Source organism: Musa acuminata, chromosome BXJ2-10 (assembly GCF_036884655.1).
Source record: "Musa acuminata AAA Group cultivar baxijiao chromosome BXJ2-10, Cavendish_Baxijiao_AAA, whole genome shotgun sequence".
Lineage (NCBI taxonomy): Eukaryota > Viridiplantae > Streptophyta > Magnoliopsida > Zingiberales > Musaceae > Musa > Musa acuminata.
In genome coordinates, this window is record NC_088347.1 from 15,574,523 (window position 1) to 15,646,611 (window position 72,089).

The 72,089-nt window shown below is 37.1% G+C and overlaps 1 protein-coding gene across 2 annotated transcripts; it reads right to left on the reverse strand.

Annotated features, from left to right (window-relative positions):
* Window positions 1–3,677: 3,677 nt before the first annotated feature.
* LOC135624319 (regulatory-associated protein of TOR 1-like) lies at window positions 3,678–25,291 on the reverse strand. 2 transcript variants are annotated; one of them, XM_065127799.1, is made up of 23 exons: window positions 24,669–25,288; window positions 22,139–22,241; window positions 16,755–16,837; window positions 16,510–16,668; window positions 16,299–16,415; window positions 16,047–16,207; window positions 15,623–15,777; window positions 15,401–15,545; window positions 15,220–15,298; window positions 14,954–15,055; window positions 13,876–13,959; window positions 13,667–13,777; window positions 13,111–13,464; window positions 12,839–13,028; window positions 12,023–12,640; window positions 11,518–11,847; window positions 11,268–11,391; window positions 7,965–8,089; window positions 7,729–7,874; window positions 7,534–7,635; window positions 5,150–5,235; window positions 4,537–4,621; window positions 3,678–4,385 (listed from the first exon to the last, which is right to left on the reverse strand). In XM_065127799.1, the coding sequence occupies exons 1-23, from the start codon at window positions 24,972–24,974 to the stop codon at window positions 4,047–4,049; spliced, it is 4,104 nt and encodes a 1,367-aa protein (XP_064983871.1). In that variant the 5' UTR covers window positions 24,975–25,288; the 3' UTR covers window positions 3,678–4,046. The 2 variants fall into 2 exon arrangements, with proteins under 2 accessions (XP_064983871.1, XP_064983872.1); XM_065127800.1 differs by lacking the exons at window positions 3,678–4,385; window positions 4,537–4,621; window positions 5,150–5,235; ... (1 more) ...; window positions 7,729–7,874; window positions 7,965–8,089 and adding an exon at window positions 9,968–11,165 and having other exon boundaries at window positions 24,669–25,291.
* Window positions 25,292–72,089: the final 46,798 nt, after the last annotated feature.

Genomic DNA, 72,089 nt, shown 5'->3' on the forward strand with positions numbered 1-72,089 from the left:
TCGGTAATCAACACACATTCGCCATATTATGTCCTTCTTTCATACGAGGAGCACCGGTGAAGAGTATGGGCTGCAACTTAGCCGAATAACTCTTATTTCAAGCATCTCTTTTATAATCATATCTATTTCCTCCTTCTGGAGATGTGGATACTAATATGGCCGAGTATTTGCTGGAGGTTTGCCAGGAAGAATTGGTATACAATGATCATGCCGACGGGTAGGAGGTAGGTTGTGCAGTTCGTCAAATATATCTGAAAATTCAGCAAGAAAAAGAAGTAGGTTTGGATCTTCAAATTTTTTTTTGACTCTCCCTTAGTTTGCTTCTCAAGTTATACTAAAAATCCACTACATGCTTTGTGCAAAACCTTCTCCATTCGTTGTGTGTAAATCATCGTTACATTGCCCCCACGTTTTCCATGCAGTATCACATGTTTTCCCTTACTGTAAACTTTCATAATTAGTTTCATAAAATTTTAGAAAACATCATCTAATGTCATCAACCATTCGATGCTAAGCACGGCCTCATAATCATCAAGAGGGAGGAGGAAGAAATCTGTAATTATCTCTTGGTCTTGTAGCAATAGTTTCACCTACAGGCACCTATGATCATACTTCAAAATTCGTCCGTCGGCGACCTTAATATCAAACCTACTATAATTCTCGATAGGTAAGGCCATTCGGACAACAACTTTACTGTTCATAAAATTATTAGTGCTCCCGGTATCAATAAGAATGATCCTACTTTTATTGTTTGCGGGTTCGCGTAACTGACAAGGGCATACATCGTAATATCAACTAGTTGTTGTTCTTCATCCTCAACCTCTTCCTTATGCTCCTGGACCTCCTACTACATGTCTTTAAGAGGTTCAATCAGTAGGAGTGGCCCCTTTTGCAGTGATAATCACGGTTCCACGACTCGTCGCAATGCCAACAAAGACCCTTTGCTGATCGGTCACATAGTTCTTCTCTTATCAATTTTTTTGGTAGCGAAGGACGGCTGGGAGCAAAAGGAGGTTTATATGCCGTGGGCCTAGGAGAGGTTCTCATCCTCCGAGCATCTTGGTTGAGTCGTTCTTCTTGTATTCAGGCGAAAGAAATCACAACTGTCACAGTACGGGGCTGCTATGCCTTAACCTCCCCTTTTATCTCTGGCTTGATTCCTTCGATGAATGTTCCTAACAATTGATAGTCAGTCCAATCACGAGCAAGGTAGTATAGCTTCTTAAACATAGTTTGGTACTCATGAATTGTAGAGGTTTATCGAACTTTGTGAGTTGGCCATCGATATTTTCATACTCCATAGGTCTGAAATGATTCAGTAGTGTGTTCTTAAATTGATTCAATGTCGGAGCCCAATGATTGTATTCCAGCCAATTGTACCATTGAATAGAATCTTCTTCAAGGTGGATGATAGCAATTTCCACCATAGCATCATTCGATGTTCGGTAGTAGCGAAACTAATGTTCGGCACATGAAATCCACCCCGCCGGGTCTCTTTCTTCCCATCGTGGGAAGTCCACCCTCATGCGTAGCTGAAGCATGTCCGAGGGCTGTCCCTCCTTCTCTGGAGGCCTCTCTGAACTATCTCCTCGCTGAAATTTGGTTGGACGAGTAATTTGTCCTCCAAGCGTGATTCAAGCTACGATTCAATCCGAGATTCCGATGCTTCAAATTTGAAATCAATTGGATCTTGAGAAACCATAGCATATGCTTGTAGATCAAAGATGTCTTTGTCTTTTTTTTGTTGACGGGTTAATGGCATGGGGTGGTAGAGGGTTCAGAAAAATTAAGGATCACGAAAAGGTATTGTAATAGATTTTTACGTCTAAAGTATAACAGTTTGGAAGCAAAAGGTCAATGGTTTATATTAAGAATTTTTTTACGAAACTAAAGGAAAATCCCGTGTTAGGAAGTGTCAAAGCTGTTGTAAAAATTTCATAGAGATTTGAACAAAAAATACGTAGTACCAACATCAAACAATATATAATTGGAATTCTGTAGTGCATCTTTCATCGTAGAGATAAAAACTTTGCGACAAAAAGTTTTTGCAACAATATAAGAACAATTATTTTTTGGATGGATGACTGTGGAAGGGCAATGAGACGCCACCTGCTTTGATACCAAGTGTTAGAACCTTAATGAATTCTAAGCTTGGGGTTGATCTCTTTAAAGGATCGGCCTCCTTAGAACTTTATAGGAGTTCCTTCCTCAAGATTACTGCTCAAAAACTGCTAAAAAAATTTATCTATTCCTTGAGAAAAGATGATGAATACATAACTATTTATAAGGCTTCTAAACCCCAACTCCTAATAAGACTCCTACTTCTAACCAACTCCTAATAAGACTCTCATACTTCTAACCAACTCCTAATGCTTCTCTAAGAAGCAACCTCCAAACTAATCCTAACCTTAGCCAACCTCTTGAGACTAACCGAAACAATCATAAATTCCTAAATTGATAAGGTTCAATGCCATCATCATCCACCGTTGATATCATGCGGCTAACCCACTTGGCAGCATTCATCATCATCCAGCCTTATGAGCAACGTATGTCGGCTATACAAGGGACGTTATATATCAAGGAACATAACACAATGATTCTTTGGTTTTACACCAACTCTGGGTAAAGAACTAAAGAAATCTACCAAAACAATTGTACCACATATCGGACAAATAAAAAAATGGCTTCAAGGGGTACAAAATTGCGCCCCGCATATTTGCTACATCAAAAATCAACAAGCGCCTAAACAGAATAAATCAACCAACGCACCAGCACAAGCATAAAAGTAGCTACGTTTTCGCCTTATACAACAATAATTTTGGGCATCATACAAAAAGACTACAAGTTCATGGCATAAGCAGCTTTTGGTAATCACCTGCACTCCACCCACTGCATAAACTCATTACACATTTGTCAAATGCATCGAGCAATCAAATATTGTTCATGCCACAATTCTATCGACAGCAAAACAACATTCCTTCCACAACAGCTACTTTAACATCCATGCAAATGAACAAAATCTACCTCACTTTTAAAAATGATTCAGAAAAAACTCAATACTCTGTACAATTAAGCCATCATTTTGCTCCAAAATACAAAATTATAATGACGGTTAAAGTACTGTATTTAGAGATCTTAAATAGTAGAAGCATCCATCTCCAATTCAGCACCAAAAGGATCTGAATGGAATAAACAAATAAGCTGCTATTCTGAATACATGGAATTAAATTCGGAGATCATCTCTTGAAGGACTCTGCTAATTTGATGATTTTGAAGGATGCAGACGAACTCAGTGACTCCATAAAGTAAAACCATAATAAATGGATGCCATGAGGCACAGAAATCAGGAAAACATATATAATTGAACTTATTTAGCAGTGAACTAAATGAAAGCTAAACAACCCAAATAGTAACATCCACTGCAAAATGCCAAACATACTCAACAAGTGTAGCAAAATCTAGAAGTGAACTAAACATTCATCAGCAGACTAATCAAGGCAAAGTAATAAAAGAATATACAATCTTCGGAAACCCTGATAGAGCTTGCTACTTATTTAGCCATATAGAAATATGACATGCATAACGATGAGAAACTCATTTACCAACAGAAAGAATGAAACATCAGCAGCTAGGTGGTTTAATGCTCAGAAACTTTTTGGGATGTAACATCACAAACCTAGCCCAAAAAGCCACCATACTTAATTTATAATATGAAGAAATTTTACAAATTCAACAAAACAAAAGATGACAATGAGAAAAAAAAAGACAATCATCCAAAGAAAAGGAACTATTTACATCTTTTACCTAAGTATGATTATTTGTGAGAGCCCCCAGTGATGATGCAGGAATTTTGACGACGTGCCAAGCTCATTGGAGGCTAATAAACACTGAGATACAAATTTCACATGCAGAGCCAGAGGCTTATGTACCCAAAATGTGATGATCTGTAGTAGCTGCAGTTATCAGCTCACTTGTTCATCAGGTAGCTATAACCATGTTCCTTGGTTAGAGGTCTGCATGTTCTAAATGAAACTCATAGCAGCTAGTTATCTTGCTTGGTAGCTATCATCTGCATAAATAGATACACAGGCATCGGCTGCACCAGCAGCAAGTAGCACTCTGTATGGATGGAAAGTGAGGCAGCTAACAGAACCTATTCTCTGAGCCATAAAAGTAGGGTAATATCTAATGATGCTTAGCTGCTCTCCTCTTAGGCTGAACACCTTCACAATCTGCTTGGCTGAGCCGCTCGCAATGATTGGGGCATGACGGTGAATCGCCAAGGCAGTAAGTGAGCCCCTATGTGCATCAATAGTGAGATATGGCTCAGTTTGGTTTCTTATATCCAGAAATTGTATATCCCCAGCTTGAGATGCACTGACAATCTGCATTTAAATAAATAAACATAGACCAACATATTTTACGCACAAGATATCGACGAAATTTAGTCGACATGTACATCAAATAGAATATCCAACTAGAAGTAAGACTGCACACTTAAAAATGAATAAAAGAAACAATAAACAATTTTCTGACCTTAGTCGGATCAAGTCCAGGTTGAAAACCAATACCAACAACTCTTTCCACTCTTTGGGTATGTGGTCTTGCTGTGCAAACAGGCCTACAAGACCAGATGTGATACTTCAGAAAGAATGCAAGAAAGGATACTCCAGACAGTGGATAGGAATAAGGAAGACAGCCTTCCTAGACAAACTATAAACATGATCCATATAATGTTTCTTACCACAAAGTTAGTCAAAAATACGTGTAAAACCTCAAACCATAAAGTAATGTTACAAGTTCTGCAGAAATCCCATGTACTTCATCAAATGATCAAAATTTTGAAAGCACAAGTACAAACATAAAAACCCAACTGCATAATAAATAAACTATTATGCAGCCTTGCATGAACTTTTAAGGCTGCATATGTGCCTTTGTGCAGTTGCATCTTATATGCAGCCCAACCATGCAGATAGCCGCATGCTGCTACCACATATGACATATGTGATGTGGTTTACTCACTCTTCACTGAAATGGGGCTGCATAAACCTTTTTTAAAACTACAACACAACTGGATTAAATAGGACAAGTGATATTATAGGACAAAACACCAGGCTAATTATCATGCAACTACATATGTGATTCTCACATTTCCGGAGTGCGAACGTCAAATATTCTGATAGAACCATCAACAAAACCAGCTGCAAATTGACCCCCATGGACTTGAGAAGCAGACTGCAAGAGAGGAACAGACTCAAGAGACATCACCATACAGACAATCAAAGCATAGAACAAATAAAGAAAAATATAAAAGTTATAGTCACAAGGAACAAGTTAAAAAATCTAAAGTAATTAAGCTGAGCAATAATGGATTGCCAAGTACCCAAATATATAGCTTCAATAATGTGTAAAATTTTCTTCAACCTCATACATATAATAGAAGATCAAAATTTAATATCTCCTCGAATAGTTATGAATGTAGTTCTAGAGAATAAAAACCCAGAATCTACAAATTTAGGTATTTTGATAAACTATGATACAGGTATTTTTCAGTGAAAGTAATCTTACTGTAGAAAGTAGTGTATGAGAAGAACATACTTGAGCTTTCTGCCACTCCCATATCAACACAACAATGAAGTTGGAACCAGAAAAATTGAACCAACTTGCACAACAATGAAGCATCCAACCAGTTGCAACCAGATGAAAACAAAGAGTAATATCACTTAAAATTTTAAAATAATTATGTCATCAATTCACAAAGGAGTTATAAGTTACTATTTTGCTTTTTAATATAACTCTGACTAAGATTCAAATATCAAATTTGATTAAAAAAATTTACATGTTTCAGAATTAAGTTGAAAACTGCTCATAACTTAATTTAAAAAATGGATGCATAAATATAAATATATATATATATATATATATAAACAGAACAATAGATTATATTTCATATTTATATAAATGTATCATAACTTTTGGAACTGCCTATTATTGTTCATATTAACTGCTAGTTGCTTGCAGATAAACATACAAATGCAGTAATCATGACTCATGAGGAAGAGAATTTAAAGAGTGGAATAAAGACATGCAGAGAGATGAGCGGAACATGGCGCCATTCATAGTAGATCAGCTTTTCAAATGTGATATTATAATTACCAAATAGTGAATCAAACAGAAATACAGGGTGTAGGAGAGACACAAGCAACATAAACTCCTAGAAACTTGAAGGGTCAAAATTTCTTGTTCATTTTTTATGTCCCCGGAAGAAGGAAGCCGCTGCCAAGGAACCATCCCAGTCTCGCATATACTATGGAACATGGACAACTTAGTTTATGAATTAATATCCTAGAGAAAATGTAATAGATGAGAACAACCACCCAAACTATAAAGTATATAAAATTTAGCATACTTGAATAATCTCATGTCTTGAGCGTTAGCAAGTCTAAATGTGAACAAAGAGAAAATCTACTTGACACTTCAAAAGTAGCTTAACAAAGGATTCAAAGGTTTAGACATAATGATTCTTCTGAGAAAATACATCAACACAATCAGCCTATCACATTTGCCACACATGTATGATGCATGCCCTAGCTATTGACTTGAAGAAGGAAGAGCACTGAAACCTTTGAATCTAAAGATATGCATTTAATCACGGATGGTACCAGCTTCAACTGGCAAACCTCATGCTTTGGGAACAATACATTGCCTCCTGTCGCATACTCTTAAGACTGTTTCTTGCATCGGGTTTTAAAGGTGAAACTAAAAGATCAAAAGGTAGAACTAAAGATTAAAAGGTTTGCACAAGTCCGTTAACCAAAACTGCAAACTGTTGTCAAGAAATATTCCAATTTAGGAACTATCTTGGTGATGAATATTCAAGTAGAAAAACTACCAACACCCAGCGATCCATGCAACTCCTTGGGATTCTGCGAAGTTCATACTCCACCAAATTCGCAATTAACTTCTATATATATTAAGCTTTACCAAAGAAATTCAATAAAAAGGAATGATTTAACAATTCAATGACAATGAAAGAAGCCCAACATTTCCACTTTAGTACACCTAGAAACTCCACATGTACTAATTGCATGTAGCACAAGAGTCTAACTGATGAATGGAGGAAACTATGCAATTAACATCATGATCTCCAGTTTTGGCTACAAGATCTGAATTCTGGGAAGAGGGGAAATATACCAGCCCAGAATTCAGGTTGAGAAGTCATCCTAGTTCCTCTTTAGTTAAGATTCTATAAACAAATATACATCCCATCCAACCACATCCACCATGGCCAAGAGCACCATGCACATGACAACAAAAATATACCAGGATAATAATCAAATTCTAAACACTTATAATGAAGAATTGTAGGTGAAGAAAACTGATATTAATAGCAAAGGCTTAACAAAACTTCCTTAAAAGAGAAACACAGGACAACCGGGATTTCATACGAATTAAGCTACATGCCTATGCTACAAGTAATTCCAAGAATCACTTTTAGTCAACTATACAAATAAGAAGCAAGAAAGCCCTCACCAGTGCTGATATGCTGCTATCAGATAATGATGGAATAGAGCTGACAAGTTGCTCTTTGTCCAGATCCCAAAGCAAGATAGATGATATCTCACCAGAGGCATACTAATTAAGTCAAATAAAATAGTGTCAGAACCACATGCATCACAAACTGCAAGATATTCACACAAAGTGGTTACAAATTGGGAAACATAGTACCAAATAACCAGATTGCTGCTGCCAGTCCACTACTGCATTTGTACCGCGAGCAGCACCTCGATGACCTTGAACTGAAGAAAATGCAGTTATGAGCTTCTGCTTCCCCTTTACAGTGTAATTTTTCCAAAAGCGAACATTTCCATCACCTGCATTACACATGAATAACCCAACCACAAGTTTATGATGTGCTGTTCTCTACTAAAACTACAGCTGCTGCTTAATCACAGGAGGCTTACTCGAAGCAACTAGAAGCAAACTGTCGTCAAGTTCATTCACAAGACACAACTTAGATATTCCTCTATCAGAAGAATCATGATTATCAAAGCTGTTCAATGGAGTAGCTTCTTCATAATTCCATATCCTGTGAACAAATTCAGTTTTAGGATAAAAAGGATAATGTAATCTCAATGGCCAAGACAGGAAATTGATAAATATTTCAGATCAGTATCTGATATTCAGCAAGGAAATTAGTAAATATTTCATATCAATATCTGACATTTAGAAGTACAATTTACTGACCAATTGTTTAAAACTTTTATTAGAACAGGAACTTTATATGCTAAGCATTGAAAAGGCCACATGATTCTTGAAATATTGACCTTATTATCATCAAGTACAAAATACTATACTGTGGCCCAAAAGTTAAGGACCTAAAACAAGCCACACAGACTTCCTAGTGAGGAGAAACACAAGGAAACTCATAGAAGTCCATAGTGGAACTGCTACAATAAGAACTTCTCTTATAATGAGCCTGTTACTACAAATATGCAACAAATATACTATGTATCATACACTAATGTCTCACTAGAACTCAAAATCATAAACAGACATATTGAAAAGTTAGAACATGTATACTGCATTCCTATAATAAATATACATAAAGAAAAGGAAAACCATACCCATCTTATAAACCTGCAAAAGGAAGGGGCAACGAGAGAATATATTAAGCAGCATCAGTTCTACAGTACCTCTTTAAGCAACATTGAGTTTGCATCTACGTATAGCTTGTCCATAATAGTAGATTAGATCTAAACAATGGAGACCAACACTACCACAACTAAGAGCTTACACACAGAATCTGAGAGAGAATGAGAGAGAGAGAAAGAAGTTCTATGCTGATCATTTTTCTATTGGGGCTAGGCATCCTGCAATCCTTTCTACACCTGCAAGCTGGTGAATTTAAGCATAGAACCAAGCCTGATCCTAGGATCCAATTCACATCATAATGATGAACCAAGAAGCACTCCAAGTATTAGCAGGGCCTAGTTTCACCAGAGATATTTCTAGGTTCAACAGGTCATTCAAGTGACCACACCTCACTTGAATGTCCTACATCAACTACATCCAGCAAACCTACATCAACTACATCAAGGCATATTTCTCAACAAAATAACATTGAAAAGTTGATAATGATGAACTCAGAAAAGGACCAACATATTGAGATTTTGGTTCCAAGGCTTTTCAAGCAGAGTTATTTTTGGTCCAAGTAGCATAGGTGATTAGAATATTTACAGGATTAGCCCCTAAATTTATGTGATTAGATGGTTTATATATCTCACAGAGGACTAAAGATTTTGAAGGTCCAAGTTCTGCGTTCTACCAACTAAAAAATGTGGACAAAGACAGGGCATGGATTTTCCAAGATCTTCTGGAAAGAGGACTTCATGCACATCAAATTTCACAAATTCTATGAACTTACACATGACATGCAACTTCCACGTAAAAGCCCATTAACCTACAGATAATATTGTTCTAGGGAAAATAAAATTCCTTAGCTGTCATCCAAAACTCTAACATAATTGCGATAGATGATTCTGTGGATAGATCAATAGCATTGATTTAGTATTGTATGAGATGAATGGATAGCTCACAAAATCACATGGGCAATGGAATTGGTCAGGGGGAATATGACAACGGTCAAGAAATCAATTGGACAGAATCAGTAAGACAAGAATTTAATTGAAAGATAATCTAAGAATAGAAATTAAAATATTTTAAAAAACACAAGAAATAAATTATAATTAAAATTTGAAACAAAAACCAATATGTTAAATGTTCTGAACTTCATATTTCATAATATACTAACTTGCTAAAAGAAAACAAGATCAAAATTTAAAAAATGAAAAAATTGTATAGAAGATAACAATGAAATAACGTAGAACAAGCAACCTAATAAATATTATTGATTTATAAGATTAATCATATTATACAAAGATATAGATGTAGTAAGTAACTATGTATGTCTTATAGAAGACCTAACATCCTGTCCTCTTTGTTCTATTGATAGTGGATGATGAATAGTGCAACAATGGTATAAACAGCAAATACTACTATTGCGGCAAACAATCATAGTCATGTTTTCCTTTTTGTGTGGGACTCATCTTGTACTCCGAATTCCCTCCTCTTTCCCTTCCACCACTTATTTTTCGATTTTCAATATATCATATTACCCAGAACTTGCCAAAATATAATTACTCCCAACAAGTTTGATAGATTCTAGCTGTTGTATAATTTCTAGCCATGCATCAAAGAAATTTGTCATAATTGAATTAACCTTTAATAATATCAATAAAGATCAAGAATACATTGAAATCAACTGACAGCATAAACTATGGTTTAGTGTACCTCTAGCCAAAACATTGGATCAATAGATTCATTAATAATTTGATTGAATCATAATAAACAGACTGGCCTGTGAGTTCTGCAAAATAGTTTTCATGCAAACTTGATAACTACCCTATCTCCATGTCATTTAGCTTTGAGAGAGGCCTATCCACGATTAGCAAACGTGACTTAAAGACCAAACATACAAAAAAGAAGAGTGGGGGGTGTGGGGTACGAGGTTCCTACAAGTGACTGTGGGACCTAATTGGCTTGGATTGAGGAATTTCACAAAGGCATCAACAATGTGCAACAAAGGAGGCCACTTACGGACCAAATAAAAAAAAAAAATTAGCTTTAGCATTGGGACAAGATTTTAATGACAAAATGTTCTCAGCTTCCACTCCCACGTGCAACAAGAGAAAAGGAACATTAAGAAGAAGCCCCACAAGCTAGCAATCTAGAACCAGGTACAATCCACTTATTTCAAAGATATTTAAATTATCCAAACATTTATTGACCCTAAGAACAATTGTAACCAATAAATTATCCTAAAAAGTTTATGTAAAAGTTAGCCTGTATCCTTGAAAAATAAAAGAATATAAAAGATGCTTTCGAACATGAAAATGACCATAACTGTGATAGAAATCTTAAGACGTGTCAAATGTTTCATAAACAGTTAAAGTCTCACACCATAACTAGTGATTGCTTACAGTAAATAGCGAATGACCATAAGGCACACAATCAAATTATCAAACCAGAAAATTATTAAACAAAGAAACTTATCTGATGCAGCTAAAGGTGTACAGTCTAGAAAGTCAGTCCCAGAAGATGTACTGTAATATAATATCTTGCTATCATACAGTGCACTGTTATATTACGATGTTTTAATTGGAGAAAATGGTAACAGTAGAAAAGAAATTAATCACCCGAATTACCTGATCCGTTCATTCTCATCAGCAGCAACTACAATAGGAGAAAAAGGCAAGAGCAAAGCAGCTTTTGTGCCAGTTTCAAACTTTGTGTCCCAGCTTGCAATTTGATTCCCAAGTTTACTATTAGCTGAAACATGCATATACATGTAGAAAGTCAAATCCACCCAGATGGACAAAATAACCAACAATGAAACATGATCAAACATCAATGCAACATAAATAGAAATAACAGAATAACTAGCATCCTACTCACAGGAATGTTGGCATTTAGCTATGCGATCTAAAGCAATTCTCTCTCTTTCTTCTCTTCTAGCAATAGTTTCTTCACTGTCATCGGCACCAGCAAGAAGTGGCCTCGAAAAATGACCACAACTCCAGTTGTAAATAGTTGATTGCGGGAGTAAGCTACGCTCAGAACCCCCAGAAGATCCAGAAGCTCCTAAAAGTGGATCAGCTAGTCCAGTGTCTGGAGAACTCAGTTGGTGTGGCCTGAACTCCAAAGAACACACACGACGCAATCCTGTCAGATAATTTTGTCGAGGAGGACTAACAGGAGGAGTTCGGAATGTCACTGATAACTGGCCTGCATAAATTAATCATTTAATACTGAAAAGTGCATATATACATAAGAATAAAAACCTAGAAAAATATCTTCTCTGCCAAAATAGCACATAATTAAGTAATGCCAAGTGATAAACCAATAGAAAACTATAAACAGGATAAAGAATGCTACAAGTCACAAAAAATAAGAATCTTACCAGCATTTAAGTCAAACCATGAAGATGAGCGTGCTAACCCAGAAAGATTTGAAAGATGAGATGGAGCACAAGAATCTCCTTGGTGTATACCCCCAGCACCAAACCTTGCAGCTTTTGCAACCACTAGTTCAATACCAATTATAGAGAGTGCCCTTCGGCCAACGTTGGCAACACGAGGAGACGGATCTTTTGCCATGTTACACATGGCCAAAATAAATTGAGAATATTGAGCATTATCAAGAGGTCTTGCTCTAGGGTAATCAATGACCCCATTACTGGCAGTTTCTTTTATCAATATACCAGAATCAGAATGATGTGAAGAATCATCAGATAGCGGAGAACCAAGCATAACGCCAGTTGATGTGACGGGACTACTTGTAGAGATCCTTCCATCTCGAACACCAGCAGTGTTGTCACTGCTACCCCTTAATACAGGACCAATGTTTGAGGAAATGGTGCTCCCTACCTGAATAAACTGACTTGGGTTATAGCAACTAGGATTGCTAATACTAGCCAAAGATGGCAAGGAGCTCAGAAGGGAGTTAGCCTGGGGCTTCCAGTATTCAGCAGCAATTGACTTCAGATGCTTGTTGTGACCAAAGGCAAAGCGAGCAAGAGCTGTTAAACATGTATATTTCATAAATCAAACTAAGCAAATTATTCATCAAAGTCAATTTTAATTTGCTATAAAGAAATGCAAAAATGTTGTAAAGCCATGAAGAGGTAAATTCCCCAGCAAAATAAGAACCCAAAAAAGGACCTTAAGAGAATCTAGATTTTCAGGTACACTAAGAATGTTTTGATAGTTACACATACCAACAGCAACCTCAGCCCTAACCAAAGGACTTCCATCTGCAGCAACTTGCAGAAGACTTCTAATAATACTCAGCTCAGATTTTATTTTTTCATCAACATCAATGTCCTCAACACCTCCATGTCCCTCACCAAATGTGATGGTTCCAACATCAATAAGAGTACCCAAAGCGTAAGCAGCAGCAGCTCTAACCTGACAAACAGATTTTAAAATACATTAGATTGAAATTGGAGGATTTCAAACATTGATTACAAATATACAAAAGAATTCCTACCTCAGGTTGTGGTTCCATCAATAAAGGAACAATTATCGATGGCCCATCTGCTTGCAGACCTATGATTTGTGCTTCTGGAAAATCCTCCCAGAGTTTTCCCAGGCATAGACATAGCCACTGAAGAAGTAAAGGTTCTGTTTGCCCATCGCTTGGATTAGCGAGTTGCAAATGTTTCAAACAAACATGTATTAGATTTGCTTGAATGCATGCTTCTTGTCCTCGCCGATGTCCATCCACAACAACAGCTAAAACAAAAGCTGCCATTGCTCGTTGCTCAGGATATGCATCCATGCTGTCCAGAAACCTGATAAAATATGTGTGACCTCCATCTTTCACCAGATCTACCTGACAAGACTAATATTGCAGAAACAATGTAAACTCTGAATTAGTCAATTAACATATAGCAGGCCAATCACAAATATAAAATTACCAAAGGCTTTGTTTTCTCCAGAATATCTTGAACCAAACCAATTGATATAATTCAATTAGATCTACAACAAAATAAGAATTGACAGAAACACTATAATCCATGGTACACTATCTTGAAGTAATATACCTTATCAAGCGCAAGAATCTTGGTCCAGATGAACACAAGAATTTGACGTAATTCAGTTGCAGTAGTTTGTAAAAGCTTTAGAACATAAGGAAATATCCCAACAGACAAGGCCTGAAAGAACCAAGGTTTTCAAATGAAATAAATTAGAACAGAAGTATAATTACATGTGCAAATAATGGAACAAAGACTAGAAATTGGCAATCACAGACCAGATCCACAGCCCAAGGTCCCATATCAAGGAATCTTCCTAACAGTACCAACGCTCGGAATCGATGAGATTGGCTTAACAAAACCTAGAGGAAAAACAATAAAAGAATTAATTCAGCAACACTCAGGAGACCAACAAAGTAGAAGAGGAAATTGTAAAAACAATATGGAAAGTAAATCTGTTGTTAAGGACAAGAGAAATAAATTATTCTCCATTATTTCTCAATGCTATTTTTTATACAATTTCATATCTTCTAGCTTCAAAATTTTTAAAAAAGTTATATATCTTATGAAATATTAAGCTAACAAATTTTGGCATATAACATAGCTAAAACCTTGAATTTTATGTTCTGTTTCACTACAACAAATTTTGGCATATAACATATGAAATATTCTTTTTATTTTTATAACTTTTAAACAATTTTCAAGATCAATTCCAATCCTGCCAATCTGATCCAACCGGTTCTGCCAATCCAATTATATCATCCCAATCCAATCCGATCTTGATGCCAATCTTGCAAACTATAAAAAAATGTTCATGCATATAGTTGCCTTACATATGCAAAAAGAACACTTCCAAATAGATAAAAATGGTCGCCTTAATCAATATCCGCATGCAAAGTTGCAAAAGAGAGGAATGCACTGACTTTTCTGTAGCACTGCAGCTGCCTAACTCCACTATACTATCACTAGTAGCTTCCTCATCACAAAATATTAGATTGCACTAAACAATCTAGCTTGTTCGTTTTAGACAAACCTAAGGTATAAATTACATCATACAAACCCTCTTTTGTTGGTAAAAAATTAGCCGTTTACAAACTTATTGTGGTATATTTTTCACTTCCTGATTCAAGTATGGTGATATTACTAAATCCTGGCAATTCCAATATGGAGGTTCCCAGGCAGACATAATATTTTTTTATAACATTTCCTGGAGTGAATTACACACAATATAACAAGTAAAATAGAAAAATGCAACAGGACAGCAGAACCAGCAAAGCGAATTTGCTTTAGCATATAAGACAAAATACTAAACAAAATGATAGGAAATGGGGATGTTCCTCTATCTTGAGCACTTACCTGGAGAACTATCGGCAACTGCTCTGGTGGCTTCTTATGCTCAGAACCATGATCCAGCCACACCTCAAAAGCTGTCAATTGCTCGGTGAAAAATGGGCTTGGCTGATGTAAACAAGTCAAAATATCAATCAGCAGCATAAGAATGATAACATAAAGAAAGCAACCCATGATACTATATGAGCAATTTGCCCATTCTATAGTCTTCAGCAAGATGCTAAGACAGAAAATTAGAAGATATGATAAACAATGTCAAAGAAAACTGATACCTGAAATTCTGCATTTGGATCGGCAATCAACTGTGGAAGCTTAGACAAGCAAATCTCAGCAGCCATGTCCCATGCATCCCTGAAACAGGTATCACTTATGCTAGAACACAGCCTCATAAAAGTGTACAATATTACACAAATGATACAGAGAAATAAATAAAGATAGGTTCCACATAGCTACCACATATGGTGCTGATGAGTTGGTGGCAACAATGGATATGAAACAGGAGAGCAATTTGCAGCCCGCATTATTCGCTCAGCAAGTAGGAAATTTCGAAAAAGACTTGCAACTAGAAGATCTTGCCGAAACAACCTCTGAAAAAGATCTGCACAATTACATTAAAACTTTTGAACACCATCCTTCATCTTACTGGAAATTCAGAAAGAAAACCAATTCTAATACCATGAGGTAGGACATTCCATGCAATTGTGTCAGTGACAGCAGTAAAAATCCAATTCAACTCTCCTAGAAGTGTCTTTCGGTCATTTTGACGACCAGGAATTTGATCAATAAGAGAGTAACTAAGAGAACCACGGAGTAAAGAGCGAGAGCAAAACCTGAAAGAAAAGAAGGGGCTATGTTACTTTAAATGTAGTACAAGAAGTTACCAGAAATTGCAAATGCTTACATAAATTCATGAAAAATATTCTTTCTTTTAAACAGTGTACAAAAATAGAACAAAAGATCAAGCTTAAAAGTTCTACGTGGTACACAAAATTGTAGATGAAATGAATATGTCATGATAACAGAACCACTAAAATTCATGAGCAAGTACTTGAGATCAATTTTTAAGAAGCACATACAGAAAAAAGGAAAGAAAACTGACCATCGCAATGCCATTTTAATTGGAGTGGTCAAGCAGGATGTGAACACATCAGCAGGAAATTCAGCACTCTGTGGAAGGGTTTCATGAGCTTCACAAGCAGCAAGCAGAATACAGTCCTTTGATGATGAAACCGTGGCACCAGAAGAATTCCACTCTTGGCGCTGGGTACCAAAGAACAAGATTCAAAGATCATCAAAACATTGTATACCAACAAAAATTGCGCATTGAGAAACTGTGGTTAAAATAGTGAACCTCTAAAAAACCACTGATAATCATCCCCGCCGCAGAGCAGTCAAAGACATATATTGATGGTGTTTTAAGCCAAGAATCAAGCTCACTAATTGGCAATGGAATATATTGTGTATAACTCTGTTTACAAGGAAAAATATATCAGACAATTAAACATCTAGACAAAAGTAAAAAATCGGGCATAAATCACTATACTAGTATTATGGAGAAAAACCTTGTTGAAAACCCAAATTTCTCCATTAGCAGTAGGCTTTGGTACTCCATGCCCATTATAATGGAAGAGAACTCTTTCTGACCTAGCATATTTGCGACAGGTATTGCAGAGCTTCTTTACTTCCTCCACAGTAGGATCCAGTTGAAGTTTATAACGAGCCTGCCATCCGGTCAAAGGTCATATCTACACCCAATGGTAAATACAATGTGTAATACAACAGCACCAAAGGTCAATTTTGGCTTTACCCGAGGTTGCCAACGCTCATATTGAGCATGCAATGCCTTTCCAATTGTTTCAAGGGCTTTGGGAGCAGCCATAGAATGTGGATCTGGTTAAGAACAAGAAAATATTCAAGTTTAGAAAGTTGATAGCAACTCAAAGTTAAAAGTGCGATCAACATTATAGAATATTAGCCAGAACAGCCTACACAAATTAACTTCTACATGCTCACATATGATAGTGCATCAAACACTGACCCAAAAAGTGAATCTGCAAAGCAAAGCCCTCAAGTATAAGATCATAATAGACCATGCAAAAGAAGTTCAAAATCAACCAAAAAAAAAAAAAAACTGTAGCCTGAGTAAAAAAACATAGGAAATGTCACCACGCGACAACTTCTGATTTTTAAAAAAAATTATTCAGCCAAGAAAATTTGGTCCCACATCACTGAGTTGCATAACTAAAGGAAACATATTAAATTTTACAAATCCATCATCAGAGTAACTGCAAAATGTTGTGCAACTGCAAAGTCAGAACTATTATATAATTAGCCTGATCTCCAATACCAATAATGCACAGATTAGTTACTAGTGATCAAAGCAAACACAAACATTACAATAATATGTTATTCCTGAAGTGATCAAACACTGTTATCTATCAACTTAACATGGATGATTCTGAGTAAAACAAACCCAATTGCAGCAGCAAGATAAGCAGCAATTGAATAATTGAAGAGAACTTACATAGAAACATTGTGTAACTAAACTATAAATAGCCAGCAAGAAAGACAGCTGGCGTAAGAAGTACAAAACAAAAAAAGGCAGCATACTTGATAACATGTAAAAGGTATTTGAGCATATGTGAGCCAGTAGATCAACATATAGCGAGTAAAAGTAACCATACTTAACAAGACAAACTGATGCAGGAGCAATTTAATTTATATATTATCTGAATAAATTTTATTAGTTAGAGATTATTTGCATATGTGATAAGTTGTTAGATGACAACATCTACTCAAGGTGAAGAAAAAGGAAACAAATGCAGAAAAGAGTGAAAGAAAACAAATTCGTTATGGAATGAAGATTGTAAATCTTGATGAAAGATTTTAAAGATTCATCTCTGCATATATGGAAGTTTATGAATTAATAATATCGTCAAACAAAGGAAGATTATCCTTCAAATCAAATCAAAAATATTATCTTCTTCGAAGAAAGGAACAGATCATATATTTGATTTGATGTGATTGTAATTTAGTAATTTTCTTTTTATTCTTGTACTTGAGCCTATAAAAAGGGGTTAGAACATTGTAATGCATCAATGAGAGATGAATTAATGAATCGTGTTATTTTCTCACCTTGTGTGTAAGTAGTGTGAGGCCACAATTATGTTTCTAATGGTAAAATTCAATCATCCACATGTGAGACGCGGAGGTGCGAGGCTCTCATCATGAGAGTTCGCTCCTTGAGCCAAAAGCGAGTCTAGTAGTTATCGCTTTATGTTTTTCAATTATCTTTCAGTTCTTATCTCTTTTTTTCTCTCTTTTTATCTCTCTATCATAAAAAAAAATCCATTGCTACTCGTCCTACATCACAAGCAACCTAAAAGATCCAACAGACAAGAAAGGAAAAGAAGCATGAAGTACAAGATCCTCGACATGATCAGCACCTCAATGCTACAAAGAAAAGATGATGCATCTCAATAAAAACCGAGTCAAATTTCAGTTAAATTGGTTATGTTGACTCAATTTTTTTTATATATTCTTAAAGGATTTAAAGTATTCCATGAGCAGATTATGGGTGGTGGTCCCTATGTCAAAATGCTAATCTTAGTATCATTACTTCAGCATTCTCCTTTAGTTAAAAATTGGAAATATACAACTTAAATCTTAGCTCGAGGGAGTTCCAGTTGTGTTTAAATTGGAAAGACAAGGTTTAAGTCCTCCACCAGTCTTAGGAGGGACTAAACTCTTCCATTTAGTATGAGTGAAGCATTACATGCTGAAATATTACTGATATAATGGACTATTAACAGAGTCGGTTCTTTATGATTGACACCTTATTTTTACCTTCCTCTCTCCTTCTTTATGCTTGATTCATGTTTGTAGCATACTTGCTTTTCATGGCTTCAATCAAGGATAGCAATGAGGTGTGGAGCTGCCTAGCTCTCCACTGCCCACTGTGAATTTACAAGCCCTCTTCTCCATCTCAACATGGGGAACCCATTGTGGTCCACCACAGCACATCGCCAACCTCTTTTCAGGTATGCTTCCTCCTCCACCGCCTCCTTTCTTCCTCCTTACTCCTGTTCGTCTTCCTCCATCACTTCCTCTTCCTCCTCTTCTTCCACCACTTCCTCTTCTCATTCTTCCTCTTTAGTACCTACTGTTCACACTGGCATCAGCACTAATGGTATGTATCGGTCCAGCTGGGACCAGTACAATGTCTGGTATGAGCTTGCAATCCTTGGGTTCAATCCCCTTGTTTTTTACAAGCCCACTGTGAATTTACAAGCCCTCTTCTCCATCTCGACACGGGGAACCCATTGTGGTCCACCACAGCACATCGCCAACATCTTTTCAGGTATGCTTCCTCCTCCACCGCCTCCTTCTTTCGTCCTCCTTACTCCTGTTCGTCTTCCTCCATCACTTCCTCTTCCTCCTCTTCTTCCACCGCTTCCTCTTCTCATTCTTCCTCTTTAGTACCTACTGTTTACACTGGCATCAGCACTAATGGTATGTATCGGTCCAGCTGGGACCAGTACAATGTCTGGTATGAGCTTGCATTCCTTGGTTTCAATCCCCTTGTTTTTTACTCATTTGCTACATTTATCCTATGATAGATCCACAAATCAAATTATGGCACTGTCCAATTGATCCAAACAATTGACCACTGAGCTTTTGACCCTCTTTAACAGCAATTAAAACATGTGGTGACAATCCTGCAAATTTACCTCAAAAACAGAAAGAATACCAAGAGAAAGTAAACCGGAATAATTATAACTTCAAAGGACTAAGATAATTGATTACCTACACAATCATAACAATTCTTCCGTATGGCTGACACAACCAATCAAATCTTATTATAATAACAATTCATCCAAAAGATTAACAACATATCCAGTCTTAATCTTATAGATTTATTTGACAATCATCACAATTCATCTAAAAGGCTGACAGTCACAATTCATCTAAAAGGCTGACAGTCAATCCAATTAGATTAGGCCAATATCCTATCGAGGGATCAAAGCATCACTTTTCTTGGAATGAGAAGACCAATTGTAGCCATAATGAACAAGAAATGTCCCTAGTAATATCCCTCAAATTGTAAAAATATATGTACCAGGCACCAATGTAGCTTCCGTTACTAGACTATGAAGTGTGACTTGAAGATACTATTTCTATAAGCAGTAGAAAAAAATGTTGCAACTTCAGATAAGAACTCACCTCAACCAGCCTGAAAATATCCACAAACTAAAACAGATTTAAATTGGTCTACAAGATCTCATATTTCCTGATTCTGTACATGAAAATTTTGGAGAACTTAAATTCCATACTTTGGTGCTACTACCCAAGTAAAAGATTGATAATTTGGGGAAGCAATGAAAAACCTTAGAAGCAATTTCTAGTTTCATCTATGCATAAGACAAATGTCAAAGAGCCTTCTATACTGTAAACATGAACAGCGCCCCCTATAACAATTACTAGCTTATGCAATTAGGAAAGAATCCTTAACTGGTAGTACAGCAGCACTCAGCTATATGGTAACAAACTATTTATCCTTTTAGGTTTCACATTCAAATCTTAGAGGATGAGTGATAAGGTTGCTAGTTTGCGATCTAGGAAATTGCTCCTTTGCGATCTAGGAGACAAGGATACAAGTCACAAAAAAATTCTCTAAATATAGAGGTAAGGTAAGGCTAAGTATATTGTCCCTCACCAGATCCCATAGAGTTCCTTGTGCACCGGGTTTGCCCATAGTTCAAATATTATCAGAACTAAAGTCAATCAAAACAATAACAAAGATTCTTTCAGTAAAATAAGCCAGACACTAGTATCAATAAATATTGAATTACCAAGCCTAATTGTTCCTTTTCTTTTTGGAACAACCATGAAATAAAGAAAACAATTGAGGCTATCAAATTAATAGGTAACAGCAACTCTGACTTGAACTATAGGACAACATGATGTTGTTCTGCAGAATGTGCTTGCAAAGAGAATTCCAAAAAATTGAGAACTAATATCACACATCAAGAAGAGAAATTCTTTGTAGTATAAGTTAAATCAAACTGAGGTTTTTAAATTTGGGTGTTGGACCCATGCTGGTCCTAGCCCAGACCGGTATGGGTCCAACGATGCCGGCATATCATGTACATACAAACTGAGTTCCAAGAAAACATGAAAAAGGCTGAAAATATAAAAAAATTAGCACCTTGTATAAGCCATGTACTGGTACTGATCATGTACCTGGCATACTGCTCGGTTTACCATGTTCCACGAGTTGATAAGTTATCGAATCAGTAAAGGAACCCTACCAAACGACATGGTTCTCCCTTTCACCAGGACTGGTGGTGGACACATACAGGTATGGCCAGCAACCAATAAGGGTCTGGTATGCAAAATAGCATTCCTTGCTGGGAGGTGTTGCAAACCTTCCTTTAAATCACTCGCCAGATTATCCTTCCGATTTGCATAATTGAAGCTAAGTTATGACGTCAAAAGCATCAACTATTTTACCATAGGTTTCATGCTTTAAAACCATAAAGACTGTAACCATGCAACAACCTATCAGCAATTATCCTTAATAGTTGCATATGTCAACTTCTTGGAAGCAATTTAAGTGCTCCTTGCCATTCACATGCCACTTGACCAAAGACAAGAATGGTACCAAGTGACAAGGCCTAAAAGCCCAGTCTGGTATTGGACTCAACACCTCTCCAGACAACTATGTGGTACAGTATTTTGGGAGGTAGCTAACTATATGCTCTAGTACCAGTCTTTGGTCAGAACAACTAATACCATTAGCATGTATCACCCGACCGGTATGTGAGACTTTGTCATGTACCAGCATCAAGGTAGCAATAAGAAATCTCCAGAAACAAGAAGTGTGCAGGTCACCAAGTATTATCCATACACAATGCATCATACATGATTAGTTATGGCATGCAGCAACAGGAATGATAAAGAGGAAAGCAATACATGACTTGACAAAAATTAAGGAGTAGAAAAAGAAGAGGAGAAAGGATTACTTCTCATAAGAATAAATGCATATATTTTGTTGTATTTAATTATTATTATTATTATTATTATGGCAGCCAAAACATAAAAAACATGACTTGGCAACATTAGAATAAAAAGCATCCAGTGAGATAGCAGATGGGGAATAAGGAAAAAGTGGTAGAAGTCTCAAATCACCTATCCAACATTCCATTCGAGCACATGGAGATATTTTTATAACGTCAGGCGGGTCAACACCAATATTTAAACATAACACAAGCGCAACGCACCCAGTCTTCAGCTGCACTACAAAACTTATTATTAAACTAATATGCAAATTGAACATCAAAATTCAGTTAAAAACAGAAAGGAATACCAGGACACTTTCATCAGCAATACTTATGTATTAAACTATGGGAACCACAATGTAGGAACAATCTTTTATCTATTATAATATCACCACCAGAATGAAGGAATAATCTGAAAATAAGAAGAAAAGTCACAGACATAATTTTTCTACAGGGTCCAGAAGCTAACCAAAGAGAGACTTAAAAAAAAAAAATCAAATTGTTATCTTTACATGCAAAAGTTTGATAAATCAAAAACAAGTGATGGACACACAAGGAGACAATTAGCATCAAAATTAGCAGCCTTGATCTCGATGTAAAATGCATTTGGTTTAAAATGTCTGATGCCCACACATTCCCTCAAGGCCCAAAGCCATGTCCAGGAAGCAAATAAAAAAGAATGCAGAAAAGCATTGCACAATCCCAATGATACTGATATATAAGGAGGAAAAAAAGTGGGTTACCTGTTCATTCAACACAACAATTGTATTAAGTAGTAACAATCAAGAATCCAAATGAAGAAAACTACTGTCTATTAAAATTTCAGCAAGAAATATTTTCAAATTTATTAATAATCTCTGCGGCAAGAAATCTCTGTTTAAAAAGTGCACCGTCTGACTACGAGAGGTACCACTATTTGATGGCATGACAAATGTAGTGTCCTTTCAAGAACTAAAATAAACAAATCTTACATTATAGCAGGCAAACCTTATCAGATCCAGAAATTTGCAAAACGCAAGCAAATACAACCTCTTACTTTAATACAAGTTAAAACCAAGGTTTTAAAGACTACTCTTATACCAGGTTCAATAATCCATCGGATAGGTACATCATGATCTACCAAATAGTATACCCACTCATACTATGTGGTATCATTAAATTAAAATAAATAAAAAAATGAGTAGTATATGTACCAGTACAAGCTACATATTTTGACATCAATACTAGGTCACACGGTAAAGTACCAATCAGTATGCATTGGTCCAATCAGTACTAAAAACCTCCATTAAAACTAAAATAGGCACTTTCTAATATACTTTTTCCCCACTAGCAGTTCCATTGTTTCCAACAATGGCATCTCAATCAATTAAATCAGGATGAGTGTCAGTTTTATTTTTTAATATACAACAGCAATATGTGCCAGTTTCCTATAGGATCTACAAATAGGCAAATTACTTGAGGATCTAATCATGATGTGGTATATGAGAAAGCAATCATGCTATTGTCATTATATTGCATATTATCATGGAGTCACCATGTATGTGGAAATTAAAATCATGAAATAGTTTCAAACTGGGCCTCAATGTTAAAAGATCTATCAATTTGGAAAGACAAAAGGCTTCTCATAAAATGCTTCCCCCATCATATTGTGTTAAACAGATTGACTAGATTCATAGGTCTTACCATCCTAACAAGGTCATCATAGCTACCAAAATCCATATCCAAAATGCACTTGTTCTTTTTAATGTCCTAAATAACAAAGATTTGTTCTTCCCATAATTTCAACTTGTATTGCCTCGTAATATTTTTCCCATATTTTTAAATTTTACTAAAGAAAAAATTGTTGAATGCAAGAGCATAGACATAAAGATGTGCTCTCCATAGTTTCCAATTTCAAGAGGTTCAATCTTCAGCATGCTACAGATCTGAACAAGAATGTTGAGTTATTTACTATGACCAAGCGATAGATCTTTGTTATGAGAACATCACTGCAAAGTGAAAAATCAAATAACAGACATTAGCAAACAAGTAAACCCTTTTTGCAACCAAGCGACTCATGGTTTCAATCAAAAATACACAGTACAAAGAACTTAATCAGTCATCTGCGCATGATGTATGATTGATATTGGCTGATATACTCCCCTTCTATGGCAGAAGTTCAGCAAAATGCAAGTATTCCGATCTCTTCTAACCAATTTCAGTGAAAAATTGAATCCCTCCCCACGAAAAAAAAAAAAAAAGAATAATAAAAGGTTTGTGCATTTTTCATTTCTATTTCCAATATTGATTTTGTTCTTGTGGTTCTCCTTTCAAGAAAATCAGTTATCCACCTCGTGATGTATGATTGATACAGGTTGTATGTTCCCTTTCAATTGCAGAAAGTCCAGAAAAAAGCAAGTATTCTAAGCTCTTCTGACTAATTTAAGTGAAAAACCAAATCACTCTCCAAGGAAAAAAATGAATAATATGTTTGTGCATTTTTTGTTTCTGTTTCCAAGAATTCCTTTGTTCTTCTGGTCCTCTTTTCAAGGAGTGCTCTTGCTCAACAATAGCACCACCAACGATCAGACAGAACCACAAACACCATTTATTCACCATGGAAGACTACGAAAGCATATGAGTTGAAAGGCAAACCGAAAAGGCATTGGAAAACACATTACCCGGTCCTTGGGCCGCCACTTAGACACCAACCCGTTATCCGAGGGCCCCACTGCGGCGCAATCCTCGAAGCCCTCGTGCCGGAAATCGGACAGCACGACCGTGTGCGGCAAGTACACCATGCTGGTGGCCGCAGCGGACGCCCTTACCGCTAGGATACCCCCGGCCGGGGTAGCCACCTCAGGCTCGCTCCCCTCCGCGGCTGTGGCCCCGTCCCCGTCCTCCCGGCCGGAGAACTCATCCAAATGGTTCGAAACGGACGCCGAAGACCCGGACAACCCGGACGCCATCAGATCTCCCAACGCCATCCGATCAAAGCTCCCGATAACCCAAACCCGGCCCGCCTGGCCGCAACCGTCGCCTCGAAAATGGAATCCCAACCCGAGGACCTACCCGCGGTTCCCTGGCACCGATCGGCGGAGATCGCGGGCGCGGCCTAATCGACGAAGCCGCTGGCCCAGCGGCGCATGGAAATCCGCCGAAGGAAGGAGGAGCAATCCAGCTCTGTGGTGGGGCGGGTGTGGGAGGATGGGAATAGAAACCCTAGGTTTTTCTCGAAAGGGGGGTGGTGTGGAGGCGGAGGGAAATGGCGAGAGGAAAGAGCCGAGCGAACGGAAGAATAAAAAAATTGATATAATAATAAAAAAGACACACTCGACCAAATTAAAAGAACAGTAGTTACTCTCTTCTTTTCGCCCTACTAATTGTTATAATATTAGTAGTAATAATAATTAAAACCCGTTCTTATAGTGCATTACAGGAGAGAGAAATAAATTAAAAACTAAGAAGAAAAAAAAAAGGCTAGAAAATTAAATTTCGGAGCCGCCCTTCTCGTTCTGCGCCCTTTTTGCCTTTTAGCTGTAATCCCGATATTCCCATAATGCCCAAAAGCATCTCAGCCGTCCAAACATGAAACGCAAGTCACGCGAGCGGGTCGGCAGGCGTCTGATGAGGGATGGAGGGTTTGGGACTTTGCTTCCTTTTTCGAGGAGAAGGCGAGGTGGGTGGACAGACGAGAGGACGACGACGGAGACGATGATGGATTCACTCCATGGAGGATAGTTGGGAAAGGGCTCTTCCTTCGTCCCCGTGGGGAAGAAGGGGCGAGGGAGGGAAGAGCATACACAGCTCAGCAGCGTGACAGCTTGCCAGCTCAGCAAGTAGCATGCGTCCAATGAGGAATAACTGGAATGTGGCAGTGAGTTATAGGATTTGGCCCCTCGACTTGCTCTTTAATAACCAACGTGCCCTTTCCCTCCCCAAACCGCCGCTTCTCCGCCGTCTGAGCGGAAGTGAAGCCCTCGTGGGTTGCACCCAACGAGATGTCATGTCTTATGCCATTAATGGAGGAGGAGAGCTTTGTGAAAAAGCTCGGTTTGCGATTTCAGATAATGAGATAAGGACGTATCTAGAAACTGCATGTCTGAGTTAATTGTGTTATGAGATTGTAGAATAGAATCACATGAACAAGAGCTTGGAGATCACCAAGAATCGAGTTTGGTCGCAAATAGTATCGCCAACAGGGGGTGGGGGGGCAAAGCTCGACGACGTGCATGCTGTGAGAACGTGTTTCTCGTTGAAGTGTCGGTGAATGGAGCCGGGTGGGTATCTCTTGGTGAGGAATGGGGACTAAAGGGTAAAAGACGCCATTGGGCACATCGTATACGGTCCTCCATCTCAAACATCCATTGATCACAACAGACTCAGCCTCTCTCGTGAGAGCTCCGTCGATCGATGATGTCCCATCTCATCCGGTGCTCAAGTTTGTTTCTATGGGGACACAGCACAACGTTAATGAATCACATCACACACCACTACTTTGTTTCAAGCAAATTGAGGAATAGGATGATGCGTCGTATCTGTATGAGTCAGAAGAAAGAAAGGCATCAGGGAAACTTTATGTAATTATTTACACGAGAGACACGAGGGAATCATGCAGATTCATCATGTACGCTTGCATGGCATTGTCTTCCCTTATAACGAGTATAAATTGCTTAAAGCCACGTTAATTTGGATGGTCTAATTATTTTACTTAACACAGATACTTAAAGTATTAATTTAGTGATAATATACTATACCAATTTGTTAAAGATTAAAATTTTAAAATCTCATTAGATATAATTGATTAAAAGTATCAATTTATTTAGTTGATAAAAATTTTAACAAGTTTTCGTAATCCTTCGTCACTTATCTTCATAAAAACAAACTTTACCTTGATGGCCCTATCATATAAAAAAAGTAGGTACAAAGTTATATTTGCTGCTATCAGCAATAAGTATAGTTGGGTGTACTCTGATAACTTGATCTGTATTGACTGATAAGAAAATCTTTTGGAAAACTTTAGAAAACAAAATTAACGAGCTAAACAAATATTAACATTATCTTTTTTACCAAAGTGGGAAATTAAACGTGGTTTCCACAATTAGATGTTATATTTTCTACAAGGAGAACTCTATGAAGCCTAAAAAAGGCCAAGTAGATTTGATGGATGGGACAGAATTGGTGGTTTGGGCTGCAGCCGAAAAGAAAGGTTTGTGACCAGTTTTGTTGGCTGTATTCTTTCTCTTTTTTTGCTTTCACGTTCTTGCAATCAAATAATAAAAGGGCCCACCAAACATACATGAAGAGAAGTCACAAACATTGAACCCCAACTAATTTGCTTTGGAAGACGAAACGTAGATTTGGGCATCGGCCAATTGGCCTGCCATGGTGATGATGATCTTGGTAGTTCTTCCCCAAACAATATGGAAATTATGTGACTACAAGAGCTAGCGAGTGGAACCAACAAGCTTACGTAAATAGTATATACCTAAACTATATGACCTATAAGTAAAGGACATTATTTTTATTTCCCACGTCGTTAAATGGCAGAGTTGGATCGGAGTTTCACAGTGCAAACTATATAGTCGATGGAGTTAATTAGAAATGGTTAGATTATGTAATTTAACAGTGCAAACGAGGTGGTCGATGGAGTAGATTAGAAACGGTTAGATTAAGTAATTTAAATTATTAAGAGATTTGAGAGAGTTTTAGATGAAGATAAAGTTTGCAATGATTTATGACTTTTAGATTGAGATTAGATTTATAATTCATGTCACGTATAATGTTCTTGCATAACTTTTGATGTGATAATAAATAATATATTTTAAACATCATGAAACATCATAGATCTATACGAGAAAAAGTTAGATCCTTTGTATTCAAATCATAGTTAAGTTAAGAATTAATTTTTTTTCTTACTTATCATTGTAATTTAGAAAATCTTAATATATTTTTTTATTTGTTATTACGAGTTAGGAAATAACTATTTAGCATTCCAAATACGATGATATCATATTTATTAGTATATTAAATAAAAATAATTCATATTAAATAAATATAAAAATAAAAATAAATTTCCTTTAATTGAGGCTCAACTCCTCGGGAGGGATTTCTCTTATTTGTTTTTCATTTGTTTCTCTACCTTTCTTGAAACTAAAAGTTTTAGTTTTTATTTTAATTCTTTAAATATTGAAAGTTTTATAGTTTAAAAATATTTATCAATTTTTTAAATATCAAAATTTTTTATTGTTATATTAAAATCTATCAACTGAAGTTTTTATAATGTTCTTTGACCTCCTGCTTAAGGTTTTTATTTTTAGATTTAAATATATTAAAATTTTACATATTTTATATATTAAATATATGAAGTTTCCTAGCATTACAGCTTATCTTTAATCTTATCTGGATTAAAATTTTTGTTAGATCAAAATATGTCATCTAAAATTTTTGATATTCTTTGATCTGAAATTTAAAATATGTTATTATGAATGATTTAAAATTTATTTGCCTAGAATATGTTGAGATTATATATGTTGAAAGTATGATTTCTAATTCTTATTGAATTTAGAAGATTATTTGTTTGTATTAAAGCTTATCCCATAATCTTATCTTTTAATATGTTATTATGTTTTTTCATTTATATAATAGTTAGTGAATATATGTTGTGGTATGAAATTAGATTGAAATTGCTCACGAACCAGGCCCAACCCATAGGTCAGGCCACAACCCACTAGCTAGGCTTAGTCAGCAGATCAGACCCAGCCTATAGGCCAGGCCCAACCCACGGGTCAAGCCCTAGCCCGTAGGGTAACCTAGCCCAACCATCATGGGCGATCACATGCGACGCACATGACCAGTCCATGGGCAAGGACTGGGCTAGTCTGGTGTGATGCATGCCTAGTTATGTGTAATGCACGTGACCAGTATATGAGCTGGCTAGTCTAACCCGAATTATTGTTGGATTTGAGCCCAAATATTGATTGAACTAAACTATGCTTAATTAGTCTACATCGATTTAGAGTGATTCTGAATTGATTGACTTATAGGGTTAATTTAAACAGAAGTCTTGTAGGCATTTAAAATCCAAATCATTCGATCTTAGTATCAAAATAAAGATTTTTTTTGTCTACTTTCAAATGGAATAGGTCTTGTCTAAATCAGAGTTTATTACAAAATGTTATGACCGAAACATTGCATAGAGGTCAGATTACCGAAAAATTACAGATTCATAGCTTTATATCAAAACAAAAGAAGTCTGGTTCAAAGTTGAAATCTTTCAAATTTTACAGAATAAAAATGGAAAGAGAGATTAAGATTACTGTGGAATGGGGTTAGAACACTTGCCTTGAAAGTATTTGAATCCCAAATGTGGAAAAATTGATGAAAAACCTCAAGCTCTTCTTCTTCTTCTTTTTCTTCTTTTCTCAAACTCACGTTGGCTGCAACTCTTCAGGTTTGTTTTCTTTAACCTTTCATCTAATTATTTAGGTTTTGGCTAATGCAAAAGTTGCAAGGTGTCATGCATGTATAAAAGGGGCTAGGTGTCATCTTTAGAGCAAAGATAAGTGGCACCAACCTTAGGTTAGCTAGTGAAACATGTCCACTATATGTTTTTTTTTTTTTAACTTAAATCTGAATCTTTCATAAATTATATCAAACTTCTAATATTTACTCTTAAGTCCCTAGCCATAAACTTTTAATATAATATCATTGAATATAAAATAATTTTTAAATAATCCTTATTTTTATAAATAAACCTTTTACTAAATTTTAAAAAATGGGGGATGTTACAGAACTACCCTTCTTTTTTGGTTTACAAATCAAACAACTTAATGATGGTATTTTTCTTAGTTAAATAAAATATGTATTAGACTTATTAAAATGATTTAATACGGATAGTTCAAAGGCTATCAATACTCCTATGAGTACCGCCACTAAATTAGACATTGACGAAAGTGGAGAAAACTTTGCTAAAAAAGCTTATAGGGGCATGATAGGGTAGTTTACTATACCTCACCGCAACTAGACTAGACATCATGTTTAGCATAGGACTTTATTCTAAGTTTAAATCTAATCCTAAGATATCTCATCTTAAAGTAGTTAAAAGAATTCTTAAATATCTTAAAGGAACCACTAATCTAGGATTACGGTATCCAAAATATGAAAACTTCGAATTGATTGCTTATGCTGATGTGGATTTTGATGGATGTAGATTAGATAGAAAAATCATATCCGGAATATGTCAATTCTTAGGTCATGCACTTGTTTCTTGGTCTTCCAAGAAACAAAACTCGGTTACACTATCTACAACTGAAGCCGAATACATAGCTGTGAGTGCATGTTGTACACGAGTTGTGTAGATGAAAAACACTTTAGAGGATTATAAGATTCACCTTAAGAACATTCCCATAAAATATGATAACACAAGTGTATATGTTTAACAAAAAATCTCATGCAACACTCTAGAACTAAACATATTGATATTAGGTATCATTTTACATGAGATCTATTGAATCTCGGATTTTGATGATGAAGTCAATTGTCATTTGGTTATCTAATCTGTATGTTGAGATAAGTGTGCAGGATTAACTACGTTGGTAGTAAGACATGCAGCAGGTGTTAAGCCGAAGTCAAGACCAAGATCACGTTGGGGGTTCGAGAGTTAATCGAAAGTCCGGACGGTTGTCGGAGATTATGAGGGAATAATCTAAGAAGTCCAGGAGCTTGCCAAAGAAGCTCATCAGAACTCGCCAAGAGGATCGTCGCAAGTCCAGGAGTTTGCCGGGAGTCCGCCGGAGCATCGTGGAGGGCTCGCCGGAAGCTCGCTGGAAGAATCGATTGACATACTGGAACACGATCTACAGTATTGATGTTTTAATTGTCATAGTTAGCATGTAGATTAAGTTAAGATTGGGAGGTGATCCCATTACCTTAATCCGGGGCAAATTGGGCCGAATGGATCAGCCCATTTGAACCCAGAATTCCTAGCCGGCGGTGGCACTGCCCAGGAGACTCGATCTCCCAGGAGTTCTGGGCGGTAGTACTGCCCCTGTCAAGCGGTGGTGCCGCCGGCAGTTATTATTGCCAGCGGTGGTACTGCCCTTGTCAGGCGATGGTATTGCTTGAGCTCGGTCTCCGAGAAATGTCAAGTGATAGTACTACCTAGACTGAGCAGTAGTACCGCTCAGTGATAGATGACAGGCGGTAGTACCGCCCAGTTATGGCAGTGGTATCGCCAGGATCCCGAAAATCCGGGAATGGACACTTTTGAGCTCCGAATTCAAACTGATTGGGGCCTATATAATCCCTACCCTTTCCTGCAAGAAAGAAAACCAAAAGCTTGCTTTTATTCTGAGTATTTGAGAGCTTAAAAGTGTTGTAAAAGGCTAGAGTTCCTCTTCCTCTTTTCTTTCTAGGTCTTGATCATTCAAGAGAGGATTGAAAACTTCTAAGGGTTATCTCCTAAGCCTGTCAAAAGGAGAAAAGCTGTAAAAGGGTGGTTGGCCTTCGCCTATTGAAGGAAGTGTTAGGATCAGAGTGGCACTAAGAGGGGGGGGGGTGAATTAATATAGCGGATTAAAACGTTGGTTTTGGAAAATCTTTCATACGATAAAAACCGAACTCGGAATTGCTTAACTTGAAAGTGTGTTCGTAAAGGTGTGCAGCAAAAGTAATGAGGAAGTAAAGTACGTATGAAGGTTTGTAGTAAGGTAAATAGCAATAAGTAAATGCAAACCAAAGAACACGCCAATTTTATAGTGGTTCGGTCAAATGACCTACATCCACTTACAAAGCCTTCTTCGATGAGGCTCCCAACTTCCACTAACAAATCACTTTGAAGGGGAAGGACAAATACCCCTCTTACAACCTTTTACAAGTGGTTCACACTTTTACAGATTTTCAAAGAGAATGAGGGAGGTGAAAACTTAAACTATTGAAAACAAGACTTGATAAAGACTTGGCTAAGGCTTTATCTCAATCTCTAACTTCTCAAAGGTTGTATTCTCTGCTGAGAATTGAGGGGTATTTATAGGCCCCAAGAGGATTCAAATTTGGGCTCCAAATTTTGAATTCTCTTGGGCTTCCGAGGCTGGCGGTGCCACCGACTGTCAATTTCAACATTGACAGAGTTCTAGCGGTGGCACCGTCGGAACTCTCGGGTTCTAGGTGGTGCCATCGCCCAGTCCGATAGTACCACCGCTTGATACTTTAGGCTATGGGTGGTGCCACCGCCTAGTCTGGCGGTGCCACCGCCTACACTATTTTAGCTCACTAGTTGGGCTCCAAATTGGCCCAAACTAGTCCGAACTCGGGCCCAATTAGCCCCTAACCAGGTTATAGGATTAACCCTTAATCCTAACCCTAATTACATGCAAACTATGAGCTTAAGAGATAGTCCTAAGCAAGTTTTTAACCAGCAAATTTGAGTTTCCTTTCGGCGAGCTTTTCGGTGAACTTTTGGCGGACTTCCGATACACCCTCGGATTTCTTCCGGCGGACTCCCAACAGGCTCCTAGTCTTGTGGCGAGTTCAGCGAGTAGCCAAGCCTTTTCAGTGATCTCCGTAAACCTCCAAAGATCTCTTCGGCGGACTTCCGAAAACTATGACAAGTCCCCGATTTTTTCTCGGTTGGTTCCGACAACATCTTCGACGAATCTTCGGACTCTTGAACACCCATCGAACTTGAATCCGGTAGACTTACTTTATGTCTTCAAGCTTTCGTAGTTAATACTGCATACTTAAAATAAAACTTTGATCGAGATAATTAATACAAAGCCATAATTAAGTTATCCGGCATGTCATTGGTCCTATGATGCTTCGTCCGATTCTTCGGCTCATCGTCCTCTCTTGCGGCATATTGCCCAATCGGCCAGTTGACTCCGCAACTCCAATATCCTTGGTGCAATACCTGCTCTTCTTAGCCCGATGCCCGAATCCACAGCCCGAAGTCTTCTATTGATACGTCGACCGATCCGTCGGCCTGACGTCCAATCTTTTGACATGTTCCTCCGGCACAACATGATTTTCCTGCTTTAATTGTCTCATCTTGATCGAAGCATCCTACGTCACTCAAAACGCAGATTAAATCATAAACACATATCAAGTGGTTTCATCATCAAAATATGAGATTCAATAATCTCCCCCTTTTTTATGGTGACAACCACTTGATGACAGAGTTAACCTTAACTCCTGGAGTTTAAACAAACTCTCCCTATCAATATTGTTGAATCTCGGATTTTGATGATAAAATCAATTGATGGGTTAATTGATCTAATCCATATTATTAAGTTAAGTGTGCAGGATTAACTATGATAACCAGAAAATACAAAGCAAGAATACCGGAGTCATGTTCAATAGACGTTTAAGAGTCCGAAGAATCGTCAGAGATACTACCGGAACCAACCGAGAAGAAATCGGGAACCTGTCGAAATTTTCGAAAGTTCGCCGAAGAGATCGTCGGAGGTTCATGGAGATCACCGAGAAGGCTTGGCTACTCGTTAAAGTCATCATAAGATCGGGAGCTTGCTGGGAGTCCGTCGGAAGAAGTTCGTTGGAAAGCTCGCCGGAACAAGACTCGACGTTCGCGGTTGAAAACTTGCTTAGGATGTTTTTAGTTATGTAGTTCACTTGTAATTAGGATTAGGATTAAGAGATAATCCTATATCCTGGTTAGGGGCCAACTGGGCCAAAATTAGACTTGGTTTGGGCTAAATTTGAAGCCCAACTAGTGAACCGAAGGGTTTGGCGGTGGCACCGCCCAGCACTATCAGTGTCTGACACTGACAGGCGGTGGCACCGTCAGCATCGGGAACACAAAGAGAATTCAAATTTTGGAGCCCAAATTTGAATCCTCTTGAGACCTATAAATACCCCTCAAATCTCAGCTGAGATTACAACTTTTTGAGAAGCAATTGATTGAGAGAAAGGTCTTAGAAAAGTCTTTGCTAGTCTTGTTTTCAATTTGCTAGTGTTCACCTTCTTCTTTCTTGTTGAAAATCTGTAAGAGAGTGAACCGCTTGTAAAAGGTTATAAGAGGGGTATTTACCCTTCCCCTTCAAGAGATTTGCTAGTGGAAGGTGGGAGCCTCATCGAAGAGGGGCCTCGCAAGTGGATGTAGGTCATTTGACCGAACCACTATAAAATCGACGTGATCTCAGGTTTGCATTTACTTATTGTCATTTATATTACTGCAAACCATTTGCACTTTAATGCTCTACTTCTTTATCTCTGTCTTACTTATCCCTTCAAGTTAGAACGCAATCGAAACAGTTTCAAACGAAAACGTTGCTTTTATCGTACGAAGTTTCCGAAAGTGTTTAAATCGTCAAAAGTTTATCGTACTTTACCGCTGCACTAATTCACCCCCCCCTCTTAGTGCCGCTCCGATCCTAAGAATTGGTATCAAAGCTAGGCTCACTCTCATATTTGGTTTGATACCCAAGACAGATGGCTTACTCCGGCATACATGAGGGTCATTCTATCACACGTCCACCCTTATTTAATGGGTCGGATTATACTTATTGGAAGACTCGTATGAGGATCTTCCTCATTTCCATAGATTTCGAGCTTTGGACTATTGTTGAAAACGGATTTCAAAAATCTTCTCTTCCGATGAGCGAATGGAATGAATCGGAGAAGAAGGTTTTTGCTTTAAACGCAAAGGCTATGAATGCCTTGTTTTGTGCACTAGACAAAAATGAATTTAATCGTGTTTCAATTTGTGATTTGACTTTTGATATTTGGAGAATTCTTGAGGTCACTCATGAAGGCACTAGCCGAGTGAAAGAGTCCAAAATCAACATCCTTGTGCACTCTTACAAACTTTTCCGAATGAAACCAAGTGAGTCCATCGGAGACATGTACACCCGATTTACGGATGTCATCAATGGACTCAAAGCTCTTGGTAAAGATTTTACTAACTTTGAACTAGTAACTAAAATCTTAAGATCCCTCCCTAAAAGTTGGGATCCAAAAGTTACGGCAATTCAAGAGGCTAAAGACCTTAAAACATTCCCTATTGAATAACTTATTGGGTCTCTAATGACCTACGAAATGACATATCAAGCTCATGATGAGCTCGAGAACCCCCTTCCAAAGAACAAGAAGGATATGACACTCATATCACAAGAAGAACACTTGAAAGGAACATCAAGTGATGAGGACAGTGACAATGATATTGCACTTTTGACTCAAAAATTTAAAAAATATTTAAGAAAGAACAAATTTAGAAATAATACAAAAAATAAATTTGAACACAAGAAGGACCAAGTGATTTGCTATGAGTGCAAAAAATCGGGACACTACAAGAACGATTGTCCTCAAGCCAAAAAGAGAACATCAAAGAAGAAGGTGCTCAAGGCAACGTGGGATGATTCAAGCGCGTCTGAAGTAGAGGAGTCCAACACCGAGCAAGTTGCTCATTATGCCCTAATGGCCATCAGAGAAGAGGTAACAGATTTAATTGATGCAGATTTTCCTTATCATGAATTATTAAATGCTTTCCATGAGTTATTTGATGAATGTAAGACACTTAGTAGAAAATACAAATTGCTAAAAAAGGAGCATGATAGTCTCACTTGTGATATCGATAAATTAAAAACTGATTATCATGATAGTTTAGCTCCATGTATAAAATGCCATGATCTAGAATCTCTCCAATAGGAGAACTTGCTACTTAAGGACACCTTGAAAAAATTCGAGGTTGGTAGCAAATCTTTGAACATGATCTTTACAAATAAGGGTCACGTTCCTAAAAGAAGTGGAATCAGATTTGTGAGAAGTTCTCACCAAAATCCAACCACCTTCATTAAAGGCCTCGTCTTACATGTTCGGCACCAAAGCAATTGCAACTTTTGTTGCATATATGGACATAAAACTTATAAATGTCCATTCAAGAAAATTAGTCCGAACAAACTAATTTGGGTTCCTAAAGGAACCATGATCAATTCTATGCAATATGATGAACAAGTTAAATCAGTTTTAAGACACCCAAAAGAAAATGGGTACCTAAAAATAATCTCTTCTTGTAGAAACATACACCATCACAAGCTAGGAGCAAGAGATGGTATCTAGATAGTGGATGCTCAAGACATATGACTGGAGATCCATCTCATTTCTCTATGCTCACTAGCAAATAAGAAGGGTACGTCACCTTCGGAGATAACAACCAAGGCAAAATCATTGGCAAGGGAACCATAGGTAACAAATTAAAATTTTCTATTGATGATGTCTTACTAGTTGATGGATTGAAACATAATCTCTTGAGTGTTAGTCAATTATGCGATAAAGGTTATATCGTTAGATTTGAATCAAATGTGTGTATTATTAAAAAACCAAACCATAACATAATTATGATTGCATTAAAATAAAATAATGTCTACACCATCAACCTTGATGAACTAAGTAATGAAATGTGCTTCTCCACTTTCAATGATGATGCTTGGCTTTGGCATAGGAGACTAGGCCATGCAAGCATGAAACTAATATCTAAGATCTCATCTAGAGAATTAGTGCGAGGAATTCTAAATATAAAGTTTATTAAGGATAAAGTATGCGATGCATGTCAACTAGGTAAACAAATAAAAACTAGTTTCAAACCAAAAACTCAAATTAGTACCACTAGACCATTACAATTGATTCATTTGGACTTATTTGGACCAATTGACATGACAAGTCTAGAGGAAGCAAATATGTGTTTGTAATTGTGGATGACTATACTAGATACACTTGGACCTATTTCTTAGCTCACAAAAGTGATTGCTTCAAGTGTTTCTCTAAATTTTGTAAACTCATTCAAAACAAAAAAGGTTTCATGATTTCATCAATTCGGAGTGATCACGATGGCAAATTTCAAAACCGTGACTTTCAAAATTTTTGTGAAGTTAATGGATATAATCACAACTTCTCCACTCCGAGGAATCCCCAACAAAATGGAGTAGTTGAAAGAAAAAATAGAAACCTACAAGAAATGGCAAAAACGATATTAAATAAACATAGTCTACCCAAGTATTTTTGAGCCGAAGCCGTAAATATGGCTTGCTACATCATGAATAGGATCCTAATAAGACCATCCCTATCAAAAACTCCCTATGAATTATGGAATAACAAAAAACTAAATATTTTATATTTTAAAGTTTTCGGTTGTAAATGCTTTATTTTGAATGAAAAGGATGCCTTAGGAAAATTTGATGCTAAATCCGATGAAGGCATCTTTCTTGGTTACTCTTCCGTTTCTAAGGCTTTTCGGGTTTTTAACAAAAGAACCTTAGTAATAGAAGAGTCTATTCATGTAGTTTTTAATGAAATTTCTAATTTAAAGAAAAATGATTTTGATGATGATCTTGGTTTTGATAATTTGAATTTAAATGAACCTCCTCCTCAAAATAGCAACTTGGATGCACCTTCTTCCGAAATTTCCTTACCCAAGGAATGGAAGTATATAGATGCTCATCCAAAGGAGCTAATTATAGGATATACATAAAAAAGGGTTCAAACTCGTTCCTCTTTCAAGAATTTTTGTGCTAACGCCGTCTTCCTTTCTCAAATCGAACCTAAATGCATTGACGAGGCCATAAAAGATGATTTTTGGGTTATTGCAATGCAAGAGGAATTGAATCAATTTGAGAGGAATAAGGTATCGAAGCTTGTTCTTAGACCTAGTGACCATTTAGTCATTGATACTAAATGGGTCTTTAGAAACAAGCAAGACGAAAATGGTATCGTAGTTAGAAACAAGACTAGATTAGTGGCTAAAGGTTTCAACCAAGAAGAAGGTATCGATTTCGAAGAAACCTTCGCTCCCGTGGCTCGATTAGAAGCCATAAGGATGCTCCTTGCCTATGCTAGTAGTAATAATTTTAAACTATTTTAAATGGATGTCAAAAGTGCTTTCTTGAATGGTTTTATTTCTGAAGAAGTATATGTCGAACAACCTCCCGGATTTGAAAATTCTCTTCTTCCTAATCATGTATTCAAATTGACTAAGGCTCTCTATGGCTTGAAACAAGCTCCTAGAGCTTGGTATGAAAGGCTTAGTTCCTTTCTTATTTTAAATAATTTTACCAAAAGCAAGGTTGATACTACATTGTTTATTAAACATTTTGAAAATAATTTTCTTATTGTGCAAATTTATGTTGACGATATTATTTTTGGCTCTTCGGATGAATCACTATATGAATCATTTGCCAAATGTATGAGTCATGAATTTGAAATAAGTTTAATGGGTGAATTAACTTTCTTTTTAGGATTACAAATCAAACAACTTAGGGATGGTATATTTCTTAACCAATCTAAATATACATTAGAATTGTTAAAACGATTTAACATGGATAATTCAAAAGCAATAAACACCCCTATGAGTACTGCGACTAAGTTAGATATGGATGAAAATAGTGAAAATTTCGATCAAAAAACATATAGGGGAATGATAGGTAGTCTACTCTACCTCACCACGACTAGACCGGATATTATGTTTAGTGCAGGACTTTGTGCTAGGTTTCAATCAAATCCTAAATTATCTCATCTTAAAAGTGTTAAAAGAATATTTAGGTATCTTAAAGGAACTCCAAATCTAGGATTGTGGTATCCAAAATCTGAAAAATTTGATTTAATAGCTTATGCAGATGCCGATTTTGGCGGATGCAGGATAGATAGAAAAAGTACATCCGGAACATGCCAATTTTTAGGACATGCACTTGTTTCTTGGACTTCCAAGAAACAAAATTCAGTTGCACTATCTACGGCGGAAGCCGAATACATTGCTCCAAGTGCATGCTGTGCACAAGTTGTTTGGATGAAAAATACATTAGAAGACTATGGAATTCACTTCAAAAATGTTCCCATAAAATGTGATAATACTAGTGTCATATGTCTCACCAAAAATCCAATTCAGCACTCTAGAACTAAGCACATCGATGTTAGGCATCATTTCATACGCGATCATATTCTTAACAATAATGTTGTTCTAGAATTCATTGATACAAAGCATCAATTAGCAGATATATTTACAAAAGCTTTGAATGAAGACCAATTTGAATTCATCAGAAGGGAATTAGGTATGTTAAATTGTCCCTAAGAATAAACTTGTTTGAATGGATTTTCCGTAAAGTTTTTCATCCTCTCTCCGTTCCTTGGTGAATTTGATCCTTCACTTTCGATTCTAAATGACACGTTAAATTACCTTAACCTATCTTGAGTCAAACACTACTCCCATCTGATCAATATTAATGACATTTTGTGAATCTCGAAATTGATTTTGATGGCTTGATTATGACTTTAAGTTGACGATTTGAATTTGAATGAGTTGTATTCGAATTATGATCTTGACTTATTTTGAGTTACTACTTGAAATTTTTTTAATCACAATCTCTTCCTTGTACACCTACAATTTTTGTTATTTATATAAAGAAGAGATTTGATAAAGTGGATGAATGCTGAATTTTCCTTTAAGATGAACTCTGCGTAGATATTTTAGCATACTTAATTTTGAATGATAATTTTTTTATGATTAATGCTAAATTCCTGATGTGCTTCAAGTCTCATTCCCTTTTTGTTGATGACAAAGGGGGAGAAGTGATGACTTATACCATTTCGATAACATGACTTAATGAAAATGTCTTATGCGCATCGATAACATGACTAATATGAATTACAAAAGCTTGTGTGATATGAATGTCTTATATACCTTGCAAAATCTTTGAGAATATCGCAAGATTAATTGATCATATTGAAAGCATGCCTTACATTTATATCATGAAATTTAGGTTGAAAATCTTTATCTCCTGTCGTAGTAAAAATTGTCTCTTATCATTCGACTTGAAAATGATTTTCATCAAAGTTTCGCATTTACTTATGCTTAATGAGAAGAACGATAAGTTCTACGGTTAGAACTTACCGATTTATGCTTGAATTCAATGGGATGGAATTCAAGTGTTTTTATCTTCTCATAATATGGCATATAGATAGGGGAGTTATGTTTAACTCCGTCATCAATTGATTGTCATCATCAAATAGGGGGAGATTGTTGAATCTCGGATTTTGATGATAAAATCAATTGATGGGTTAATTGATCTAATCCATATTATTGAGTTAAGTGTGCAGGATTAACTACGATAACCAAAAAACTCAAAGCAAGAATACCAGAGTCAAGTTCGATGGACGTTTAAGAGTCCGAAGAATTGTCGGAGATGTTACCGGAACCAATCGAGAAGAAATCGGGAACCTGTCGGAATTTTCGGAAGTTCACCGAAGAGATCGTCGGAGGTTCACGGAGATCACCGAGAAGGCTCAGCTACTCGTAAAGTCATCACAAGATCGGGAGCTTGCTGGGAGTCCGTCGGAAGAAGTTCGTCGGAAAGCTCACCGGAACAAGACTCGACGTTCGCGGTTGAAAACTTGCTTAGGATGTTTTTAGTTATGTAGTTCACTTGTAATTAGGATTAGGATTAAGAGATAATCCTATATCTTGGTTAGGGGCCAACTGGGCCAAAATTAGACTTGGTTTGGGCTAAATTTGAAGCCCAACCAGTGAACCGAAGGGTTTGGAGGTGGCACCGCCAGACTGGGCGGTTGCACTGCCCAGCACCCGAGAGCTGGGCGGTGGCATCGCCTAGCACTATTAGTGTTTGACACTGACAGGCGGTGGCACCGTCGCTAACAAGCGGTGGCACCGCCAGCATCAGGAACCCAAAGAGAATTCAAATTTTGGAGCCCAAATTTGAATCCTCTTGAGGCCTATAAATACCCCTCAAATCTCAGTTGAGATTACAACTTTTTGAGAAGCAATTGATTGAGAGAAAGGTCTTAGAAAAGTCTTTGCTAGTCTTGTTTTCAATTTGCTAGTGTTCACCTCCTTCTTTCTTGCTGAAAATCTGGTACTGCCTATCTTCTAGGGCATCACATATCCATTACGGATAGATCCCTTTACTACATCATAGGCATCCCTGTAAAAGATAGAGGTTGTTATTTTAGAGGACAATGGGATGATGAAACGGTTGGGACCACGTATGTTGATGCCTTATGAACAATTTTCGGTAATCCCAACTTAATGGTACTTCCTAAAAGCTGTGAACATCTATTACCATTAAATGCTAAAATACTTCATCACATCCTAATTAGTATCATTCTTCCTAAATAATACCATCACGATGAAGTAAGTCAAATGGAACTAGGAACCATGTATTGGATCATGAAAGGATTTAACAACTGTTTTGGTTACCTTATCCAATAAAACATGATAGAGATATCTAAAAAGGACATGATGCTTCCATATAATGACATAATCACTAGAATACTTAATGCCTACGATATTGCAATACCACCTGACGAAGAGGTTACAAAGATAGATAGATTTAGCATCATAAATAAAAATCTACTTCGTCGAATGAGATGTATATTTAGAAATGTTATGTGGGTTAGAATGCCTAGAAGAACTGATCCCCTTCAACCTAAATCAGAACAAAAAACACCAATCTTTAGGGGTAATCAATCTCCTCCAACTGGTCACTTTGAGGAATCACACCCAATTGAACAAGCTCTTTCATCATTTATCGAAGACATAGGGATTCAGATGGATCGCTTTGAACAAAGACAAGATCGACTTGAGCATCGCTAAGATCAAATCCTATCTGAGCTGCAGCAGATTCATCGACAGTTTGACACTTTATTTAGACATTTTAACTTTCCGCCACCTGAATGAGCATATGTATGTATTTAGAAAAGGTGGACACAATTCCTTCTTATCATGTTGTAAAACTATGTTGTTGTAAACCTTTTTATGATACTCACTTTGATCGCAATGCCACTTAATTTGATGATCGCAAGTCTTTGATATGTTTAACTATTAGTATCTATGACTTGATGTATTATTTGGTGAGCATTTATAGAGTTACAAATATTAATGTTGATTGAACTTCGTTTTGGGATTTTCCTTATTCTTTGATCACTTAAATTCTGTGCTAAAAATTTTATATGACTTTGACATGATTGAATGCTTCAATAACATGTTTACTTTAAAGTTGAAAATTTTGTACCTTGGTGCTATAAGTTTCCATGATGAGCATGTTATATTCTCATTGTGATTTGAGAAGGTTCATTCATACATCGGATCCTTAATCTTTGAGTACTACAAAACACTAATAATTTTACTTCATAATTTTGATTGAAAAACTATGACAAAACATTGTCCAAATACATAAATTTGTTAAATTTTATTTTCGGACATTCTTGATTCTATGAACAATCACTTAATGCTGAAAATCTTATGATACAAATTTTACATGACTATATGCTTTAATAACATGTTGGAAATTGTGTGTCTTGATTTCCATGATGATAAACATGTTTTACCTTCATGATTGTGTTTGAAAAGCTATGGCAAAACTTTGTCCCAATGAATGATTTTGTTAAACTTCATTTTCAGACTTTCTTGATCCTAACAATGCATGATTTTGTATTTCTCTTCCGGATTAAATGTATTTCTTGAATGGAGCTTTCATGAGCCTATGTCGTATCAAGTTTATTTCATATCAATGCTCCATGATTTTTGATATATGGAATTGATTAACAAATGCATCTCTCATGGATTTACCTTGTGAAAAATGATTTTTAATTGAGAAATGGATTTGATGAAATGAATTTCTTCTCGATGAAGGAAGATTTTTTTTTTAATGAACACTTGCAAGAATTTAATTTCACATGTATATCTTGATTCTTGTAAAAATGAAGCATGATTTAATCTCTTATTATTTTTAACTTCATTCAAAGTTAGTTCACAATGACTTTTCTCCTTCATGCAAAACATTAATGACAAATAAGGAAGAAGTAATTTAAGCTATCTCCTTAATGGACTTTTGAATGATACCATATCATGATTGCTTGAAAAATAATTTATATGAATGGTATCTTATGGTTGAAAAATAACATGAATCTTTACCACATGTATTACTATACTTGAAATACGCTTGAATTGTTCTCCTTTTTGTTAATGACAAAGGGGGAGAAATATGTAGTAAATTGATGATAGATTGAATGAATTGCTACGATTGCCATATTTGCATTAATGATAAGATATCTAGAGCTTACATTGCAATTTTACAATGTTGATATCTTGCCATATGATGAATTGCTACGATAGCTATCTTTCACATATGAAATATAAGACTTGAAAATGGATGTCAAGCCTTGACATCATTTTCAGAAAGATACATCATGAAAGGAATCATGATGGGGGTATTAATAAGTTTAAATAAACTTAACTTATCAATATGTCTATTGAATTCAAAGGCTTTGAATTCAAGAATGACTTATCTCAAGTATGACATATAGATAGGGGGAGTTAAGGTTAAATCCGTCATCAATTAATTATCATCATAAAAAAAGGGGAGATTGTTGAATCTCGGATTTTGATGATGAAGTCAATTATCATTTGGTTATCGAATCTATATATTAAGATAAGTGTGCAGGTTTAACTACGATGGCAGTAAGACATGTAGTAGGTGTTAAGCCAGAGTCAAGACCAAGATCACGTTGGGGGTTCGAGAGTTCGTCGGAAGTCAGGACGGTCGTCGGAGGATCTGAGGGAATAATCCGAGAAGTCCAGGAGCTTGCCAAAGAAGCTCGTCGGAACTCGCCAAGAGGATCGTCGCAAGTCCAGGAGTTTGCCGGGAGTCCGCCAGAGCATCGCCAAGGGTTCATCGGATGTTCGCCGGAAGTTCATCGAAAGCTCGCTAGAAGAAATAATTGAGGCACTGGAACACGATCTGCAGTATTAATATCTTAATTGTCGTAGTTAGCATGTAGATTAATTTAGGATTGGGAGGTGATCCCATTAACTTAATCTGGGGCCAACTAGGCCCTTGGTAGACCCAGATTGGGCCGAATGGATTAGCCCATTCGGACCTAGAATTCCTGGCCGGCGATGGCATCGCCCAGGAGACTCGGTCTCCTAGGAGTTCTGAGTGGTAGTACTACCCCTATCAGGCGGTGGTACTGCTAGTAGTTATTACTGCCAACGGTGGTACCGCCCTTGTCAAGCGATGGTATCGCCTGAGCTCAGTCTCTGAGCGATGTAAAGCGATAGTACCACCCAGACTGAGCGGTAGTACCGCTTAATGATAGATAACAGGCGATAGTACCGCCCAGTTATGGCGGTGGTACCGTCAGGACCCCGGAAATCCGAGAATGGACACTTTTGAGCTCCAAATTCAAACTAATTGGAGCCTATATAAACCCCACCCTTTCCTGCATGAAAGAAAACCGAAAGCTTGCTTTTATTCTGAGTATTTGAGAGCTTAAAAGTGTTGTAAAAGGCTAGAGTTCCTCTCCCTCTTTTCTTTCTAAGTCTTGATCATTCAAGAGAGGAGTGAAAACTTGTGAGGGTTATCTCCTAAGCCCGTCAAAAGGAGAAAAGCTGTAAAAGGGTGGTTGACTTTCGCTTATTGAAGGAAAGCCTCTAGTGGATGTCGGTGACCTCATTGGAGGAGGAAACCAAAAGTAGATATAGGTTAAGATTGACCGAACCACTCTAAATCTCGGTTTGTATTTACATTCTGCTCTTTATCTTAACTGCAAACTACCTCCGTTGCTTTACATCAACTATACTTCTGTTTGCTCTCAAGTTAAAAATATTTCCGAAATGATTTTCGTACGAAGTCTTTTTGAACCGATGAAAGTTTTTTGCTACACTAATTCACCCCCCTCCCCTCTTAGTGCTCTTAATCCTAACAAGATTATGTTAATAATCATGATGTAATCTTAGAATTCATTGATACAAAACATCAATTGGCTGATATCTTTACAAAACCTTTAAATGAAGAATAATTTGATTTCATTAGAAGGGAGTTAGGAATGTTAATTTGTCTGAATGCATGAATTTGATCCTTTCCGAACTTTCTCGATTCTTTAAAACTCTCATGAAATTGTTTTATAAATAAGGCTTTAATGAAATCTAAAATATGAATATACTAAGTATCAAATTTTTAATTAGAAATGAATTTGATTTATGAAGGTTTATTTATAGAATTTCTCTTTTATCCTTCATATGATGCTTCTTTCACCCAAATTCTTCCTTACTCTTCTCATGAAAGAAGAATTTTTATGAATTTTTAAGTACGAGATGATCACTTGTAAGAATTAAGATTTGATTTCATATGAATATTTTGATCCTTTTTCATGAATCCCTTCTTTTGTCAAAGTTGAAGCATGATTTAATGAAACTTATTTACTGTTTTTTGACTTAGTTCAAATCATTTCACAAATTTGGTTCTTAATGAATTCCCTCTTTACTTTCCTTCCTCTTCTTCATACAAAGTTTTGATGACAAAGGGGGAGAAGTAGATGAAATCTCTCTCTTTAATGTTGATAACTTTTGATGTTGAGAACTTTTGAATATTACCATGCAATGATGCAATATCTATTGGATAAATTAGTATGAATATTACACTTGTATTGTTAAAACGTTCTCCTTTTTGTTGATGACAAAGGGGGAGAAATAATACCAAAATGTGGAAACTTGATGACAAATGAATGCAATGTATCTTATCGTAAATACTTATCATAAATACTTGAAATATTTCATGAATGCTTGATAAATGTCTTTCATTTTGATAAGATATCATGAGCTCAACTTGCTATCTTATGATGAATTGCTATCTTTGTCGTCTTGCTATATTTCATATTTAAAATTCGTATCATACTTGAAAATGATGATTGTCTATTATTGAACTTGAAAATGGATGTCATGTATTGACATCATTTTCATTGATAAATATGTGGCATCATATTTTGAGAATGTTAAATCATGACAGGAATCATGATGTGCATGTTAATAAGTTTAATTGAACCTAACTTATCGGTTTGATACTTGAATTCAAAGGCCTTGAATTCAAGAATATCTTTTCACAAGTATGGCATATAGATAGGAGGAGTTAAGGTTTACTTCATCAGATCTAAAAATTTCGGGGATATACAATCTCCCCAAGTAACAGTTCTAACATGATACGGTCAGTTTTTCGATTTTATGATTTTCTTGTGCACCAACGATCTAGTACTTAACTTTTGGAAATCTGGTTTTGTTTTTGTTTTCTACTATGCATAAGATGCCTACTAGCAGATTTCCAAATAGTGGTATCAGAACTAGGTTCGTCGTGCGATGTTTGGCTTATAAACTGCATATGTTATGTTTAATCACGTATAATTGTTTTATGCATTCTTAGTATGTTTGACATAATTTTCAGATCCAAAATACACATTATTTGGTTGTCTTTTGAGTGGTCCTTCGACATCAAATTTGTTATCGTAAATGAAGGAAAATAGGACAGTAATTGTTGTTGCCTGGTGGATCAACTGGAGGAGGCGCATACGCACTAGTTGTAGAGGAGCCGCTCGTCCATCGAGGTAGCACCCGCGGGCATGGCACACACGAGTGAGCTACCTACGACAGGGCAGTGCCCACCCACATGCGTGCAGGCTGCATACTGCCTGCAAGCAGGCAACCTGGGATTGAGGCGGTGCCAACCGACGGCCATTATTAAATCTCATATTTTGATGATAAAATTAATTGATGAGTGTACGATCTAATCTGTGTTTTGAGTGATGTAGGACTAACTTTGTTCAGAAAAGACAAATCAATTAAAGCAGAAAGAATCAAATGTTGTGCCAGAGTAGAACATGTCAAAAGATTGTACATCAGGTTAAAGGATCGGTCGACGTATCGGCAAAAGGCTTCGTGCCATGAGTTCAGGCATCAGACCGAAGGATTGGACATTGTGCCAAGGAGATCGGAAGTTGCAGAAGTTGCAGGAGTCAACATGTTGATTGGGCAATACTATCATGCCCCCTCCCAAATCGATAATATTATAATTCAACAATACATTCTAGGATCCAATCATACATTTGAGGATACTGAGAAAACATTCAAGTCATTCACATCTATAATTCCATAATTCATAAAACTTGTGCAGTTTAAAATCATATACCACATCACTAGATGAATTATAAATTTGAAAACCAACTCACCAAGACAATAACCACCTCATAAATCCACAAGTGTGGGATTCTACATAATCACAAAACCAATATTTACTACATGTCCATATCATTACACAAATTAAACTTAACACTCTAAAATCCTAAACATGAGAGGTTCTTTAAACTTTTACAAAACTCATAAGTTCATATTTACCGTCGCAATTCCATTAGACACCAAGTGTACTTATACAACAAAAATATATCATCCACTAAAGGTCTGCCCAAAGTCTTCTAGCTTTCCACAACCTCAGCCCAATTTAAACATTTTAGCGAGCGACAAGTTATCCTGAAAAATTTATATAGCAACGGGGTGAGCATATAGAGCTTAGCAAGCGACTAACATATCCATGCCAAAAGAGGACAGTTTCAAACAAATAAAGTACTGAATATAAGGCAAGGATACAAGAGTTCATAGATAGCCACTTATCAAATGCAGATTTACAATGTCATTTTGTTCGAAGTATGTTTTGTTCATAACAATTAAGTAAAGATTAGTTGGAGCAAATCATTGACGTAAGGAGCATTTTGAGGCATATCAATGGCATACGAAATGTTACGGAGCATATCAATTGTATATGAAGTATTTCGGAGCATATCAAGGGCGTATGAAATGTTTCGAAACATATCAATGACATATAAAACATTTTGGAGCATATCAATGGTGGATGAAACATTTCGAAGCATATCAATGGCGTATGAAATGTTTCGGAGCATATTAATAACAACTGAAACATTTCAGAATCAATGGCGTATGAAATGTTACGGAGCATATCAATGACATATGAAGCATTTCATAGCATATCAAGGGCATATGAAATGTTTTGGTATATATCAATGTCATATGAAACATTTCGGAGCAAATCAATGATGTATAAAATGTTTTAGAAGTATAAGAAATATTTCGGAACATATCAAAGAACAAATATGAAATAGAAGCACAAACGTCACATATAACGTTGCATACATTTCATTCTTATCTAAAGCACATATAGAAGCACATAAACAAAGCTTTGGATATCATACCAAATAGATAGAAGGTGAAGTGGAATCTCAAACATAATCTCCCACGTCTAGGAGTGTCATTCATCTACGTCTATCGCTATTAGACTCTCTATGTGGCATACTTGATGCCAACCGCCTCGCTGGTCTGAACTATACAGAGTAATTCTGTAACCTGAGAATAGTTCTCATAGTGAAAAAAATCATATATCCTAGATATGGTCATACCATAGCTTGTGGCAGGAGCACCTCAAGAAGAGTTTGCTTGATATGACAAGTATATTAGATGATTCCACTCTCGCTTAATGTTGTATGTTGGTCTCTATGACTCCTGAGTTATAGAGATAGCTTGAAAACATGGATGCTAGATCCATACTCCTGCATCTCTAAAAACTGTTTGAGGAGTAAGGAAAAACTCAACGATATGAGATATCCAAGAGACTTCCATAACAGGATGACTGAGGGGGTATCGATTTAGAACCATGTCATAAAAATGATAGAGTGGGTTGAGAAACTTATAGGTCTAAGAATGATCCTAAATGATAACTTGTGCATTGATCTTATACTTCAATCCCTACCAGATTTTTTTTCCTAGTTTATTATAAATTTTAACATAAAAAAACTTGAGGTGACTCTCCGTGAGCCCCTCAATATATTAAGGTAGGCAGAGAGCACCATCAAGAAAGAGAAACTAGTTCTCTCGTTGGTGAGACCAAAAGGAAAAGGAAGGCTGGGAAGTCTCTTAAGAAGGGCAAGAGTAAACAAGGTAAGGCAAGTGTTGCCAAGATTGACCCAGTAAAGGACAATTGCCGGTGCTTCCATTATGACAAAAATGAGCATTGGAAAAGGAACTACAAAGAGTACCTTGCAAAAAAGGCAAAAAAAAACTTGAAGAAGCTTCAGGTACATTCATGATCAGTCTCTAATTGTCATTTTTTTGATAATGCATGAGTATTAGATACTGGTAGTGTGACTTGACACACAATCTTTTTGCTTATTATATTTTGGCATTTATCACTTTATATTGCTTGTTGCATATATATATATATATATATATATATATATATATATATATATATATATATATATATATATATATATTGTTATGTCTTGGATCTGTGCAATGAGAATCAGATCGTGATGAGATCATGATAATGAGACCGATTCTCCTTTAAACACAGATCCTAAATAATCCCGGTCATAGGTTACTCGAGAGGGACATTGAGATAGTTAGACAGACTAGTGTGTTGTATACACATCCATATGATGGATTCAGTTGGTCTCATAGCTGCTCGTGTGGGGACACTAGGGAAACAATATTGGTGCTCATTGGGGAATGAGTTCACTGATTGATTCACTTATGGAATGATGAATGGTTAATGATGCCTTATTGTCAAACAATGATTCTGCAGTCCTAATGGTGTATCTAGTCCTTAGACTTGATACACAAAGGATGTCCTATATGAGTGCTCCACTCTTTGATACTGGACTTATAGGTTTGGATATCCCATATTTAACACAGTCGGTCATCGGAAGTGATAGTCAACCTTACGAGGGCTATTGAGTGTCGATAGAGGATCAACCACTCTCGATCTTATGAGAGGAATGTCCTATATGTTTTTGCTTAGACAAATCTCTAGCCAGGGTCATTCGGATTGAGAGAGAAAGAGTTTTCCGGGAGAATCCAATTAGAGCGAGACTCGAGTAGAAACTGTATGGGTCTGACAACACCATGCTCGGTATACGGTCTCTGGGATATTAGATGGATAAGGGACTATAGGTATACGATAATTGAGGACAAACAGGTCCAATAGATTGGATTCCCTTGTATCGTTTAGGGATTGTGGCATTTAGCTTAGTTTGTCCGCAAAAGATGAGTCGAGTGAATTATTATAGAGATAATAATTCATTGAGCCAGAAGGAGTTCTGATAGATATGACTCACGGCCAGCTCGATATTAGGCTTAGAGGGTCACACACATATGGTAATTATTGCGACGAGTAGAGGTTCGGATATGAGATATCTGCTGAAGCTCTAATCTTATTGGATATCCAATAAGTCCCTAAATTATTAGATCCTATGAATGAGATCCAATAAGAGCCCATGAGAGATTATTGGATAGCGATCCACTAATTTAAGAGGCTTAGATAGTTGGATGGAGATCTAATACCCAATAAGGTAGGATCCGTTCGGGTTAAGTTGATAGAGGACCTCTATAAATAGGAGGGAACTGGTGGTCCATAGGCCAGAGCCTTTTTGGTTGCCTTCTCCTATTCTCCTCTCTCTCTCTCCACCTCAGAGCAGGTCTGGAGTTTTGAGGAGTGTCATCGTAGCCCTATTGTATGGATCACCCCTAGAGAGGAGAGCGCTTGACCTCCTTCACCCTCTCCTAGAGATCTATAGGGATTCAGGGATATACAATCTCCCTAGGTAACACAATCTCTCACACACGTGGTTTTCTATTTCGTGAAATTTTGTGCATCAATCTTCGCACGACGATGAACATATCTTTAAGAATTAGGGATTTTGTTTTATGTTCTTCCGCTGCGCATGTGATATCGTCCCCAAGATTTTCCAACACTTATCACATCTATAATTCATTGCAGATTCTAGCAAGGTATAGGAGATTGGCGAGAGGCGAGATGGACTTCTAGATGGGTAATGGAACAAGAGTTGCTACTGTTGCTATTGGTGCGGTCATTTTACATCTGCCTAGTGGAGCTACCATTACATTAGATGTATGTTATTTTATTCCTTCTATTATCAAAAATATTATTTCCATTCTATGTTTGACATTAAATGGTTATAAAGTAGTTTTTGAGAATAATAGTTATTCAATTATTAAGGATGATAAGATCATCACTGGAGAGATATTGCATGATGGTTTGTTTATGCTAAACACTACTCCACATGTCATAAATGTAGGCATGTCCAAGAGGAAGCAAGATGAGGTGAACGATGCATACCTATAGCATCGTAGGCTAGGTCACATCCATGAAGGAAGGATGGATACCTAGATCTATTCGACTATAAGTCATTTGCAACTTGTGAGCTATGCCTTCATAGAAAACTAACCAACTTTCCATTTTGTGGAACCAGAGAGAGAGCCACTGAGTTACTAGAACTCATACATAGCGATGTATGTGGTTCTATGTCAACTTAGGTCATAGGTGGTTACTCCTACTTCATTGCTTTCACTGATGATTTCTCTAGGTATGGACATATGTACTTAATGAAGTATAATTTCGAAGCTTTTGAGAGATTCGGGGAATACAAAAATGAAGTTGAGAACCAAACTAGAAAGAATATTAAGACTCTTTGATCAGATCGAGGAGGCGAGTACTTAAGTACGAAGTTCACCCAATTCCTCAAGGACTATGGGATTCTGTCCCAATGGACACCTCCTTATATACAATAGCTTAAGGGTGTATCAGAAAGGAGGAATCATATGTTATTAGATATGGTACGGTCCATGATGAGTATTACTGACCTACTTGTTTCATTCTAGGGATATGCCCTAGAGATTGTAGCTTACCTTCTGAACAGAGTTCCATTTAAATCCGTAGTGTCTATACCATATAAGATATGAAAAGTGAAGAAACCTGATCTTAAGATTATTAAGATTTGGGGCTGTCCTGCCCACGTTAAAAGACACGATCCTGATAAGTTGGAATCTAGGACGAAATGATGCAAGTTCGTGGGATACCCTAAGGAAACTTATGGTTATTATTTCTATTATTCCAAGGACCAAAAGGTTCTTATTGCTAAAAGAGCAGTATTTCTTGAGAAAGAACATATTCTTGGTGGAGATAGTGGGAGCATGATAGAATTGAGCGAGGTTAGAGAACCTAGCTCAGACACCATTCTGGAGATTAAGCTTGTTTAGGTACCTAACACATAAGTTCCAATTTTGTATAGGTTTGGTAATTGTCATATCCTCCTGATAGATATGTAGGACATATTAGTGGAGATGAAACTTTGGATGCTAATTCTCAGACCTACGAGGAGGCTATTATCAACATAGACTCCGGGAATTGGCTAAACGCCATGAATTTTGAGATGAAATTCATGTACTCTAACAAGATTTGAAATATTGTTGGTGCACCTGAGGGTATCATACATCGGTTGTAAATGGATCTTCAAGAAGAAGATTAGAGTAGATAGAATGGTTGAGACCTATAAGGCAAGGCTAGTGCCTAAGGGGTATTGTCAAAGGCAAGGTGTTGACTATGATAAAACCTTTGCACTTGTAGCTTTGCTAAAATCCATCCAAATTTTATTGGCTATTGTAATACATTATAATTATGAGATCTGACAAATAGATGTGAAAATTATGTTCCTCAATGATAGAACCCTAGTAGATTCTAAGCTTGGGGTTGATCTCTTTAGGGGATCGGCCTCCTTGGAACTCTATAGGGGTTTCTTCCTCCAAGTTGTTGCTCAAAGGCTGCTAAGAAGATTCATCTATTGCTTGTCAAAAGAGGATGAATATATGACTATTTATAGGGCTTCTAAACCTCAACTCCTAATAGGACGCCTACTCAAGACTCTTACTTATAACTAACAACTAATAAGACTCCTGCTTTAAGAAGCAAGCTCCCAACTAACCCTAACCCTAACCAACCTCTTCACCTCTTTAATAGGGGTCGGCTAGGTAGATTTTACATGAATGTCCCTTTCAATAAAATTCAATTAGGACTCTCCTAGCTAGAGTCCTAACAGACCCGTCCTCTTTAAATCAGCCTTGTCCTCGAGGCTGATGATTCTTGAATTCTAGGAATTTGATCTTCAAGTCGTCATAGTTCTCCCAAGTGGCATCTTCTACTAGTAGGTTTGCCCACTATATTAGTACTTCAGTAGTGGGTCGTCGTCATCGAGTCACGATCCGTCGATCAATAATGGCACTCGGCTGGGTCTGGTGTTCTCCTTGGGTAGTCATATTTGGTAGATGGCTTTGGGCTGTCTCGTATTGTCCCAGCTTTAGCTGTAAACACGACACATGGAAGACTGGATGGATTCGAGAGCTAGCGGGTAAGTCCAATCTGTATGCTACCACTCCATATGTGCTCTAAAATTTGGTAGGGTCTATAGAACCGAGATGAAAGCTTCATAGATGCTCTGGCCTGGATTGATGTTTGCTTGTTTGGCTGGAGTCGTAGGAAGACCCAATCTCCTACTGAAAATTCTCTTTCATCTTTGTGTTGATCATATTGTTGTTTCATCTTTGCTTGGGTTGTAGTGAGATTATCTTTTAGTAACTTCAACATTTTGTCTCTATCCTGTAGTTCCCTATCTACTTGTTCTACTTTAGAGGTACCCAACACATATTTTGGGATCACAGGGGGAGGTCGGCCATAACAGCCTCATAGGGAGTACATTTTGTGGATGAACGATAAGTTGTATTATACCACCACTCGACCCAGGGAAGCCACTTTGTCCACTCTTTTGGCTGGTTACTGGTGAAGCATATGAGGTATGTCTCCAAGCACCTGTTCACCACTTCAGTCTGGCCATCAGTGTATGGGTGATATGCCGCACTCATTTTCAATTTGGTGCCCTGCATTTGGAATAACTCTGTCCAAAATCTGCTTGTGAAGACCCTATCATGATCACTTATAATAGATCTCGGCATTCCATACAATTTTACAATATTCTCCATAAAGATTCGAGCAATACTAGAAGCAGTGTTGGGATTACGAACAGCGCAAAAGTGAGCATACTTTGTAAGGCGATCAACCACGACAAGAATTGTACTTTTTCTTTGTGATGAGGGAAGCCCTTTGATGAAGTCCATATTGAGTCCGGGACAGGTAAAGGTTGCAGCTTTCCAAGGTTCACTATTGTCTCGCCTTTATGTCGTTGATGTACATCACATTGTGCTACAAATTTAGTAATAGTATTTTTCATCCCTACCAAATAAAAAATTTACTTAATTCTCTTATAGGTTCTAAGTAACTTGGAGTAACTAGCCGCAGGTATGGAATGCATCTCTTGAAGGTGTTAGGATCGGAGTGGCACTGAGAGGGGGGGGGGGTGGGTGACTTGGTGAAAGTAGCTCGAGTAAAGTGAGAAGATGAAAATCAGAAGCTTGCTACTATATAATAATGGTTTCAGAAAGATAAATACTCACACATTCAAGGGACACACCAATTTAAAGTGGTTCGGTCAAAATGACCTATATCCACTTGCGAAGCCTTCTTTGATGGGGCTCCCAACTTCCACTAGCAAATCACTTTAAAGGGGAAGGACAAATACTCCTCTTACAACCTTTTACAAGTGGTTCACACTCTTACAAATTTTCAATGAGAAAGAAGGAGGTGAACACTCAAGCAATTGAAAACAAGACTTGCTAAAGACTTTGCTAAGGCTTTAACTCAATCTCTAACTTCTCAAAGGTTGTATTCTCTGCTGAGAATTGAGAGGTATTTATAGACCCTAAGAGGATTCAAATTTGGGCTCCAAATTTTAAATTTTCTTGGGTTCCCGATGCTGGCGGTGCCACCGCCTGCCAATGTCTGACATTGACAGTGTACTAGCGGTGCCACCACCTAGTCCGGCGGTGCCATCGTCGGACCTCTCGGGTGTTGTGCGGTGCCACCGCTAGAACTCTCAGGATCTGGGCAGTGCCATTACCCAATCTAGTGGTGCCACCGCCTAGACTATTTCAACTCAATAGTTGGGCTCCGAACTTAGCCCAAACCAGTATGAACTTGGGCCCAATTGGCCCCTAACCGGGTTATAGAATTAATCCTTAATCCTAACCCTAATTATATATAAACTACAAAATTAAGACATAGTCCTAAGCAAGCATTTAACCGACAACGTCGAGTTTCCTTTCGACGAACTTCCGGCGGACTTCTGATACACCCTCGGATTTCTTTCAGCGGACTCCCAACAAGCTCCCGGTCTTGTGGCGAGTTCAACGAGTCTTTGGCAAGTAGCCGATCCTTCTCGGTGATCTCCGTGAACCTCCGACGATCTCTCCGGTGGACTTTCGAAAACTTCGACAAGTCCCGGATTTCCTCTTGGTTGGTTCCGACAGCATCTCCGACGAATCTTCGGACTCTCAAATACCCATCAAACTTGACTCCGGTAGACTTGTTTTATGTCTTCAAGCTATCGTAGTTAATCCTACACAAGTAAAGCAAAACTTTGATCTAGACAATTACTCCTAAGAAATCAAGTTGTCCGGCATGTCATTTGTCCCTCGACGCTTCGTTCGATTCTTTGGCGCCTCGTCCCCTCTTGTGGCCTATTACCCAATCGGCCAGTTGACTCTGCAACTCCAATATCATTGACGCAATACCCGCTCTTCTTGGCCCGATGCCCGAATCCATAGCCCGAAGCCTTCTATCGATACGTCGACTGATCCACTGGCCTGACGTCCAATCTTTTGACATGTTCGTTTAGCACAATATGATTTTCCTGCTTTAATTATGTCATCCTGATCGAAGCATCACGCGTCACTCAAAATGCAGATTAAATCATAAACATATATCAAGTGGTTTCATCATCAAAATACGAGATTCAACAATCTTCCCCTTTTTGATGATGACAACCACTTGATGACGGAGTTAACCTTAACTCTCGGAGTTTAAACAAACTCCCCCTATCAATATGCCATATTGATAGAACCTTGAATTCAAGCTGAATTTAAGTCATTGCAAATATTCATCATGAATATTTACAACACGTCATCATGTATAACATGATCATACTTCTCCCCCTTTGTCATCAACAAAAAGGAGAAGTGTCACTTTCTATGTGTTTGAGATATAAAGTTCAATACATTGCATGAAAAAATATAGTGTTAAATTTTATCATCAATCAATCGAGCAATTAAAGATGTGCAAGTTTAGCATGTTTGCTTTTCTTGAGATAGTAACTGTTTGCTTCTCTTTAGACTACAAGCTAGCAATTTTTATGATATGCAAGTTTTGCTACATGTAAGCTAGCAAAACTTTGAAAGCAAATGCAAGATAGCTTTCTTGTGTAAGCTCATGATTCTTGCTTCCTATTGCAATGTGCAAGTTGCAAGTTTTTGAAATATCCAAGTTCAACACATTGCATAATTAATATAATCTCCTAGTTTTATCATCATGTAATTTTGCTATCATCATAGATATGCAAGGTAGTATGATAGCAATTTCTACAACATACAAGCTAGCAAATTTTACAACATTTTTAGAACATGCAAGCTAGCAGTTTTGAGATGTTCAAGAAAGCATCCCTTGCTTCTTGAAATATGCAAGTTTGCTAGATGTGCAAGTTAGCATGTTTTGCTTCTTGAGATAGACAAGATTGCACATTTGGTATGCAAATTGATAGTATGTAAGTTATCAACTTTTACATATAAAAAGTTAGCAAAAATATGTGCAAGATGGACTATTTTGCCTCTTTTCAAAATATGTAACTTGGCACATATTGCTTATTTGAGATTTGCAAGATAGCACTTTTGCTTGAGATTACAAGATAGCATTTCTTGCTTTTGAGATGAGCAAACTAATAAGTTTTGCCCCTTTTTACGAAAGCAACATTCGGCATGCGAAATCCACCCTATCGGGTCTCCTTCCCATCGCGGGAAGGCCACCCTCATGCATGGCTGAAGCATGTCTATGGGCTATCTCTCCTTCAATGGAGGCCTCTCTGAACTCTCTTCTTGTTGAAATTTGGTAGGACTCGGCGGTTGTCCAATTTTGAATTCTGCAAACAAAGCACGTAATTTGTCCTCCTAGCACGATTCAAGCCACGATTCAATCCGAGATTCTCATACTTCAAATTTGGCATCAATTGGATCTTGTGAAGCCATAGCATATACCTGTATATCATATATTTCCCAATCTTTTTTTTGTTGATGGGTTAATGACATGGGGTGGTGGAATTTAGAAAAATTGAGGATCACGGAAAGGTACTATAGTAGATTTTTACGTCTAAAGTGTAGCAGCTTGGACGTAAAAGGTTAGTAGTTTATATTGAGAATTTTTTAACAAAACTAAAGGGAAATCCACTATTAGGAAGTCTCAAAGCTGTCATAAAAATTTTGTAGAGATTTGGATAGAAAAAAAATAGTAGCAAGATCAAATAAACTATGCTATGTGGCTGGAATTCTACAATGCATCTAGCAGCTTGGACGTAAAAGATCAGTAGTTTATATTGGGAATTTTTTGATTAAACTAAAGAAATATCTACTGTTAGGAAGTGTTAAAGATATCATAAAAATTTTATAGAGATTTGGAAAGAAAAAATGTAGTAGCAAGATCAAACAAGTTGTGTTATGCGGTTGGAATTCTGCAGTGCATCTAGTCGTTTGGACATAAAAGATCAGTAGTTTATATTGGGAATTTTTTTACAAAACTAAATGAAAATCTTCTGTTAAGAAGTGTCAAAGCTTTCATAAAAATTTTATAGAGATTTGGATAGAAAAAGTACAGTAGTAAGATCAAAAAATCTGTGCTATGCGGTTGGAATTTTGTAGTGCGATCTTTCATCGTAGAGAGAAACTTTGCAACGAAAAATTTATGCAGCAATATAGGAACAATTTTTTTAGATTTTTGAATAAAGATAACTAAATTACAGTAGTAGTAAGGTAGGAAACTAGAACTTGTTGCAATTCATGGGGAGATCAAAGGATGATCCGTGGTGGTGGAGATGACGACAAAATTCAGTGATGATATTTTAAGCAATTGTAGGAATTGCTTTGGGTGGCTGTGGAGGGCTGATGGATGGCTATGGAAGGGTAGCGAGATGCCAAGAATGCTGCTATGAAATTAAGTGATAGAACCCTAGTGGATTCTAAGCTTGGGGTTGATCTCTTTAGGGGATCGACCTCCTTGGAACTCTATAGGGGTTCCTTCCTCCAAGTTGCTGCTCAAAGGCTGCTAAGAAGATTCATCTATTGCTTATCAAAAGAGAATGAATACATAACTATTTATAGGGCTTCTAAACCCCAACTCCTAATAGGACTCCTACTCAAGACTCTTACTTCTAACCATCTCCTAATAAGACTCCTACTCTATCAAGCAACCTTCCAACTAACCCTAACCCTAGCCGGCCTCTTCACCTCTTTAATAAGGGTTGGCTTGGTAGGTTTTACATGAATGTCCCTTTCAATAAAATTTAATTAGGACTCTCCTAGTTAGAGTCCTAACACTCAACAACAACCTCGAGGAGGAGGTGTATATGATATAGCTTGAGAGATTTGTGTCTAAGCAGAGTCCAAATAGGTGTGCAGACTGCTTAAGTCCATTTATGGACTAAAATAGGCTTCCCAAAGTTGGAACATAAGATTTGATGAGGCGATAGGATCTTATGACTTCGTTAAGAAAGAAAATGAGCCTTATATATATAAGAAGGTAAGTGAGAGCGCTATCACCTTCTTGGTGTTATATGTAGATGACATCATAATCATTGGGAATGATATAGGAATGCTCTCCACAATAAAGGCTTGGCTATCTAGACACTTCTCCATGAAGGACTTGGGGGAAATATCCTATATTTTGGAGATTCAAATCTATAGAGATAGATTCAAGAGGATGATTGACTTATCTCATTTAAGGAACATAGACTCTATTGTCAAAAGATTTGATATGAAAAATTTCAAGAGAGGTCTCATATCGATGAGACATGAAATTTCACTTTCTCGGAGTATATCCTCAAAAAATCCTGAAGAAAGGGCAAACTGTTTGGAACAAGTCGGCACTAAGAGAGGGGGTGAATTAGTGCAGCGGTAAAATCATCGATTTTGAAAAATTCTCGTACGATTAAAATTGATCTCGGAAAGATGCTTAACTTTGAAACGTTTGCAAAAATGTAATGAGCAAATAAAGTAAGTAAATTAGTTTGTAATATGAGAATTAAAAGTAGAACAAAAATACAAACTAATTTATAGTGGTTCGATCGTCGTGACCTACATCCACTCCATTGATTCCCCTTCCGTCGAGACCATCGGTATCCACTAACGATCTTCTTTTAACCGGCGAAGATCAACTACCCTTTTACAACCCTTTTCTCCTTTTCATAGGTTTAGGAGACAACCTTTACACCCCTTTCACTCCTCTCTAAAACTATACTAACACTTAGAGCTTTTAAAGAAGTTCTCATAAGATTACAATAGAGTTTTTCTACTTTTTTTCACTCAATTCTTGTGTGAGTTAACTAGGGATGAGAGGGGTATTTATAGGCCTCAAGTGGATTCAAACTTGGAGCCTAAAAAGATCTCATCCCGGGTTTCCCGGGTCCTGGTGGTACCACTAATTGTGCTGGGCGGTACTATTGGCTGCTGCACTGATACTAGGTGGTACCATCGCTTGGGAGACTGTGTCTAGGTGGTACCACTGCCCTGACTAGTGGTACCACCGCCTGACAGTCTCGGAGACTAAGTCTAGGCAGTACCACCGCCCAGACTGATGGTACCACTGCCTGACATAGTTTCGGAGACCATGCCACGATGATTCAACCTGTTGGGTCACTGTTTGGGCCTTTCACTTAGCCTAACATTGCCTAACCTTGGGCCTAATTGGCCCCTAACTGAGTTGGCTCAATTCTAACCCAATTATGTGCTAACTACTAAATTTAAGGTATACACTAAGCTAAATAAGTCTAGTAAGTCTAGGTTTGTTCCGGCGAGCTTCCAGCGAACTTCCGACGATCTCTCGGTAATATTCCAACGGACTCCCGACAAGCTCTTGAACTTCACGATGATCTTCTTGGCGAGTTCCAATGAGCTTCTTTGGCAAGCTCCTAGACTTCTCGATCAATTCCGACAGAACTTCCGATGAACTCTCGAACTCCCAACAAAATCTCTTTCTTGACTCCGAGACTTCCTTTTGCTTTATATCTTGCTATTGTAGTTAATCTTGCACACTTAAAATCTACTTTGATCTAGACAATTATTACAAGGCTTAAATCAAATATTATCCGGCATGTCATTGGTTCATCGATGCTTCGTCCGATTTTTCGGTGCATCGTCCTCTCTTACGGCCTATTGCCAAATCGGCTAGTTGACCTCCACAACTCCGATTTTCTTGGCGTAATTTTTGCTGTTCTTGGCCCGATGCCAGAACTCATGGCCCAAAGCCTTTTACCGATACATCGACCAATCCTTCGGCTCAACATCCAATCTTCTGACATGTTTCTCTCTGGCCCAACATGATTCTTCCTGCTTTAATTGTCTCTTCCTAATTGAAGCTTCCCGCATCACTCAAAACGTAAATTAAATCACAAACACTATCAATTGGTTTCATCATCAAAATCTGAGATTCAACACAAACATGGATAGGATACCCTATGCCTCTACGATAGGGACTATCATGTATATTATGCTATGTGCCAGGCTTAATATAGCACATGCTTTGAGTATCACGAGCAGGTATTAGTTGGATCCAAGCTTGGAGCACTGGAAAGCAGTAAAGTGTATTTTTAAGTACTTGAGAAGGACTAAGGATCTCTTAATGGTATACAAAGGAGGTAATCTCCGGGTTGAGGTCTATATGGACTCGAGTTTCCAATCTTATGTCGATGATTGCAAATCGAATTCAGGGTAAGTGTTCACCCTGAATGGGGTAGCAGTGAGCTGGAAGAGTTCTATGTAAGAAACTACTACCGACTCGACTATAGAGGCAAAATACATTACTGCGGCAGAAGCAGCAAAAGAGGGGGTCTAGATGAAGAAGTTCATCATAGATCTAGTAGTCGTGTCTGTTAGAATCGAGTCGGCACTAAGAGAGGGGGGGGGGTGAATTAGTGCAGCGGATAAAAATCACATCGAATCAAAAATCTTCATACGCTGAAAACCGATCTCGGAAGATGTTAACTTGAAAGTGTATAAGAGCGTAGTGAGAGTAAGAAATTAGTTTGCAATGTAAAGTAGATTGCAGTAAAGGTAAATAGCAAAACAAAAATGCAAACCAATTTATAGTGGTTCGGTCGTCGTGACCTATATCTGCTCTCGATTCCTCTTACATTGAGGCCACAGACTTCCACTACCGATCTTCTTTCAACGGGCGAAGATCAACTACCCTTTTACACCCCTCTTCTCCTTTTCATAGGTTTTGGAGATAACCTTTTATAAGTACTCACTCCTTCCTAACTAGAATTCAAAACTTAGAACTAGAGGAGGGATTCTCTGAAGTGATCGCTATAGTGTTTTCCCTCTTTTAAGCTCTTTATGCTTAAGTGTGTTAACTAGGGATAAGAGGGGTATTTATAGGGCTCAAGTGGATTTAAGCTTTAAGCCTAAAAGTGTCCCATCCCCGGTTTTCGGGGTACTGGCGGTACCACCGTCTGTGTTGGGCGGTACTATCGCCTGTAGCACTGACACTAGGCGGTACCACCACCTAGTCTAGTGGTACCACTGCCCAGTCTAGTGGTACAATCGCTTGACACCCTACCATTGGGCGGTACCACCGTCGAGTCTAGCGGTACCACCACCTGACAGTCTCTCGGAGACTATGTTTGGGCGATACCACCACCTAACATAGTCTTGGAGACTGTGCCACGACGGTTCCACCTATTGGGTCACTGTTTGGGCCTTTCACCTGGCCCAACACAGCCCAAACTTGTGCCCAATTAGCCCCTAATTGAGTTAGCCCAATTCCAACCTAATTACATGTAAAACCCACTTCGATCTAGAAAATTATTACAAGCTAATCAAATGTTGTCTGGCATATCATTGGTTCATCAATGCCTCGTCCGATTCTTTGGCACATCATCCGATACTTTGGCGCATCATCCTCTCTTGCGGCCAATTGTCCAATCTGTTAGTTGACCTCCGCAACTCCGATTTCCTTGGTATAATTTTCAATCTTGGCCTGATGCCTGATCCCATGGCCCGAGTCCTTTTGTCGATACATCGATCGATCATCCGGCTTGACGTCCAATCTTCTAACATATTCTACTCCAGCCCAACATGATTTTTCCTGCTTTAATTGTCTTTCCTGATCGAAGCTAGTCCTACGTTACTTAAAACACATATTAGATCACAAACACTATCAATTGGTTTCATCATCAAAATCCGAGATTCAACACTCTCCCCCTTTTTGATGATGATAACCAATTGATGACGGAGTTAACCTAACCCCCCGTATCAATATGCCATATTGATCGAAATCTTGAATTCAAGTTAAGGCAAATTTAATTATGAATCCAAGCAACATGTCATCAAAAAATCATATATAATCAAAATTTCACTACATCATTCCATGCATGATTGTTATCATAACTTCTCCCTCTTTGTCATCAACAAAATGGAGATGTGCATCTAGCTAGTTTTTAAGATATGCTAGTTTTACAACATACAAGCTAGTAAATTTTTTCTTTACTTTGCAACATGCATAATCACCAAATCATCATTTAATTTTAAAGATATACAAGATTACAAATTTTGCAAGTTTGCATTTTTGCTTCTTAAGATTGGGAAGCTAGCAATTTTTAGTGATGTTCAAGATAGCAAGTTCTTTTTTCTCTTTTCATAAGTGTAATTTTTTTTTTTTCCTTTGCAAAGTGCAAGCTAGCAAAATTTTACATCATTTTATGACATGCAAGCTAGCAATTTGACAAGTGTTACTTCTCTTAGAAGTATGAAGGCTAGCACATTTTTGAAAAAGAATGCAAGATAGCAAGCTAGCAAGATAGCAATACATCATTTTTAGAATAAGCAAGCTAGCAAATTTTACTCCACCTTTGTCATTATCAAAAAGAAGGGAAGAATATAATTTTATAATTCTATTTTCCTTTACAATAATTTTCAAAGCATGACAAAGATAAATAACAAATTTACATCAATATTCCAATCATCAAAAATGAAAAATCAATCATGATATTTGACATATCTCTTCTTTTGTATATAGAAGGAATGATAGGGAAACGATCTTGATTCATAAAGAAGATTCAAGTTTAAAAATCGAGAAATCAAGATCATGATCCAAAAAATGTATAAGAAGAATTTATGCATTTGGGAGATCTAACATGTCTAAGTTTATCATTCATGCTAGTAAATTTGGTTCTCTTGAGATGCTAGCTATTTTCTTTCCCCCATTTGTCATTGTAAACAAGAAAGAAGAAGGGAAGAACATAATGGTGTAAGTGTTCAAGTCATTACAAAAAAAATTTAATTTGGTGATGAGATATACAATTTATGAATACAAAGGAATATCATTAATAAATCATGACATAAAATATATTAATATCAAATCGTGAATGCCATAAGACATGATTTATTTCAACAAATCTCTTCTTTTATAAATAGCAAAAAAAAAACATAGGAAATCAAATGGTATAATATCTTGATTCATGTATAAGAAATCTCAAGTCATAAATCTCGAAAAATCAAGATAAAGCATTCAAATTCAAATCGTCAAATCAAAATCATTTTTAAGAGATTCATAAAAGATACATAGATAGATTCATTAATTTCTCCTTTTTTTTCATCAATGGTTCAATTATATTATGAGATATACAAATCATAATTACAAAGGAGTCATATAAAAATCATGACATGAAGGATATTAATATGAAAGATCAATTTGTGAATGATTCATCTTGACAAATCTCCATTTTAGTAGATAACAAATAGAATCATATGAGATCAAATAAGATATCTTGATTCAAATAAATGTCAAATTATTAATGTCAAAAATCAAGATTCATTTGGATAAATCTTCTCTTAGACAAGTAAATCATACATGAATCAAGAAAAAATATTTCATATAAAATACATCTCAAGTCACAAACATCGATAAATGATTCGATTGAATATATCATCTCATCATAAAAAAAAATCATATGAAAATGAATCTAAAATCATCATCAAAATCACTTTTCGAAAAATTCAATGAAAGCAACGTAGATAGATTCCTATAAGATTAAAGATAGCTCAAGTTCTTTTAGTTCCAAATTTTGTAATTGATTTCATGTTCAAGTCTTTCATACAAAGGCCATGCTTCATTATTTATAATAAAAAAGAAATACGGAAATTATAGAAATTAGCAAGCTTAATAAACTATAAATTACCCAAAAATAATCATTACTTCAAATCACCATGCATAATTATACAATCGTTAAGCATGATACCAAGACTTTTTAACATTTCCATTGCATCATTATATCATTATGCATCATTAAATCATCAAGCATGATTTCATTAAACATGAAATATTTTTAATCCAAATTATTTTGTTTGTTATATTAATGTATTTTTCTTTTTATGTGAATCTAACTTTTCATGCTTAGTGTTAGGAGTTAACATGCAATTGTCATTATCAATTTTTTTAATTTTTCAAAAATACTAGAAAGAAATGCATGATACCCTTTTATTTAATATTTACTAACTAATTTAAAAATAACTCATAAAATGCAACAAGTAATTTCAAAATAAACTAAGAGAGTTTCGGGTGAGTCATTTACCTCATCGTCGAGAGCCGTTGAGGCATAGTTTGCCACCTTTCCTTTGTTGGTTTGTTCTTCATCTTCAGATGAGCTCGACTTGTCCTTTGACAACTTCTTCTTCAGTTTTATATAGTCATCTTTGGAGTGACTCGGCTTCTTGCATTCATAGCAAGTAGTTGTGTTCTTTTTAAGTTTGTTTTAATTCTTTGATTCTTGTTTTAAGAACTTTTTAAGCTTTATTATGAGAAGTTCAAGTTCATCATCACTTGAGCTTTCGCTCGAGTAGTCTTCTTTTGTTCTAAGTGCAAAATCCTTCCTGTTCTTTAGAAAATTATTCTCAAGTTCATCATGTGACACATAAGTCATTTCGTAGGTCAACAAAGACCCGATAAGTTCTTCGAGAGGGAAAGTATTCAAATCTTTGGCCTCTTGAATAACTGTTACTTTAAGATCCTAATTTTTAGAAAGAGATTGTAAAACTTTATTAACAAGTTCAAGATTCGAAAAATATTTGCCAAGAGCTTTTAAGCCATTGACGACATCCGAAAACAGGTATACATATCAATAATGGTTTCACTTGGCTTCATTTGAAATAGTTCAAAATCATACATTAAAAGATTGACTTTAGACTCTTTAACTCTATTTGTGCCTTCGTGACTAATTTCGAGTGTGTGCCAAATATCAAAAGTCGTTTCACAAATAGATACTCGATTAAACACATTTTTATTTAAAGCACAAAACAAGTCATTCATAGCCTTGGCATTTAAAGAGAAAGTCTTCTTCTCTAACTCATTCTAATCATTCATTGGAAGAGAAGACTTTTGAAAGATATTTTTCATAATGTTCCATAAATTTAAATCTATAGAAAGTAAGAAATCTCCCATTCGAGTTTTTCAATATATGTAGTCAGTCCCATTGAACATTAGAGGATGAATGATAGAAAATCCCTCTTGAAAGCCGAAAAGATCTATTTCTCTTAGGTGTTAAACCAAATGAGAAAACTGTGGCTCTAATACCAACTATTAGGATCGAGTCGGCACTAGGGGGGGGGTTGAATTAGTGCAGCGGATAAAAATAACGTCGAGTCAAAAATCTTCGTACGATGAAAACTAATCTCAGAAGATGTTAACTTGAAAGCGTATAAGAGCATAGTGAGAGTAACAAATCAGTTTGCAATATAAAGTATATTGCAATAAATGTAAATAGCAAAAGAGAAATGCAAATTGATTTATAGTGGTTCGGTCATCGTGACCTACAACCACTCCCGATTCCTCTTACGTCGAGGCCACCGGCTTCCACTACCAATCTTCTTTCAATAGGAGAAGATCAAATACCCTTTTACACCCCTCTTCTCCTTTCATGGGTTTAGGAAACAACCTTTTACAAACACTCACTCCTCCCTAAATAGAATTCTAAACTTAGAACTAGAGGAGGTATTCTCTCAAGTGATTGTTATAGTGTTTTCCCACTTTTAAGCTCTCTGTGCTTGTGTGTGTTAAACAGGGATGAGAGGGGTATTTATAGGCCTCAAGTGGATTCAAACTTGGAGCCTAAAAGTGTCTCATCCCCGGTTTTCGGGGTACTAGCGTCGTTTGTGTTGGGCAGTACCACCACCTGCACATTGACACTAGGCAATACCACCACCCAGTGTGGTGGTACCACTGCTTGATAGTCTCTCCGAGACTATGTTTCGGTGGTACTACCGCCTAGACTAGTGGTACCATCGCCTGACAGTCTCGGAGATTATGCCACAACAGTTCCACATATTTGGTCACTGTTTGGGCCTTTCACTTAGCCTAACACAGCCCAAACTTGGGCCCAATTGACCCCTAATTGAGTTGACCCAATCCCAACCCAATTACACTTAAAACCTACTTTGATCTAGACAATTATTACAAATCTAATTAAATGTTGTCCGGTATATCATTGGTTTATTGATGCCTCTCCAATTCTTCGGCGGATCGTCCTCTCTTACGACCTATTGCCCAATCGGCCAATTGACCTCTGTAACTTTGATTTCCTTAGCGTAATTTTTGCTTTTCTTGGCCCGATACCCGATCCCATGACCCGAGGCCTTCTATCGATACGTTGACCGATCCTCCGGCTCGACGTTGTTGAATCTTGTATTTTAATTATGAAACCAATTGACAATTATTTAATATTTAATCTATGTTTTGATGACATAGGATGCTTTGATCAGGATGAGATAATTAAAGTAGGAAGAATCATGTTGGGCTAGAGGAACATGTCAGAAGATTGGACGTCGGGCCGAAGGATCGGTCGACGTATCGATAGAAGGTTTTGGGTCATGGATTCGGGCATCGAGCCAAGAAGAGCAAATATTACACCAAGGATATCGGAGTTGTAAAGTCAAATTGACCCCGAAGAATCGGATTGAGCAATAGAGGACGATATGCCGAAGAATCGAACGAAGCATCGAGGGACCAATGACATGCCGGACAACATGATTAATGCTTAGTATTAATTGTCTAAATCAAAGTATATTTTACATGTGTATGATTAACTACGATAGCAAGGTATAAAGCAAATTGAAGTCCCGAAGTCAAGGATGTGATTTCGTTGGAAGTACGAGAGTTCGTTAGAAGTCCGAACATTCGTCGGAAGTTTTGGCGGAACCAGCCGAGAAGTCTCAGAGCTTGCCAGAGAAGCTCATCAGAACTCGCCAAGAAGATCGTCATGAAGTCCATGAGCTTATCGGGAGTCCACCGGAACATTGCCGAGAGTTCATCGGAAGATCGCCGGAAGCTCACTGGAAGAAACCAAGACATAGGGATTTGTTTAACTTAGCAAATGTCTTAGGAATCATAGTTAGCACGTAATTGGGTTTGGATTTGGGCCAACCCAATTAGGGGTTATCTAGGCCCATGTAAGGACTATGTTGGGCCCAATAAGAGGCCCAAACAGTGCCCCAAGAAGTCTCACTATCATGGCACAATCTTCGAGACTGTATCAAGGGTGGTATCGCTAGTCTGGGTGATTGTACCGCCCCTGGTAGGGTGCCAGGTGGTGGCACTGCCAGTCTGGGCGGTGGTACCACCCAGCACAGCCTCCCAGGCAGTGGTACCGCCCAATGTCAGACTGACACAGGCGGTGGTACCGCTCAGCGCAAGTAGTGGTACCGCTCGTGCCCGAGAAACCCGAGATGAGATGTTTTTAAGCTCCAAGTTTGAATCAACTTGAAGCCTATAAATATCCCTCTCATCCCCGGTTATAATACATAACCATAGAGTATTCAAAAGTGAAAAAAAATTGCTCTGTATGTGCTTTAACCTCATCTAAATTCTCAATAAGATTATCATCTTTGTCTCTGCATTTGCTGATACGGTTAACAGCTCTTCGAGTAGCAATTGAAGCATAGAAAAATTTAGTATTGGAATCTCCTAGTGTAAGCCAATGCTGTCGAGACTTCTGCTTTACAAAACTTTCCTCCTGTTTTAAGGCTTCTGTCTCTTTGTAGATAATATTCTCATTATTTGACTGAAGTTGCAGCTCATGTTGCAATGACATTAGTTCATTTGGTAATATTGCCAAAGGTATTTGTATTCCACTCCTTTAGTGCTGCTTTACAGGCTTTGAGCTTTTGACATAAGATGTAAGGGGGGGATCCATGCACATTAACATTCCAAGCAGATCTGATAACATCAAGAAATTGAGGATGAGTACTCTATATGTTAAAGAATCTAAACGGTTTCTTGCCTCTTGGTGTCGCTTTGTCTGCGTGTATATACATTAAAGAATGGTCAGAAAACAAAGGAGCACCATACTCAAGAAGTGAATCTGGGTAAACTGTTAACCATTCATGATTAATCAAACACCTATCAAGTCGAGCCATTATTTTTCTGTTAGCAGCACCTTGATTACTCCAGGAGAGCCAATTACCCACAGATTTCATATCAAACAAAGCTGCAGTGTCAATGTAATCATTAAAACTTTGAAGCTGGCTTTCTGAAAGTTATCTACCCCCCTCTTTTTCATTTGTGTACCGAACAGTATTAAAGTCTCCAAGAGCAATCCAAGGTACATTGAGATAGCCATTTGCAATATTAGTCGGGTCAGACCAAAGAGTATTTCTTTCTTGCATACTATTTGAAGCATATATATATACCAATGAAATTGAATTGACAGCCATTCTTTTTGTCCTCTACCTTAAGTTGAATGAATTGATCAGTAGCAGAAATAAACCAAGCATTAATAGAGTTAGGATGCCATAAGACCCATATTCTACCAAAAGTTTCATTTGAGTAATTGGTAAACAGTTCTGCGTCCGACGATATTAAATTCTTTTGAGCTTGAACGCGCGATTATTTAATTTTCGTTTCTACTAGAATAACAATATCACATGCGGCAGACTTGATTATTCTGTTGAGCTCCCGACATTTCTCCGGCTTATTAAGTCCGCAAACATTCCAACATGTTATCTTCATCAGTAATAAAGAAATGAAAAGGTGGTAAGGTATTCATCCTACGACTTTGGATGGACTGTACCATCCTTTTTCTTATCCTTCGGTTTTTATTCCTTACTCAATCAAGCTGGGAAAACTAATAACATTCATGTGGAGCCGACTAGAAAACTTGATTCGGAAGCTATTTCAATCCTCAATGCCCTAGTTACTAACGACGAAATTGTATGTGTTGTCTTTAAGTCACCAAAGCACAAAAGCCCAGGTCCAGATGGATTTCCAACTGAATTTTTCCAAACTGCTTGGTCTATTATTGGAAATGATGTGATCAAGGCTTGCCAACATTTTTTCTCTTCAGGTCATATTCTTAGAGAGATGAATTGCACCTTTATTTCTTTAATTCTGAAGAATGCAGGGGCTGATTCACTATAGAACTATCGACCCATATCATTATGCAACTTTATTTACAAGATCATCTCTAAAGTATTAGCAAATAGAATGCAAAAGGTAATACACAAGATCATTAGCCCAAATCAAGGTGCTTTCATCAAAGGGAGAAGTATACATCATAACATTTTGCTTGCTAATGACTTGGTCAAAGATTTGCATTCAAAAGCAAGAGGGACAAAAATATGTTTTAAAGCTGATTTACGGAAAGCCTTTGATTCAGTTAATAGGAAATTTATCTATAAGATGCTCCTCGATATGAACTTCCCACAGCAATGGGTTAATTGGATTCAATCTTGCCTAGAAACTCTGAAGTTTTCGATACTCTTTAATGGCTCACCTATTGGTTTTTTTGGGAGCACGAATGATATCCGACAAGGTGATCCACTCTCTCCGTATCTCTTTACTATTGCGATGGAAGGACTTAGCTGTATGTTGGAAGATGCAGTCTTAAATAGAAGCATTAAAGTACCCAATGTTGGCTCTATTCATATATCACATATAACATTTGCAGATGATTTACTTATCTTTCTCCAAAATGATCCAACTTCAGTAAAGAACCTGGCTACTATTATGAATGACTTTGGTATGGTTTCTGGACTTCAGTTAAATCATGCGAAAAGTAAAGTATATATGAGCCCTTACGTTGAGGATAAGGTCTTTATTGCACAAACTTTGGGGGTTAGTGAGGGAAGCCTGCCAGTTCCTTATTTGGGTCTCTCGCTCATATCCATAGGCATTCACAAAACCCACTGTCAGACTATCCTGCAAAAAATAAAGAATATAATTTCTTCTTGGAAAAATAGGCTTCTATCAAAAGCAGGACGACTCGAACTCATCCGTTCTGTATTCCACTCCTACTCTATATATTGGTGTAATGCATTTCTTCTACCTGCTGGACTTCTCCAAGATATTGAACGGTTATTAATGAACTTCTTTTGGAATGACACAAATGATAAGGCAATGCATATGGTAAATTGGGATAGCATTTGCAAACCGAAAGATGAAGGGGGGCTAAACTTGAGAAATACTAGAGATTGGAATCAAGCATGCCTGGTACAACAATTATGGGATCTTTTGCAAAACAAATGTTCCTTATGGTCATAATGGGTTTCTGCTAGGTATCTTTCAAAGGAATCAATCTGAGAAATTTCAACAAGTACATACCACTCTGCAGCTTGGAAAGGAATTTTAAAGGCAAGGAATTGGCTAATCAAACACATTTCTTATGCAATATCTTCTGGAACTAGTACTAATATGTGGTACGATCCTTGGGTGAATGGGAAGAGTATATTTCAATTATATGGCGACAAAATATGAAAAGATCTTGGGGCTCCCAAAGATTAGAAGGTTTCCGAGTTCATTGCTAACGGTACCTGGTGTCTCCCTAATCCTATTTCTCTCGAAATGTTATCACTTTGGCTGACTATCATAGCTATTCCAATCAGGAACAACTCTTCAGATATACTTATTTGGCCTCATGACAATGGCAAATTTAGTGCCACATCTGCATGGAATCAAATTAGGCAAAGAAATAACAAGTGGGTCCCAAGTAGTTGGACATGGGATCGACCGGGATCACAAAGACACTCCTTATGTACATGGCAGGTCCTTCTCAATAAACTACCTACAATAGATAATATGAAAAGAAGAGGTATCTATCATGTTAACCGATGCTCCCTTTGTTTGCAACAAGAAGAAACTGTTGACCACCTCTATTTTGCTTGTAATTATACAAAATGGATATGGAAGGAGATTCTCCAGCGATTTGAACTCAATAGACTGCCGCAACCAAACTTGCACCAAGAACTAGGCGACCTTATGCAATGTTTCTCAAGAAAAGGGCCACTTACACAACTGGCAAAGGTTACTTTCAGATGCGCTATTTGGTGGATGTGGAAGGAGAAATGTAATAGAATCTTTGAATGTCAACACACAAACAATGCTCAGCTCTTTAAAGAGATTATTAGAGACTCAAGATCCTGTATGGAGCATGATATCAAAACCGAGCACTTCACCCGAAGAGAAAAAGATATTTTTATCAAATTTAATTTTGCTATTAGCTAAAGATCTTGGGAATGATGCCAAATAATGTACCCACAGGTAGTTATAGTCTACAGCATGTGTAGTCATAACTATCGCATTCGCACTCTATGAGTTACTTGGCTTTGTCTATGACTTATATAGATAAAGCTATTTGTAGAAACTTTACACATAATCAATTTACTTTTACTTACAAAAAAAAAAAAGTATTCAAAAGTGAGAAACACTACTGCAATCTCTTTAGAAATTCCCTCTTCCACTCTAAGTTTAGAATTCTGTAAGAGGAGTGTGAGTACTTGTAAAGGTTGTCTCCTAAACCCGTGAAAAGGAGAAGAGGGGTATAAACGGTGGTTGGTCTTCGTCTATTGAAGGAAGACCTCTAGTGGACATCGGTGACCTCATCGGAGGAGGAAGCCGAAAGTGGATGTAGGTCACGTTGACTGAACCACTCTAAAATATGGTTTACATTTCTATTGTTGCCATTTACATACTGCAAACTACTTTACTTAGTCACTACACCTTCGTACGCTTTTAAGTTAAGTTTCTGAAATCATTTTTAATATAAATAGATTTTATCGTATGAAAGTTTTTGAAGATGTGATTTTTCTGCTACACTAATTCACCCCCTCTCTTAGTGTCAACCCCATTCCTAACAATTTGTATTAGAGCCTTGTGATTTCTCATTTGGTTTAACACCCAAAAGAAATGGCTCTTTTCGGCTTTCAAGATGGTTACTCTCTCATTCGTCCTCCCTTTTTTAATGGGATGGACTACACATTTTAG

Excerpts from the sequence above, each read along its gene's own strand:
- LOC135624319 (XM_065127799.1), bottom strand. The coding sequence starts at position 24,974 with ATGGCGTTGGGAGATCTGATGGCGTCCGGGTTGTCCGGGTCTTCGGCG. Across the intron at positions 15,778-16,046 it reads ATTAAAATGGCATTGCGATG|GTTTTGCTCTCGCTCTTTAC; the intron begins GTCAGTTTTCTT and ends CTTTTCTTTCAG. Across the intron at positions 4,622-5,149 it reads GACGTTCGCACTCCGGAAAT|GCCTGTTTGCACAGCAAGAC; the intron begins GTGAGAATCACA and ends CTGGTCTTGTAG.